This window comes from Pipistrellus hanaki (assembly GCF_964339955.1).
Source record: "Pipistrellus hanaki genome assembly, chromosome: 9".
Lineage (NCBI taxonomy): Eukaryota > Metazoa > Chordata > Mammalia > Chiroptera > Vespertilionidae > Pipistrellus > Pipistrellus hanaki.
In genome coordinates, this window is record NC_140511.1 from 20,926,634 (window position 1) to 20,998,722 (window position 72,089).

Here is a 72,089-nt window from a genome sequence, read left to right on the forward strand (position 1 = left end):
ATACGTTCTGGTGTAGACATACAGAGAGAGATCCATGGACAAACTAAAGAATCATTATTAGCAGTTTGGGATGAGGGAAATCATACTATTTTGTTATGAAAATGAAGCAATTTAGCTCTGGTAGGAAGTAATGTCATCTCTTGGTATAGCCGAGGATGAGGTTAGAGACCATCAAGAATGGAGATTTAGAAAACACATGGAAAATGGAAAATGAGATATCCCAATCACATAGCTGGACTGATTGAGGAAGAAAGAGAATTTTGGCAAATTCATTCAGCAGTTTCCTGCCTTCAGAAACACAGAGCAGCTTGGAATGGAAATGCTTATCATGTCATTATCTGTTCTCATGAGTCTCTGTCATGCTGGTTTGTGGAAAGTGACTGATTATCAATGAATCATTTTCACCATTCTCCAGGTGGGAGGGGCGCTAAAGCAGGGGAAGAAATGGAAATGTTGGAAGCTAATAAATGAGGCAGGGATTGGATCTTCAAAGCTAACTGTAGCCACCCTCTCTCATGTCTGAGTCAACACAGCTGCTCAACCAGAATTATTGGTCTCATCGCCTGTTGAATTTACTACGAAAGCTTTTGAAAGTAGCCTACAATTCCTTCATGCCCCAATTTTAACCTGTCTCCCACCTGCCATCCCCAAGACAAAAGCTCTTACTTTATTCAGACAATTGAAGTTACCCAGTGTGGATTCCCCAGTGTACATCTGTGATGTGAATGGCTGCCCTGGTGATGTGTGGTGTTCTAGCCCAGGTTCCCTCCTACCTCCTCAACCTCATTTCTTAACCATTTATGCCTACACAGAAACAGATGTGTCTCCCCTTTTCATGGAAGAACACCAGTGGCCACCTCCAGGGCCAAGTGCTCAGGAACCTCCATCAAATTTCTTATCTCACCCTTAATTGTTCTCCTTACTTACACCTTTCCCCACCTCAGTCTGTCCAGGAGACTGTGGCCAGGTTAACATTATAATTCAGCTCAGAAGCCAACAATGACTGTATGTTATTGGCATTTTCTATATTCTATACCTTCCCCCCACCATCTGGCTCCAGTCTACTATTCCAGTCTGCTTCTCTTTATAAAATCTATGCTTAATCACTATAACCTTGTTAATCCCCACATACTGGAGTGGGCAAAAAGGAGGCTTACAGTTGTCATACAAATGGATAGTACAATAATGAATGAATAATAATACAAGAATAAACTTTGTGTTTCACATACTCACAACTGTAAACCTACCTGTATAATCCAAGGTTTCTCATCTCTCTGCCTTTGTTCTTTGTTTTCTCCAATCTCACTGTCATTAACCCCAATCTCAATGCCAAAATTCAATCCATCATTCAATATTCATCTCAAGGACCACTCCCCTCTATGAAGGCTTTGCTGATCTCCCCAATAGGATATGATTGTTCCTTTCTTAAATCTTAAAGGTGTGAATGTTTACCTCTCTTGAATGTTTTCTATCCCTTCTTACAACAGAGGTTCTTAACTCATCATCAGAGTCATCTGGGATGCTCTTGAAATTATGCCTGAGGCCCACCCCAGAGATTCTGACTCAGTAGCAGGAGTGAAGCTCACATCTGTATTTTTATTGCATATTCTGATATAGAACCAAGACTGAGAACCATTGTGTTATTTTGAATTTTTCCTACTGAGAGAACAAAGGGGGTTACTAGGAATAATAAATGGAAAGGTAAGTTTGAGTCAGATCTCTGAACCTCAATGTCCTTATCTTTAAAACTAGAGGCAGTGCACAAATTCATGCACAGGTGGAGTCAGCTGGCCTGCCCCAATGGGGGGCCAATTGGGGGCCAGGGCTGGCAGTGGGGAGTGGTTGCTCCCCAATCAGGCTGGTTGGCCTGCAGTAGTATGTGTAATAAAGACTGGTTATTCTATTCATTCCAGTCATTCCAGCATTCCGGTCACTTGGCTTTTATATATACAGATGGGGATAATAACCCTTACTTCCCTAGATTGCTTTAGAGCTTAGGCCAATGATAGATAGTGAACATTTAAGAGTCCTACAGACTGAAGGCACTTAATATACATGGTTTCCTCCCCCAATAACAATGACTGCCAGCTTAGCTCAGTGTTTGTCTTGTGGTGGCTTGCATGATTTTAACGTAACTATTTCTACTCTGTGCAAAGAGTGCATAAGTTACATGCATATGTTCCCTGGCTGCACCCAGTACTGGATGCTGAAGGAAACTGTAGAAATTACTTCATCATTCTGTGGCTTAGCTTTGAAACAGTTCTCCTTCCAAAAAAGAGAACCTTCTCAACATTACTAACTGAATTCACGGAATGGACACTTGAACTAACACAGCTATCACTTCATCACATTCACAATACAAAGAGGATACCACACTGGAGGATTCGCTCAGACTTTTCCATATACCACCTTATCTAATCCTCTCCATGCTGTCCAAGGGAGATGTTAATGTACCAACTTTCAATAAATATGGAAGTTGAGGCTCAGAAGAATTGACATGATTTGCTAAAGTTGCATAGATAGGAAGTGGCAGAGCTACAACTGGAACTCGGTAGTGTAATTTCAAGTCCAATATTCTTTACCCTTCAGTGTAACTGACACAAAGAATTATTCTATTAACTTTATCAAAGTGAGTAGACATTGATCCTGATCATCAGAGCTCAATAATGCCTGATGCAAAGAATATTTTGCCTTGGCTTATATGAATCAAATTAGCCATGTGCTTCACTGGGTATTCTTCTGAGCTTAGTGCATGCTATTTCTTCTATAGGATTACATTCCCTGGTGGCAAACTCCTATTCATCCTTCAAGATCCAGGCACACATGCACACCTCCAAGCAGCTTTCCCAGATACCTTTGCCCATCCCTGCTGGCTGGACTCATTTTTTTTAACTACAAAGAAAACAGACCATATCTATGCAATAAGTTTATCTTTTTAGACCTAAAAGCAAAATTGAGTCATAAAAATACTATTTTCTATCTCTGCTGTGGGGATGACCCTTCACAGGGTGGCAGTGGTGAAATAGAAAGATCCTCCATTGTCTTACATTGTGTTGTCACTGTCCAAAATGAAATTTTCTTCTTTTATTAAACCATCACCTGAGGATATGTTTTTATTGATTTTTCTTGGGAGATAGGAAGAGAGGAGAGAGAGAGAGAGAGAGAGAGAGAGAGAGAGAGAGAGAGAGAGAGAGAGAGAGAGAGAGAGAAGGGAGAAAGACATTGAAATGAGAGAGAAACATCAGTCAATCAGTTTCCTCCTGTACTCATCCCAACCATGACGTTCAATGTAGGTATGTACCTTGACCAGAAATTTGAAGATGGGGTGAAGAGAGCATCCAAGACTCTTCGGGGAATGTCCAACTGCCAGTTTAGGCCCAATCCCACAGGCAGTCAGACATCCCTCTCACAATCTGGGACCACTGGCTCCTAACTGCTTGCCTGTGTGATCACCCCTAACCACTCTGTCTATTGGCCTGATGCCCCTAACTGTTCCCCTGCTGGTCTGATTGCCCCTAGCTCCCTCTGTCTGCCAACCTGATAGCCCACTAACTGCTCCCCTGCCAGCCTGATCACCCCTAACTGCTCCCCTGCCAGCCTGATCACCCTCTAATTGTCCCCCTGCTGGCCTGATCACCCCTATCTGCCCTCCCCTGCTGCCCTGATTGCCCCTAACTGCCTCTGCCTCAGCCCCCACCACTATGGCTTTGTCCAGAAGGATGTCCAGTCTAATTAGCATATTACCTTTTATTAGTATAGATTTATATACAAGAATACATAAAGAATGCCTTTAGAATGTATGTAAATATATGTAAGTGAATATATACAAAACTGTATGGTAAGGTAACATAATTTACATGCATGTAGAGTTAGAATAAGTAGGAAAAGGTGACACAATTTGAAAAGCATGCCCAGAGGCCCCTTACCAATACAGCCCCTATGTAGCCACATTGTTTGCAAATCATCACTTAGTCTCATTCTCCCTCTCATTTGTCTCCTTCTCTCTGAACACAAGCCAGGGTATCCCAGTTGTTGCTAGCCTGGAGCTATTGCTCAGTAGGGGCCAGCCAGGCCCCAGTGGAGACTGTAAAAACAGACTGATATACCAGTGCAGGCTCAGTCTCCCTAAACACTCCACCTGGATTGAATCCTGGCTCCTCTACAATCATAGTGCGTGACTGTTGAACAAGTCACCTCACTTAATATTTGATTTCCTGTGCAAAATACAGATTGTAATAGCACCTACCTCCCAAGGCTGTGTGAGGGTGAACTGAGGTGACATAGGTACAGCACATATGTCTGGGACATAATAAATATTTAATCAATGTCGATTATTATCATCCTCAGTATTGCTTTCCTTGTCTTTCCTGTGGAAAATCCAGCTTGCAGGTTGGGGATTTTCTAATACAATGATGCCAAAATCACAACCTTCAGAGCTTCTCAGAGACCCCCATACGAATCCTGCTTTGTGACAACACTCCCAACACACCCCTCACAAACATCAAGGGCAGTGAGTGCAGAGGCTCCCAAATTGGACTTCTTGGTCCCGAGTCACCAAACACTATTCCCCAGTATAAATGAACACAGCTTCAGTATCTTACATTTCCAGCAAGTGTAAGCTGTAGATGACTGCTATTCATCACTTCACAAGGAGTCTCTCTTCTTTTTCCTTGACCATACAATTTGGCAAAGTTAATATCTAACAAAAAACCCCAAAAGCAAAGTGTAGTAAAATGCACTGTTTTTCTGTTGAAAGAATCCTTCATTGGCAGAGTACTAAATCACATTTTAACATTGCAAAATTGTCAGCATGTAGTTAACCTGTGTTTCTTCACATTCCCGATGTGGCAATTGTTTAAGACACAGCTTTATAATGGACTAAGAGAAGAGTGAGGGACACCTACCTGATGCTGTGAACATCTGGGCACCCACCGGGGGAAGGACCCTACGCAGAGGAGCAGAGCGGAAGGCCAGGGAGATGGCCTTTGGAGGGAAGGCCATGTCCACTCTGAAGGTGCTCCCACTTCTGCTCTTATTCCACATGCAGCTTTCCAAGGCCTTTCCAGTATCTTCTCAACCAGAAGAAGGAAAAGATATAGAAGTTGTTCAGGTAAATTAATGATCAGGTGGGTGGTTGATTTGCTGATAATTAGGAGATTGTATAGATTGTTTTCTCCTTTGAATTAAAACAGCCTGAAAGTAATTATGTGGATAATTTGTTTGAGCTTAAACATCTTTCAGTGGGTTGGAGGGTTCCAACCTGAATCCTTTAAAAGCCAGGCTCTTCAAATCCTGGCAAAACACTGCTGCTGAGCAGCCTCCATCCCGGGAACCCTTTGGGAAGGAATGGTTTTAAATACACAGCCGAGAGGTTTTCTCTTTGACCTACCTAAGATTTTCCCTCCCAACCCAGTTATTCCATGTCTGGCTCCTTCCATCTGAGTGTCTTTGCAGCCCCAAAATCCCAGGTGCACAAGAGAGCAGGAGGATGGGAAATTATAAGGAGGAAAAAATCCATTTATAGTGTAAGCAGATTTCCCTACACCAGAGAAGGGGGCTTTGTACAGACTCTGAGAAGCATTATAAAAGCAGAACCAAATGCCCTTTTCTGTTGTTTCCCGGTATGCGTGTTAGGCCAAATTTTTAAGACACACAAGAGAACGGCGTCCCAAACTTGTCATACATGACTTTCTCAGCATTCCAGTTTTATAAAAGTTGTGCTTATTTCTTTGTCTTTTTATCTTTTACATTTTAAAAAGTGTCTCTTATAATAGTAATAGTAACTCCTGGCTAATAGCTACTTTTTTTCAGTATTTATTCTGAAATATTACCTCATTTCATCCTTATGACAACACTGTGAAAGAGGTATTATTATTATTTCTTCTTTAGAGACCAAAGCGACTCTAAAATCAGTTAAGTGATAAGTCCAAGAACTCACAGTCAATGTGTGGCAGAAATATGACTGGAACCCAAACCAATCTGATCGCATAGCTTCTGAGAGCCCCAAAGTGCCCTGCCCTCTGTCACTTACAGAGTGCCAAGAATTCAAAGATGGCTTAAGAAATTTTTTTCTTTATTGATTAATATATTACATATGTGTCCTCATTCCCCCATTACCTCCACCCTCCCCCCCCACCACCTCCAATACATGCCCTCACCTCCCTGTTGTCTGTCATTGATAAGGCTTATATGCATGCATATAAGTCCTTTGGTTGATCTCTCCCCTTTACCCCCACTGTCCCCTACCTTCCTTGAGGTTTGACTTTCTGATCGATGTTTCTCTATCTCTGGATCTGTCTTTGTTCATCAGTTTATGTTGTTCATTATATTCTATAAATGAATGAGATCATGTGATATTTATCTTTCTCTGCTTAAGAAATTTTAAGACTGCCTGACCACCCTCCAGAACCTTTACTTCCTAATGAGTGTTGGCTGCTTTAAAAGAGTTACTGGGCCCTAACTGATTTGGCTTAGTGCATAGATTGTCAGCCTTCAGACTGGAGGGTGCCAGGTTCAATTCTGGTCAAAGGCATGCATCTTGGGTGCAGGCACATCCCTAGTAGTTGTCGTGCAGGAGGCAGCTGATCTATGTTTCTCTCTCATTGATGTTTCTAACTCTCTAACTCTCTCCCTTCCTCTCTGTAAAAAATCAATAAAATGTATATTAAAAAAAAAAAAAGAGTTACTGGGCTGCATAAAATGTTAATGTCAGTGAGGCTGCTGTTGCCCAAAAACTTATTTGGATTTCTTTTTTTATTTATTCAATTTTTGTTTATTTATTTATTGATTAATTCATTCTCTCTTTTTTTTCTTTTTTTTTAATTCTCACCCAAGGATGTTTTTCCAGTAATTTTTAGAGAGAGTGGAAGGGGGAGGAAAAGACACAGAGAAATATCAATGTGAGAAAAACACATGGATTTGTTGCCTCCTGCATGAGCCCCAACCAGGGCCCAGGCCGGGGAAGAACCTGCAGCCGAGGTGTGTGCCCTTGATCAGAATTAAACCCAGAATCCTTCAGTCTGCAGGCCGATGCTCTATCCACTGAGTAAAACCAGCTAGAGCCATTCGTTTTCTTATTTTCTTAAAAAAATTTTAGTGTTGACATTATTGCAGAAATTCCCCCCCCTCCCCCCCTTTTGCCCTCTTCTACCCTTTCCCACCTACTCCTTTCTTGGCCTTTACCAAAATATTATGTGTCCATGGGGTATGCATATATGTTCTTTTATGAAATTATGAATTCCCATTTGAGAAGCAATATGATGAGTTGGAACCTGAATTGTCATCTTGACCAGTTCCTTCCTTCTCTGTTTTTTCAGTTTTATATTTTTATATTTTTTTATTTTATACAACTCCACTTCTTAATGAAGAGTAAAACCCCTCTATAATAGTGAAATGAGGATTAAAAGAGAGAATTAGCATTGATGCAGCTAATACCTCAAGAAGTTAATAAATGCTAATGCTATTTTTTGTTATATAAAAATAAGAAGGCAGCCTAGGTGTGGTTTAGCATTTTGCATGGTTCTTGGACTTCATCCCTTATGAAATAACTTTTTTTTTTTTTTTTTTTTTTGGTATAAACACTAATTGGAGTTCTGACTGGGGCTGTTCTTTCAAATAGACACTGTTCTTTCAAAGTCAACCTACAAACTTGTGTTTTCTGTTTCTGTGACTATCAGGACATTAGACTGTTTCAAGTGTGCGGTAACTTAGAAGGAAGGCAAAATGCCCAGAGGAGTAAAGGTCTTTTCAGAGCACGTTCCCTCACAGGTTTGTCTTTGTCCAGAATTACCTGGAGACGTTCTACCAATTACCCAAGGACGTCTATCAGTCTGAAAAGAAGAGCAGTGCCAGTGTGATTGTTGAAAAGCTGAAAGAAATGCAGCAATTCTTCGGGTTGGCTGTGACGGGGGAGCCCACCGCGGAAACTCTGGAGATGATGCGAAAGCCTCGCTGTGGAGTGCCCGACACCGGTGACTTTATGTTGACTCCAGGATACCCCAAGTGGAAACACACTAACCTGACCTACAGGTACTGTTCCAGGGGCTTCCAAACGAACTCATGCATCCTGCTGTTACTGTGCATGGATAGTGTGGCAGGCACTGTTCTAGGACTTGAGATGTCCCAGAGACAAGCAAATAAATAGTGCTGCCCTTGTAGAGTTTCGATGCTAATGAATGAATATGAAAGGGTAAAGATCCCTTCATTCCAAAGCCTGTCATTTTTTACTGCATTTTCTATAATAATCTAAAGAAGACTACATCAATGTCAATGTCTAAGAACTCACTTTAGGATCCAGAAAAAGGCTTAAGTCATTGCTGGCAGCAGGAAAACAGCCACAGATGACACCGGGGCAAACAAGTGCGGCCCTGTCCCTTCAAAACTGTGTTTCCACAAACAGGGCTTATGGCTTTCTGATTTCTGCCTTAGGAAATGATCACTGATTCACTTTAGGATTCATCCTATGATAGTGATAATAATAATAATAATAGTACTCAATATTTGTTCAATGCTACTATTTTCCAAGTAGTGAATTTAATGCTTTACATGCATTTAGCCCCCCACAACAACCCTATGACATGGGTACTATTTTATTATCCTCATTTTATAAATAAAGAAACTAAATTTAAAAAACATGTGATAACAGGTGCAGAACCCATATCTGTCTTCCACCCTGAGTCCTGCACTCCCTCCTTACACCGTCTCCAGTAGTAGCCCATCTTGTATGTAATTCTCTCTAAAACGGAGAAACTCCAGCTGTTGGAGTGCTGTTCTGAACGATGAGCCCTCACACATCTTCTCATTTTGAAGGATTATTAGCTACACCCCACAACTGTCAGAGGCCGATGTGGAAGCAGCTATTCAGAGAGCCTTTCAAGTCTGGAGTGACGTATCAACCCTGAGCTTCACCAAGATCTTGCGGGGAGAAGCAGACATCAACATTGCTTTTGTCCAAGGAGGTGGGCTCGAAGCAGTGATGCTCCATTGTGCTTTCTCTGGCTGAAGTGAGACTTGGCAACATCCTAACACACGTTGTTTTATTTCAGATCATGGTGACAACTCTCCATTTGATGGGCCCAATGGAGTCCTGGCCCATGCCTTCCAGCCAGGCCAAGGGATTGGCGGAGATGCTCATTTTGATGCAGAAGAAACATGGACCAAAACCTCTGAAAGTACGTAACCCAAGGTCAGGTCAGCATGTGGCTTCTAAATAAACAGTTTCCCCTTCACAATGCACATCACACACTATACACACACACACACATCCAAGTTATTGTAACACTTCAAACTTACACAAACTGACCATTTGAAAAATTTTCTATTTCAAGATACTACATTTGATCTTAGCCAAAAGGCCGAGAAGCGATGCTATCTCAAGCTACTAAGTCAGTTTAGGTTTTAAAAAAATCCTAAAGCGAATCAGTGATCATTTCCTAAGGCAGAAATCAGAAAGCCATAAGCCCTGTTTGTGGAAACACAGTTTTGAAGGGACAGGGCCGCACTTGTTTGCCCCGGTGTCATCTGTGGCTGTTTTCCTGCTGCCAGGGCAGAGCTGAGTAGATGCCACAGAGACCGCCTGGCTCACAAAGCCTACAACACTCACTACCTGGGCCTTTGCCAAAAAAGTCTGCTGACCACTGTTCTAGGGTATATCTTTCTCTTAGTATTCTGAAATGTAATGATGTTTGTAAAAGGACCTATGTTTGGAAACCCAGAAATATTTGGGTTAATTTAGAAAACTGTTGTAACTTAGAAAAGAACAGCCATCTTCTTTTTCATCTAGCTACTGGGTCTTCACCAAGCCTCTTTTCAATGTTATGTTCCTACACAGCAGACCGCCCTGCTCAGGAGAAGGCTCAGGATAAAAAGAGTTGGAACCCCTGAAGAGAAGAATTGAGGGGAAGGACAGGTACATCCAGTCCATATGACACTTAACAAAAAAAAACAAACAAAACAAACAAAAAAACACCAATATGTCACAGAGCACTTTAAAAAATAATAGAAAGGGAACTTTTCACCTTCGCTCGGGCCTTGTTCCTCCCACCATTTCCTCACCACGCAGGCTGTGTTTATTCTACCTGAGTCTCTGTGCTAGGAGATAAATTAAAGTCTCAACTACCATGCATTCCTATTGCCCAACCAATATGGTCAGATGGTCATTACCTCTCCCCCCTGAACTGTTCACCCCCAATCTTTGCTCCCTCTACCTTTCCCCAACATTGCAGCAAGATTTGTCTTTGAAAAGTCTATCTGGGATTTCATTAGTCTCTTGCTTAACACTTTCAGTGCTTACTTCACACGGACCAAATCACGTCCAAATACTTTCACTTGGCATTGAAGGCTCTTGGTGACTTTCCAGCCTCATCTTTCATGGCTTCTCCTCATATTTCACATCAGCAGCCACGTGTGCATGGACTGTTCCTAGATCACACCATGTACTTCCCAATTTCTCTGTACTAGCTTCTGTTGCTTCCTTTTCGTAAAATGCCTTTCCCTACACCCCAAACCCCACCTTTCAAAATCTCTCTCTTCCTGTGTCAAATACCACCTTAGTCTTATCTTTCAGCGGGAAATGAATGAGGTCTCCTGAGAATACCTACTGACAGTCGTTTTATCTCCAATTGCTGTCATTACTCTATGCATTCATCTTTTTTGCATACATTCCCCCTTCCAGACTGTGCACAGTGATAAATCCCCCAGAGCCTCTGTCACTCATAGGTGCTCTTTGTAATGTACTCATAAATGCAAAATAATAATAATAATAATCATAACAATAATAATAATAATAATAAAAGATATAATGATCAATAAAGCAAGTCTTGGGGCATGGGGGGAATTTTATGAGGCTACTCACCAACTGGAAGTTGAACATTGTGGTAAGAGCACAAGTCTTGCCATCATAACTGGGTTTAACCCCAGCTCTACTACTTATTAGTTAAAAGACTGATAAGATATTCAAAAGCTGTGTGCTTCTGTTCCTTCCTGTGAAAATATTTTCAAAAATACTTGACAAAAGTGTTGTGAGAATGGAATAGCATTACACTTGCTAGCATAGGGGAAGTGCTTCCAGCTCTGATTTACAATGTAGGCATGTGAGACAATGTACAGTGTGCTGAGATGGCACGTGGACTGGCTGGAGGGAGGGGTTCACATCAGAAGCCAAACCCCCAAATGTCTGCTGGAGCCAAGTGGAGAGATCTTGGACTTGGCAAAGGATCTTTGGCTTTGTTTGATTAAAAAAGTATGAGCCTTGGCATTTTTAAGTTTCTAGTTGTAAATGGCTCTATGCTTGTGAAGTTAAAAGTTGAGGGAATGGAACAATAAAAGGCAGGGCTTGTCTCTTTCTGGTGGAAAATTCTGGAAGCTCTTTGGAGAGCTTGGAACCAGGGGAGAGCTGGTGCTGGGCTTTGGGTGAGAAGTGAGTCAGCTCAGCATCTGAGGCTACTTGGCTGCCGGAAGCTACTCTGCTGCCTGGCAGGCTTCTGGCTAACCGTTTCCTGAGACCCTGCTAATGGGCCTGGGGGATGGGAGAGTGAGCAGTGCACAAGAGGAGAGGGCTTCTGAGGGTCCTGAGACCTGTGAGGGCTCTGCCAACTTCTCCCTAAGCCTCGGGGCCACATCCATGAAACATCACAATTAAGGCAGGTTTGTTTTATTCTAAAATTGGATGTGAAGCTCACAGTCACCCAGTCTGAACCCTGATTCCTTCTAAGCTCCATTTCCCTGGAGAGAAAAAGAAAGTGACAGGTGTGAAAGGCTATTTCTCCAGACCGTTTTGGCTCGATAGCTGCATTCCTTGAGATCATCTTTCCTCCACCCTTGTGTACAACGAGCCATTCACCACACATGCTTGCATTTCAGATTACAACTTGTTTCTTGTTGCTGCCCACGAATTTGGCCATTCCTTGGGGCTCTCTCACTCTTCTGACCCTGGTGCCCTGATGTATCCCAACTACGCCTTCAGTGAAACCAGCACCTACTTGCTTCCTCAAGATGACATCAATGGCATTCAGGCCATCTACGGTAAGGTCATCTGAAGAACATTACGGAAAATGGTAAGGCCTGGCCATGTCAAGGACATTCATTGCAGCCCCTGTTTTTGGTGGTAGAAGTTGGACAGCACTTGAGAGTCTATTGGGAGAAGAATGCAGAGGTGAAATGTGCTGGATGCATGCCACAGAGCATGTGCAGCAACAAGAAGCACTGAATTAGATGTACGTGTGGCAACAACAGGGATGGGTCTTTAAAACATTGCACTTCATGGAAAAGAAACAGAATGATACATCATACACAGTACTAATTAAATCGCACAATATATGAATCTATATAAATTAAATATGCACATAGACAAAGAAAGGTATTTTAACATGCTAACAAGAAGATATATATACTAGAGGCCCAGTGCACGAATTAGTGCACTGGTGGGGTCCCTTGGCTTCCCTGTGGGGATCAGGCCAAAACCAGCTCTCCAACATCCCCCGAGGGACCCCACTGATGCACAATCAGGGCCTGGGAGGGACCACAGGAGGGATCCAGGGTGTGTCTGGCCCGTCTCACCCAGTCCCGATCGGCCGGACCCCAGCAGCAAGCTAACCTACCAGTTGGAGCGTCTGTCTCCTAGTGGTCAGTGCACATCATATCAACCAGTAGAATGAACAGTCAGACTCCTAGCATATTAGGCTTTTATTATATAGGATATATATATATATATATATATATATATATATATATATATATATATAATGTTGTAGATATAGATATATAGATGTTTGTGGGGGAAGGAGGGTGATGTGAATGGAAATAGAGAGAAACATTTTTTAAAGTCACTAGAGGCCTGGTGCCTGAAAATTCATGCACTGGAGCGGAAGGTCCCTCAGCCCGGCCTTCCCCCTCTCATAGTCCAGGAGCCCTCAGGGGCAGGAGGTGACCCTGCGATCAGGGGAAGGCGATGCCCCTATCACACCTCTGCTGCTGCCACTGCTGGCAGTGCAAGCCTTGGCTGGCCCTGGTTACCTGAGCCTTGGACGGCCCTGGTGGCTGGGAGGTTGAGGGGACTGGGTGCCACCATCTTGTGGCTGTGGGTGCTGCCATCTTTGAGAGTGTGGCAGTCAATTAGCATATACCCTCCTTATTGGCTGTGGGCACTGCCATTTTTGTGAGGGCATGACAGTCAATTAGGATGTTCCCTCTTTATTAGATAGGATGACTGAAACTTCAGGGAGGGATATAGAAGCCTTTGGCCCTGTTATAAAAGTACTACCTGCATCTCTCCTCCCTCTTGCCCTCCTGTCCCTTAGTGGCTGTGACTAAAAAGTGTTGAAGGAAATGGAATGGAGAATGTGAATGGAATGAAACTGGGGGGAGCATTCTGTTATACTGGTGGGATAAAATTACAAAACCAAGCCTGCCAGGGCACCACAGCTAGAGAATTTTTATCATCACAGCAGAAGTTTTAGGAATGGTGAGACCTACTTTAACTGCCTTCCCTCCCGACTCCTTTTCCCCTGAAAACACCTGCTTCCTTTGCTCACCAATGTTTTAAATTCTTTTAACTATTAATATAGCCCTTCAATCAAAAATGAAAAAAAACATATTTAAGTGCAAAATATTAAAAAAAAAATTGCTAAAATTTGACTTAGATTTATGCTGTGGGGTATCAGTTCCTTTCTGAAGGTGGGTTTTGGAGAAGGGGGATTTGGATACTAAGTGACCCCAAAAATGGAGAAACAGGGAGAAAAATGGAGGAGAAGGATGTGATTATGATTTTAAGTGGAGCATAGAATTCAAATTTCTTTACTGCAAAATTTAACCTGGAACTGTCTCTGAAAATCATCAGGACTCTTATTTAAAAAAGAAAAATTTTAAGAGGGACAAATGTACAGTTACATTGATGCCTTGTGTGATAATCAGGCAGTGTTCCTCTTCATGTTAAGATGCTTCATCACCCTGAAAAGTGCTGAAATACACACAAAAAAATCACACTGGGCTTGCACTTCAAAAAGGCTTTTATTTTTCAGGACCTTCAGACAATCCTATCCAACCAACGGGACCAAGCACACCCAATGCCTGTGACCCCCGCCTGACATTTGATGCTATCACCACACTCCGTGGAGAAATACTCTTCTTTAAAGACAAGTATAAGAGTGAACTGTTTTTTCCTTTGGCTTACTTTACTGGAATAACTTAAACTATATTTTAATTAAGTCACATATTACATATTACTCAGCTTTCCTTTGAATTCTACACATATGTGCCTCATCTGAATTTCTAGTGGTTTCTGGGCAACTCAAAACATCTAGGAAAAGAAAACTAGAATATTTATGAACATTCAGGTGTTTGTGGTGATGTAAATAGACATGGGCTCTAGCTACTTGGGAACTCCATAGCTAGGTTTATCCAACACCAAAACATTATTCAATTCACCCAAATTCAATCAAGTAAATGGAAATTATCACCTATCCAAAAGATTGAATTTTTCTATGTCCCATTGTCTATTTTGTGATTATGTAATCACAGGCTACATGTACTTGTATTGCTTTTGCTGGAATACGCTAAATATTCTCATCATTTTTTGTAGGAACAATAATGAAAGAGACTAAAATAAGACGTCAATGAGTAATCAAATGAGGTCACTCTTATGACCCCCTCTGGAACTGTAAAATACACAATATTGGTCAGTGTGCTAGAAACTTTGCTTTTCTTATATTGTCATATCCTCCCAGCAATCTTATGAGGACCAATACTAACCCAGGACTCACAGAAGCTTCCTATGTACACTATAGCATGTGTTCTCTCCCTTGTGGCCCATCAGGTACTTCTGGAGAAGGCATCCTCAGCTACAAAGTGTTGACCTCAATTTTATTTCCCAATTCTGGCCATCCCTGCCAACTGGTATACAGGCTGCTTATGAGGATTCTAACAGGGACCTAGTTTTCCTATTTAAAGGTAATTGCCTGGGGTTTCATTTTATTTTAGTTCTGCCTGAAGGGAGGGGGAAAGGATTTTTTGTGGCCCCTCCCAGGTTCAGAGGAGGTGAGCCAGTGAGAGTATTATGCTGGCCAGGCTTCGTCTAGAGACCTGGCTTGGTCCCATCTCTGCCACTAACTGCTGTGTACACTTGAGCAGGTTGTATCCCCTTCCAGGTCCAATTTCCTCATCTACAATGTGAGAATAACTTTAGTGTTCCTCCATCCTCAAGTTTCCCCAAGGCTATAACTTAATTTCTGTATGGAAGTCATGTAAAATAAGACACCCAATTGTGACATGTCAAGCTGAGAAGTTGGAATTTTTTATTTTTATCTTCCTGCATTCCCCCTTCTGGGGCTTGAGCCCACCACCTGGAGCATGTGCCCTGACTGGAAATCGGACCATGAACCCCTGGTTCATATTTTGATGTTCAACCACTGAGTCACACCGGCCAGTTGGGAAGTTGGAATTTTTAAATAGGAGCTGGAGTACCACTGAGGCTATTATAGTGCAATGAACTTCACTTTACCACCTTTATTTTTAAAAAACTCCTTGTCCTGTTTTCATTTCTATGATAAACATATGCAATGAATAACAAGTGATACTCATTATTTTGTAGGAAAGGAAGATTTTTATTTAACGTATAACCTGAATCATTTGCAGGCAACCGGTACTGGGCTCTAAGTGGCTACGACATTCAGCAAGGTTATCCCAAGCATATATCAAATTATGGGTTCCCAAGCAATGTTCAAGCAATTGATGCAGCTGTTTCCTACAGGACAAAAACATACTTCTTTGTGAATAACCAATTCTGGAGGTAAGGTCAACTATTTGTTCAACTAGAGATTGAAATCTACATTTATGTATCCTGTCTACAAAACACTAAAAACAGGCATCTGGAGGCTTTAAAAACCTAGGTGGTCTTTGATAGCCATTCTTTTTCATATGATGATTGATGTTGCTATATCTTTCGAAAAATTTTTGTTTATTATCGATTTCAGAGAAGAAGCGAGAGGGTAGAAACATCAATGATGAGAGAGAATTATTGATTGACTGCCTCCTGCACGCCCCCCACTGGAGATAGAGCCCACAACCCAGACATGTGCCCTTGACCAGAATCGAACCTGGGACCTTTCAGTATGCAGGCCGACACTCTATCCACTGAGCCAATCGACTAGAGTGAAAATTTTATTTTTTTATAAAATTAAAATGCTAGCACAATGGTATTAAAGATATCATGAGCAAATCTTAATAAAGCACTTGGATGGGCTACAAAAAGTTAGGTTAAGTCTCATTTATGAGTTAAAGTCTAACATTCTTGAGCAAGTGCTATCCAGAAAGCCTACAAAATCTGGTGCCCAAATTAGACTTATTATTTACATTTATTCAGCGAGAGAGAGGCTGACTCTGTATCACTTACCCTTAGAAAATATAGCTCTTCTTTTTAAAAATAACACTGCACCAGTAATAAAAAACCTATTTTAGCCCTGACCTGATTGGCTGAGTGGAAAGAGAATTGGCCTGTGGACTCGAGGGTCCGGGTTCCATTCCCATCAAGGGGATGTGCCTTGGTTGCGGGAGCATCCCCAGTGGGGAGTGTGCAGGAGGCAACTGATTGATGTTTCTCTCTCATCAATGTTTCTAACTCTCTATCCCTCTCCCTCTCTTTCTCCCTTCTTCTCTATAAAAAAAAAATCAATAAAATATATTTTTTAATAATTACTATTTTAGTAATAATGATACCCATATATTCTATAAATGGGTATAGAGTTTACAAGTTACACATTCTTAGTCCCAGTTAAAAGGACATATGCAACTTAAATAAAATCATTATACTTATATATTGTATTGGTCTTAAAACACAGGACTTTTTTTTTTTTCTCATCAGATATGATAACCAAAGACAATCCATGGAACCAGGTTATCCTAAAAGCATAGCAAGTACCTTTCAAGGAATAGACAGTAGAGTTGATGCAGTTTTCCAGCAAGATAGTAAGTAGAAAAAAAAACTAATTTGTTTCAATATTTTAAGTGGCATATTTGCATTTGAATATTATGGGATAGGAGTGGAGTATTTTTAATTGAAAATATTGGAGATTTTACTTTTACAGGTAATTCAAAACATTATCTTTTTTCTTTTTCTTTTTTATAGACTTCTTCCTTTTCTTCAGTGGACCAAGATATTATGCATTTGATCTTAATGGTGGTAGAGTCACTAGGGTTGACAGAAGCATTCGATGGCTCAATTGTAGATATAGTTGAAGCAAAATCAAATGTGTTTTTCTGAATATGAAAGGGAATTCTAATTTGCATATCCATGGTGTGTCCTGTTATACTTTTCTCAATAGTAAATAATGCTGTTTGGTATCACTCTATTCCTTGGACTTATCTTCTGTGAAAACACATTTGTGTATCCTGCTGTTTGCAGAGTCTGATTTAGTTCCTTCATATAGATGGATCTCAGGTTAGTGAGCCCATCTCGAAAGAAAGAGGTTAAGACCTCTTTGTCACCCAGAAGATAAGCAACTATTTCGTTACTTGCTTATCTGACTTGTAAATGCATATATATTCCTAAATCTCTTTAAACATGTCTTAAGTATACTGCTACATGCAATTTAGCACTGGATTTTGTACCCCTTGCTTCTATGGTGCTATTTTCCACTCTTGGAAATAAATATTATTGATACATGAGGGTTGAATTGTGCCCCCTACCCCCCAAAAAAATACACGTTTTTAAGTCCAAACCCCAGCTATCTATGAGTGTATCTTATTTGGAATTAGCCTTTGCAAATGTAATGAGTTAAGATGAGTTTATACTGGACGAGGTGTCCTTATGAGAAGAGGAGAGACATAAATACACAGAGGAGAAGGCCATGTGAAGATAAAGGTGAGATTGGAGCAATGCATCTACATGCCAAGAACTGCCAGAATCTACCAGAATCTAGAAAAAGGCAAGGAAGGGTCCTCCTTAGAGCCTTCAGAGAGAACATGATCCCACCCCCAACACCTTGATTTTAGACCTCTCACCTCTAGAACGCCAATAGAATACATTTCTGTTGTATTAAGCTACCAAATCTTGGTACTTTGTTATGGTAGCCTTAGGAAGCTTATACTATATACCTGCACTTAAAGAAATGAATCAACAGAGAATGATAAAGTTGAGCCCCCAGAAAGGATTATTGGCATCTTTGGGAGGAGGGGTGGCAGCAAGAGATACCACTTCATCTCCTGCTTCCTCCCACTCTCTCCTTCTATAGTCCAAGCAAGTGGGCTCATTGAAACTATAGTTCTTTATTTCTTTTTTTCCTAGGCTACTCAGGAAGACACTCTCTACAGATAATTGGGGTTTATTGTACAAACAATGCTGAACACAAAATTCAATAAATCTCATTAAATTGAGCTTAAATTTGCTAATGGATCTTTTCAGCCACACGAGCAGCCCATCCTATTTTAACACCTGTGAGACCATAGTGTCTAGTCTAGACATCAAAATCAGATGTTAGAATGCAATATACTTTATTACACAATAAATATGTGAATTATAAATACATTTATCACCAGCACATCCTATTTTCTTTTTCTATTAAAGTTTTTAAATTTCACAAGTAATTATTATTTAGTATTAGAAGCCCGGTGCACATATTTGTGCACTTGTGGGGTCCCTCAGCATGGCCTGCGAAGATTGGGCTGAAACCAGCAGTCCAATGCCACCTGCCACTCCTGCATGCTGCTCCTGCTCATCATGGCCCTGCTGTGCCTGCTGCCACCACTCAGTAGGCTCACTGCTGCTCCACTGCGGTCTCTGAGCTGCGGCAGCCAGCCATGAGCCCTGCCTCTAGTGCCGCAGCTCCTGCATTGAGCATCTGCTCCCCAGTGGTCCAGTGTGCGTCATAGTAACTGGTCATTCAGTTGTTCGGTCACTTAGTGTTTTAGATAATTTAGCACCTTATTCTAATTTTAAAAATATCTATTAAATAAATTCAAAATAAATATTTTCCATGACTGACTTGTATTCTATTATAGTTTCTTAGATACCACCACATAGTTAATCTAAAGTATAAAAATAGCAAATTCTGATATACTGTTTATAGCCATTTATTCCCTTGTCAGAATTATATTAAGCTTTTAGATATTGCTTCACGGGTTATGAAATCTATAATAATAATAATAAAAGGGTAATATGATAATTAGACCAGATGTCTTCCAGACATTCATCCTGACCAAGCTGGGACAGAGGAAAGTCAGCCCAGGCCCCAGGTTCCTATGGATGGCCCACAAAAAGCCAGCCCAGGTCCTAGGTGCCTGCCGGTGGCCAGAGGAGGGAAGCCCAGTTCCTGGGTGCCAGAGGGAAGCTGTGCCAGCAGCCAGGGGAAGGAAGGCCTACTCTTGCACAAATTTTCATACATCGGGCCTCTAGTATTTTATAAATGCTCAATGCCCTCAAAAAAAAAAATTCTTAAAATTTCCCACCACATTATTCTCAATTTATTTTACAAGATGAGAAAACACAAACTAGCATCTATATATATAAAAGCATAATATGCAAATCAACCAAATGGCAGAACAACCAGTCACTATGACCAGGAGATAGACACTCAATGCAGGAGCTGCCCCAATCAAGTGATTGGTGCCTGCCAACCAACCTGTCGGTCCCTCCCCCGACCAGCAGGCTCTGATCGCCCAACGGGGAATGGGAAACCAGGGATTGGTGGCAGCAAACGTGGGCAGTGCCAGGCCAAGGTAGGTGCGAGTGAGCAGAGCCCTGATCACCCTGCCAGTCATCCCACACACAGAGGGCAACCAGCGGCGGGGGGGGGGGGGGGGGGGGGGGGGGGGGTGGAACCAGTGAGTGGGCAGGAACAGCCAACCTCTTGGTCTCTCCCCTAGCCAGCAGGCTCCAATCACCCGATGGGGAATGGGGAACGGGGGGTGGATGGTGCAGGCAGCAGAGGGCAGGGCTGACTGCTGGCAGCTAAGGAAGATCAGCCCTGATTGTAGGCCAGGCCTAGGGACCCTACCAGTGCACAAATTTCATGCACTGGGACTCTAGTCTATATATATTATATATGAAGTGCCAAGGTCCATACGTCCAAAACGACTGGATGGATGACCGAACACCAGGCTGCACGCACAGCAGTCTCGAGTGGGCAAGGACTGGAGAGTGAGCTGAACTGCTGACCTCTCAGTCCCTCCCACCTGGCTTCTGCAGACACCGCAGCAACCCAGCACTGACTGCTGAGGGGGCTTTGGGCCCCAGGATGCCACAGCACCATACTGGGAGGGGGTTGTGTGCCCTGAGATGCTATGGCACTGCAGTAGGAGGGGGCTGTGTGCCCTGGCTGACAGGGCACGGTGGAACTCTGGGTCTCACACAATCAGGGGTGTGGCCAGCATTCAAACCAAACTCTGACAGGAGGGAGCCCCATTCCTCTCAGAATCGGCCATTGGATAGCTTGCTGTCAGTGGCCTGCCAGCCAGGAATCTCATTCACCTGAACCCCAGGCCCCAGTGATCAGGCAGGCAGAGGCAGTTAGAGGTGAGATCAGGCCAACAGAGGGATAAGGGCAATCAGGCAGGCAGGCAGAGGCAATTAGGGGTGACCAGGCAGGCAGGCAGGTGAGCGGTTAGGAGCCAGTGGTCCCAGATTGTGAGCGAGATCCCAGTCCCACAGGGATCAGGCCTAAACCAGCAGTCGTACATCCTCCAAGGAGACCCCAATTAAAGAGGGTACAGGCTGGGCTGAGGGGACCCACCCTCTCCCCATGCACAAATTTTGTGCACTGGGCCACTAGTTTACTATAAATTGTCTTCATTTGTTCATTTATTCAACAAGAATAGATCAGTGACCTATGTGTTGTAGTGCTATGCTAAGAGAAGTGAAATTGATATATAAACAATTCATTTTATAAATGAAGCAAGTACAAAATGACAAGTAAGATGTAGGTATTTCACTTTTAACAGTAGATTCAGTTCAGGCTATCTATCATATTTTCATGTACAGACATGAAGTTAGGAGATTCATCTTCTCAGATCACCTGTTAGTCATGATTGATTTTTGGCCCAAACTTCCCTAAAAATTTTCGAGATAAGAAATGAATGCATATTATTTCTTTAACTACATTTTATAGTCATAGGAAGTGTATAGAAATATAAAGTATAATAAAGAATTCAAAAAAATTATTCTTTTTTATGTTCTTTTCTTTTCTTTTTAAATATATTTTATTGATTTTTTACAGAGAGAAGAAGAGAGAGGGATAGAGAGTTAAAAACATCGATGATAGAGAACCATCGATCAGCTGCCTCTTGCACACCCCCTACTGAGGATGTGCCTGCAACCAATGTACATGCCCTTGACCGGAATCAAACCTGGGACCTTTCAGTCAGCAGGCCGACACTCTATCCACTGAGCCAAACCGGTTTCCTCAGTTCTTTTCTTGACAACATATTTTCAAGCTATTTTTCTGGCTGTTCCACTGAGACTTTATATGAGTTCAAGTGATATAAGAATCTAAGCTTGGAGTTTAAATAATAAGATTGTTTTCTTCTTAGCTTGGTAGAGTTCTTTTATTCAGGACATGGACCCAGGAATCAAGACTAAGGTAGCAAGCAGACGAAAACAGTCAAGGAACAAAAGCCAACACAAGTGTTGTTACTGGTTATTTGCTATGAGCAACTGCTAACTGCTATGGGCTCAGGTTCATCTGGACTGCCTCAGAAGTCTAAAGAACACCAGCAAATTATTCAGGTCTCAGTGGAGAAAAGGCTGGAACAGTCATCTTTCTGTTCCCTGACCCATTGCATTGTTCTAAGGCAATGATCTGTTGGGCTCAGTGCCCAGAGTAGAAACAGAAGAATATCCAGTATGCTCTTCAAGTCGGACTTTGTCTGAAAAGGTGAGTTATACTAACCCATCCTCTACCACTGCAACTACAATCAGACGTGTGCCTCGGGGATGTGACACAAGGCACCAAAGCCATCTCCTCCATCTTTGCTGCTGGGAGATTAAAATGATGGGCAACTATTTTGATGTAGTCCCATTTGTTTATTTTCTCTTTAGCTTCCATTGTCCTAGTGGCAGTATCAGTGAAGAAGTTCTTTTGGCTCACTCATTTATGGATAATAAAGAACATTATAAACTGATGAACCAAAAGATAGATATAGAGTCAGTAAAACAACAAGCAGACTGTCAAATCACAGCGGGGAGAGTAGGGAGATCTAGGGGAGATAATAGATCAACCAAAGGACTTGTATACATGCATATAAGTACAACCAATGGACACAAAACTCTGGGGAGGAAAGGTATGTATTGGAAGGGGAGGGGGCAATGTTAAAATATGTACACAGATAATTTTTAATTTAAAAAATGTAAAAGAAAAAAAAGAAAAAATAAATAAAATGATGGGCAACTAGAGGAATCTTCTCTGGTGACACTTACTAGCCCAAGAAATAAAGACTTGCAGATACATTGTAGAAAAGGGGGCAGAGGCTGCCAGTTGTCTACATTAACACGATTCTCCCCTCTCTTTGCTGCTTTAAGCCCCCAATTTCCTTTGAAGTAGCAATGCATCCAACTAAAAGACTACAGTTTGTATCCTTGCTTTCAGCTACATGCAGCCACATGTTAATTTCTTGCCAAAGTGTGAAAGCAGAGTATTGTACAGTCTTCTGGAAAATATGGGAATTCACCTTTCCTGCCTTCCCCTTCCTGCTGCCTGTGAGGCAGACACATTCACTTGAGAAGCTTGAGAAGCCACCTGGACCACGATGAGGTGATCCACTGAGTGTGGTGGGTGCAGCAGGATGATGACTACCTCCCTGATGATGTGGAGTTCTCATTCATACCCTGCACTTCCAAATCTGAACTCTTCCTATGGAAGAGAAAAATAATTTTTTTAAATCATCTGCCATTTTGTTTTTCTATTATTTTCAACCAAATTTCATTCCAACTAATGTGTCACATGAAATGTCTAGAACCCACCTACTTCCAGGCAGTGAAGGTCATTGATTGACAATCCCTGCCCATGTGCAGAGCTTCCAGTCAGCTTTCTTGTTTCTCATTCTTTTTAAATTTTTGTTTATCGATTTTAGAGAAAGAGAATGGAAGGGTAAAGAAAGTGAGAGGGAAAGAGAGAGAAACATCAATTTGTTGTTCCACTTATTTATGCATTCATTAATTGCTTCTTGTATGTGCCCTGACTGGGAATAGAACCCAAAACCTCGGCCTATCAGGATACAGTCTAACCTACCCGGCCAGCCCTTGCCTCTTATGCTTAAACAGATTGCACAACCCAAGCTCTCCAAACTTTAGGAGGAAAAAATAGCTTCTAATGTGAAAAACAGACACCAAAAAAATTTTTGAAAGAAATACAGATAATCCTGGGAGCAAAATAAAATGTCAAAATAAACTAAAAATATGCTTAATATTCCAAAGTATGGCCTATTTTACATCTAAATATACAAACAAAATGCAAAAGAAAAAAAAGTTTAAAAAAATGATACTCAGAGAACTAGAAAGCTCTTGGAAATTAATATAGCTGAAGTGAGGAACTCAATAAGTGAGCTGAAAAATAAAGTTAATGGAAAATAGTAAAGGATATATTAGAAACACAGAGACTCAATCCACAGGTCTTATGTGGAAAATATATATATATATATATATATATATATATATATATATATATTCGGGGGGGGAATGAAAATGAATGGGAATAATTTATCAAAAAAAATAACAGGAAAGTTCCCTCCAATAGAAGTTTTCATAATGAAAGCACCCATTTACTCCCCAGCAATGTTAATGCAAACAGATCAACATTAAGACACATCATTATGAAATTTTAGGATATGGAGGTACAGAGATTTCTAAAAGTTTTCAGAAAAAAAAATATCAAGAATCAGAATAAAAAGACTACTCAACCACAATACTAGATTCTAGAAAACAATGGAACAGTACATTCAAAGTTCAAAGGGAAATTTATTTCAGCCTGAAATTCTCTATCCAACCACACTCTCAATCAAATGCAATCATGAAATAATAAAGATTCTAAACATTCATTTTCTCTATATCTTTCTTAGACCCTCCATCCCATCTACTATGGCTGTCAACACATGTATTTGCTTGAGTAGAGCCATATTTCCTACAGCTCACTGCAGTATCTGCTCCCTTTGGCCTCCCTCCACTCCTTCCTCTGTGCAATCCAAATCCTAAGCATTTTTTCAAGACCAATTGCAAGCCCCACCAGCTTAAACGCTCTCAGTCCCTTCTCAAAATTTCAGGAATCTTCACTGCACATTTGCGACTTGCCTCCATTTTGTCTGGCCTTGTTCTCTGTATGGGTCTGAATTCTCCACTAAGATGTGATTTACAGTGACAGGCAAATAGTAGGTGTTCAATAAACATTTGATGTTTTCCCTAGTTAATTTTATCGATTGATTCCTAATTCAACTGTCTTTTTATGATACCATGTTACCCAAGATATTTTAGAGTTTCATTCAAAAAAATTATTTTATAAACTCTTAAGAATTTATGAAAAGGAAAACTTCCAAGTTAACAAGGATAAAAGTAACTTGGAGGCTGATTATATTTAATTCAGTAATGAACAATGGCTTTGTTTACTAAACAATTGCAGATCTTGATTGCAAAATCAATTCAATCTAAGAAAAAAAAAAGCATATCATGACACACTTCATGGCAAATGTTCTTTTTCTGTTATTAATTAAACCATGATACAAGCCAATCCACGCCACGTCTCACTATTATTTTCCAAATTCTTTGCAAACAGAACCAGGCTTCAACTGAGGAGACGGAGGAATGAGGAGCCGCCTGCTTCTATCTGTGCTCTTCATAACGTTTTCTTCTGCATTTCCTACAGACCAAAAGATGGAAGATGAAGAAAACATGCAACTGGCTCAGGTACTGGCTCAATAAATGTTATTAATGACTATCAATTTAAAAAAATCATTTTATTGATTTCCTGGGACTTCAAAAGACAGGAAATTCCTACAAAAGAATCCTGAACTCTCTTGTGAGAAGGATCTGCTTTCTATTTTCCTAGTTCCACGGACATGAAGGAACTGTGTGGGGTTGGAGAATGAGGGTGTGGGGTTGGGGGAGAGGCAGGATTGCTACAATTTGAGCAATGATACCAAGTGAAGAGCTGGTGAGAAGAGACAGGGGACAGCCCTGCAGAAAATGGAGCTCCACATAAAAGTATTTTAAGACCAGCTAGGAGACACCAATACAATTTGGATCCCCTTATCCTTCCATATATGAAAAATACACTGCTTTGGAGATTCCCTCTAAAAATCAGTCCAGCTGGTTTGCCATATTTGGTTAACTCAATTAAATTTGCAAGGTGAATAATCATCTATTTAGAATTTGTTTCAAGGAAACACTAAAATGAATGTAACCTTAAAAATGTGTAAGATGTGTAATCATTTAACACATAGAAGAAGCTTGATTCTCTTCTGTGGAGGTTTGGAGTTTTATGGGTTGAGTGGTTTGGCCAATTCTGATGACACGTGGCTCTACAGTTGTTGGAAATTAAAAAAACAGGGTGACTATTTTCTTTCCTCTTTGTTCCCTTCTTGCTTCCCTTGCTCCTTCCTTGTCCTCATTGCTTATTTTCTTCCTCCTCCCTCACTGCCCAAAAGGATTTCAGACAATTATGTTTTATCCAGAGATGGAAATTTGCTTTCCTGTAGTCTGTGCCTGTTTTTTGTCTTTTTGGTCAGGCATATCTCAACCAGTTCTACTCTCTTGAAGTAGAAGGGAGCCATCTTGTTCAAAGCATGAACAGGAGTCTCATAGATGGCAAACTGCGGGAAATGCAAGCATTTTTTGGGCTGACAGTGACTGGAAAGCTGGACTCAAACACCCTGGAGATCATGAAGGCACCCAGGTGTGGGGTTCCTGATGTGGGTCAGTATGGCTTCACTTTCCCTGGGTGGACGAAATACAACCTCACCTACAGGTAATACTTCCATCAACTTATTTCCCTCCAGTCCCGAGGAACAGGAATATCGTCTCCAAAGAACAAATACAATGATATTTCACTTTACTGAACACTTCCTATGTGCATGGCACGTCCTAGGTCTCATTGATTTATCCTCCCAACAAACTGTGGTGTATGCACCACTGTTTTTACCACCTTAAATACAGAGAAAATGAGACCAAAGTTTATTTCCCATAGCCAAGGTTACCTAACTCTTACCAGCACACTGGCAGGTTTGCCCTAAAATTCTCTAGCCTCTGCCATCTCCATATAAGTTCAGGATCAGATGCACTGCCATTTGATTTAGATGTTTGAAGGTACAGATGATGTGTGCTCAAGAGAAAATGGGGAGACCTTAGAGATGAGTGTGAAGCTGTCAAATCTCAGCTGGACCGCAGAGTGAAGTGTGGGGTTTGCCTCCCTGCATCTTAAAGAAAGGGGCTGGCTCACTGGCAGGAAGAGGATGAAGTGTTCCTATGAGCTGCAGTAGAGTCAGTGGCCTTGACCATCGCTCTAAACCCCTCCCAGCTGGCCCTGGAGAGTCTTTCTGATAGTTCTTCCTTCATCTTCTTGTGTCTTAGGGGTTGAGGTAAAAATAGGGTTAGTAAAACAGGTAATATAAACAAAAGGAAAATCTTTTGCTGAATATCTAAGCATTTAGACTCTCAAGTGACACTCTTAACGTACAACACATGCATAAGACTGATTTCCACAAGCCAACTGAGGAAAATCTCAATTCTTTTTAGAACATTTATAATACAGTCATCCACATAGCAAACTCATCCATGAGACGAATGCTTTCCCATTTAGAGTATGATCTTAGGGAAGTCATTTAAACTCTTTGACCCTTATATATTAAAGTGTTATAATACTACCTGATGAATAAGGCAGATGAGAGAGAATTGAAAAAGTACTTTATTTAAATAGTAAAGAATAATACAAGTATAAGTTAGCAGCATACCAAAAGTCACTGCAGCATCTGATTCATAAGATAGAAATTATTTTCTTTTGTAGTATGCATGTATCCATGCATGTATAACCACCAACTGACATATTTATGCTACTTTTTAAGAATCATGAACTACACTCCGGATATGGCACGAGCAGATGTGGATGAGGCTATCAAGAAAGGTTTAGAGGTGTGGGGCAAAGTCACACCGCTAACATTCACCAAGATTTCCAAGGGGGTTGCGGATATCATGATTGCCTTTCGGAAACGAGGTAAGCTTTGAAAATGTGAGAAAAATACGGCTATTTTATCTCAAGGCTTTGGAGAAACTGACCTGTCCCCCGTTTGAATTGTGTCTCAGTCCATGGTCAGTGTCCTCGTTATTTTGATGGCCCCCTGGGACTCCTCGCCCATGCCTTTCCTCCTGGTCAAGGTCTGGGTGGAGACATTCACTTTGATGAGGATGAAAACTGGACCAAGGATGGAGCAGGTGAGCCCAATTTTATTTATGAACAAAATTTTATTTTTCTAGAGAATTCCTGAAAAATAGTTTTGTGCCGATTTTCTCACAATTTTCCATATTTTCAGGTGAAAGAGTCCCATATCTGTTCAGAAAATTTTGCTTGTACAATCAGAGCCTTAACCACAAAGCATCTCATAAAGTTGCTAATCTTATTATAATCATAACATTCTTCACTGACTCATATTCATTTATACACCCACAATGCCTAAGGGTTTGCTATGTGCCTGGAATTATGCAAGGTGTTGTAGGAGCCACAGGACTGTACTAGAAAAATTCCAGTCCTTCAGAGGTTCATGATCCTGTGGTGTATACGTTCTAGCATATATAACAGCATACAAGGCAGAACATGCTGTAGAAGTTTTCTGTGGCTGAGGATTTTAAAAAGCCTTCACAGAAGCAGTAATGTTTAGTTAGTGATTGAAGGATGGTGTGTGTGAACTCGTGACTCGTATAAGTCCTGTTTACAGGCATGAACTTCCTCTTCAAACTCTTGCCCATCTGCTAAAGAATTAGACCCTACAAGTGCCAGGGGGTATGGGAGGCAGTGGGGAGATCAGTGGGGGGGAAAATAGAGACATATGTAATAAAATTTTAAAAAATAATAATTAGACCCTAATCTTTACATTTGATCCATTCCTTCAGAACAAGCGTTTGATTTTATTTCTCTTAAAGGGCCTCCCTGGCACTAAAATAAAGGATGTTTTATTACTTTTTAAATAAAAACAACAACAACAACAACAAAAACCTCTACTACACTAAAAGCATGTGCATCAAACAAAGGAGCTCAGGAGACTTGCTCACTCTTTTTTTTTTTTTCCTGTCATTGACAACAGTTACCTTGGGGCTGGTATCTGTTGTCCAGGGTCCCAGGAAAGCAGAGGCTGTGGCTCTGCTGGTGGTGGTACACACGCCACAATTTAGTTCTGGCCAAGTGACTCCAGATAGTTTGTCAGTTTTATACTTTCTGCAAAATGAAAGCCAGTTACTTCAGTATGGCTGATGGCCACTCACTGTAATGCAGTTATTCTTCTGAGTGCTAGTGAACAAGCAGGGTAAGAAAGTCAGTGCATGGCTGGACTTCAGGCACCAGGGTCTAGAGTTGGTTGTTTCCATTGCCACAAAGGTTAGCATCACTGACAAGTGGATGAGGGAAATGGGGTTAAATGGGTCATGCTTGTTATGTATCTTCTGCTGAGACATGTCCCAGTATGTCTTTGGATTTGCCCTAAAGGCAGTGTGAATATGTTGAATCAGGCAGTTACAGGTAATACCTTAGTATTGGCCCAAATCAGCATGACTCCCAGGATTTACTTTCATATCTAGAGGCAGAGATCAGTCAAAGATTTCACCATCCTTTCATCCCTATTAAGTACAATATTTAGTGGTAATTACTATTACCCACACTGCTATAAACCTTCTGCCAAGAAGGATGAATGAGTGGATTATTAAAAAGTCCAAAGAGTTCTGGACCCCACACTGGCAAAACTTGTTTCAGCAAGTCAGGGAATAAATAGAGCCCTCCACCAAGTTCTGGGAGCATAATCAAGCAACAGTACCCAAATAAATGGGTTTCTTCCTAATTACTTTATTATATTCTTCAAGGTACAGATTGTAAGCCCCAAGGAATCCAACTGTATGTCTTGTAACTCACTGACATAAAGAGAAGATATCTTCCCATTCTCTAATAAAAACAATAACAAAACCCTCATGCAAATGTAATCTTCAATCTCATTGGGATTTTTAAACAAAAAATTGGCAATAGTATACTATATGCTATATGATTACCTCCTTGATTGGACCATGTAGGGTCTCTCTGTGGAAAAGGTGCAAAAGTCTTAGTGTAACTTGCCTAAGAGCAATAGACAATAGTCATCTGCTAATCCCACTGCTTCCTGTAAGAAGAACAAGCCATTACATGGTGATAGCCGAAGGGCAAACCTCAAGCTCATATAGAGATTTTCTCAAGAATCCCCTAAAGCCAGGCTTGTATGTGAATGTGTATGTGCTACACAGAGACCTGAACAGGCCCTTGACATGCTACTGGTGCACAGTGTTGGGATGTGGAAAGAGCGATGGACTGGTTTGGCAGCCCTTGGTCTCTTTTAAGGCTTCCTATTGACTTACTACCTGACGGACCCTGGGCAACTTAGTTAATTTTCTTGTGCTCTGTTTATTTATCTGTAGAATAAGGCTAATAATGCCATTCGTGTAGGAAGATGACACAAGTGCCTGCAATCCAACACCCTGCAAAGCACTTGCCCATTGTGAACATTCAAAAGGTGTTTGACATTGATGATTAATAGTATTGGTGGTAATGATGATTTATTTCCAGGCACAGGAAAAAAATGTTCACAAAGGTACCAATGTATAATGCAAATTTTACCTATTAACATCTCCAAGAAGACAAAGATGTTATTCTTTTCCCACAGTATCATTCGTCCTGTAACATTTTCAGCACATGAATGATGCTCTACAAATATTTGATAAAAGAAGTCATTCAACATCCTCTGGCCCAGGCTCTCTGATAGAAATGGAGTAGATTAGTACAATAGTGGATAAGGCACAGACCTTGACCTCCAGGGTTTACAATCTAGAGGGCACACACTATCAAATGGCAATTCAAATTAGTATGATCAACATTTGGATAAAGGAAGCTATGGAGATGTAATAGAAGCACATTAAAGAAATTCATCTAAATACAGATAAAGAAGTTGGTGGAGGAAGTGCTGCCCAGTAAGATACCTGAAGGCCAAGCAGGAACTCTGAAGGCAAAGTGTAGTAAAGAGTGTTCTGGACAGAAGAATCCAACCAACTGAAGTGTTAGAATTGCAGTGGAAGAGAAAGCTAAAATGGTGAATAGGATTCAGATTATAGAGGGTCATGAAAGCCAGGATAAAGGTTTGGACATCATTTAGATGACATGTTCTTTTTTCAGTCATTTGTCCCATCCCTTGTCCAGAAGCAAATCCTGTGATATTACCAGCAAGACAAGGGGCAGCAACAATATCAAGAGCAGAAAAGCATGAAATGCCATGTAATAATCCTTTTGCCATTCCATGTTCATTTTGTGCAAATATCACTGGACAAGGGTCCATCATGAAAAGTTCAGCCTTTTCCTTAGATCCATAGGCTTAGTTCTAAGTCCAGGGACAGAATCTAATATTTAGAACCCTAAGGACTAGTGACAGAGAAGTAAAAAGGCAATTCCACCATGCATAGTAAGGTTTGCGGTATGGAGAAGTACAGGGTAATATGGTCTTATATAAGAGGCGCATGTAACGATTCTATCAGCCAAATATCTGTATTGCCAGATATTTGTATTGCCAGCAACCATTATTAAGCACTCACTATTAATAAGAAGTTTCACAGTCACCAGGAACAAAAGATGGTTAAGACATGGTCACTTGACTGAAAGATTCACAGCTTGGTGAAAGAAATAGACAATTGCTGTCCCTTTATGTGCTCTGCCAGAATTAGGCACTGAGTCTATGGAAGCTCAGAGAGGTGCATTTAACTCAACCTGAGTAGGAGCTGGGGGAAATAGGGGAATCTCATGAAGGAGATAACTCCAGAGAAAGAAGTAGGATGGCTAGGTAACAAGGGGTAGGAGAGGTAATTAATATCCTGGGCAGAAGAAATGAGATATTAAGACACTGAGATTAGAAAGAACATAACATAGATGAGAACTGCAAATGATTGAACATGGCTAGCTCATGGAATATGAAAATAAAATATCAGCCTGGAGAAAATGCAGGGACTAGATCTTGAATGGTTATACGTGAAGGTATTTGGACTATACCCTACAGCAATGGAGAACCTCTGAAGCATATGAGTAGAAGAAGCAGCACATATAGCATAGCCTAGAAACAATAAAAGCTGGCAACTTCAATCTTTTTTTAATACTATCAATTTCTGAGACACTTGATTTCTACCATTTGCTTACTTTGGGTTACATTTCTCCATGATATGACTAATACCACTGATTAATATTGAAATATTTTTCATATAAATGATGATGCATATGGTATAAGAATTAACCAATGTATGGCAAATCTCTAGTTACTTCCTAGTCTCAGGTGTAACCATTCTGCTGTTGAGTGACTCATGTACTCCTGTTTTCCCTGTTTTTGTTAAGGATTCAACTTATTTCTTGCGGCTGCTCATGAATTTGGTCATTCACTGGGGCTCTCGCACTCCAATGATCCAACATCTTTGATGTTCCCAAATTATGTGTCCCTGGACCCTAGCAAATACCCACTTTCTCAGGATGATATCAACGGAATCCAATCCATCTACGGTGAGCAACACCATAAATCTGAATATAATGTGAACTAAATGGGAAGGTTTCTAGAAGGAAGTTGCAAAAATCACTTCTTGAAATATTATCGTGAAGAAAATATTAACTTGGGTAAGATCCTCCTGTAGGTATTTCCCCATGCCTTCTTAATTCTGGTATTTCTTTTCTCTTCAAAGGGGGTCTACCTAAGACACCTGCTAAACCAAAGAGACCCACTGTACCCCATGCTTGTGACCCTGATTTGACTTTTGATGCTATCACCACTTTCCGCAGAGAAGTAATGTTCTTTAAAGGCAGGTAAACCCATTCTCTTAAATACCTTAACTTTCTATGAAGATTTTTCTATTCAAGAGATTCAGGGATAAAGAGGGAGTCATGAGCATAGTGAGAATGTGTGACTTTTACTTTTCATTTTATAATTACCCACGCTATTTGAATATTTTTGTGCATATATCTCTTACTTGTTTGATGAATTGATTTTTAAGGTCTTTAAGCAAATTTTTAAATTTCCACTGAAAGTCAGCTTTCAGTGATTTTTTTTTTTTTTAGCTAAAATAGTACACCAATCTTGTGGCTTGCTAGAGATGACTTAGCATTTCAGCCAATTGTTAAATTTTCAGGAATTTTGTAAACCAGTTCACATCACTTTGGTAGCTTGAAACTGGCCATGGTTAGAGTATTTACACCCTGTAAATCAAAAAGTGATAAAAAAAAAATTAGACCTTTTCCTACCTTGATAGTCCAATGTTTAACTCATATCAACAGGCCATTTCTTAATGTTACAACAAAGTGTTAACTGTAGTAGGAAATCTCTACTTCCACTGTATATAATTTATTGGGCATAAATTGCAGCATAATGTGCCAGCTATGTACACAATGGCCATATTTTTAGAACCAAGTATAAAGACATATAACATCTAACAAGACACGGGACAAAAATAAAGGATATTTGAAATCAGATTCTTTCCACCCATGACTCTATAGCCTTGTAATTACATGCTCCTGACAGCAGAGGCGAGAGACCACTTGGCAGGGGAGGGTTGCCAACATAAGAAGGGGACAGAATATAAGAACTTTTCAAGTCTCATTTGGAGAATCAGAATGTTCCAGAAGGGAAAACCTGTGGAAATATTTTTCAATGCCCACAATAATGTTTTTCGTTCCAGCAAGCATCAGCACCAAGAAGTTCTTTGAGTGTTCGGTTGGCTTAGAATGTTGGGTATTTCCACTTTGGCAAAAATGAGGCCAGTGAGCACTCCAATTTGGGTAGTGGGTGAATTAAACTCCCCAAAACATTGAGTACTATTTATGAGGATTCCATGGATAGTTTGCTATTCTACGTACCCAAGAGAATGGGTACGAAGGCATGTCTTGACCTTGGTAATCCAAAGGGTAGAACTGAATGCACAGCCACCTAACTTCACTTAGGGAAATTGTATGGAAGCTCTAAATTATTTGAGGAAAATATCAACTAATTAGGTAAAAGCCTCAGTTTAAAATATTCTCATTGAACCAGATATATAGAGGCTGTATAAAGAAAGTGTTTTTTGTTTAACACAGGTACCTCTGGAGGACCTATTGTGATATCACCGATGTTGAATTTGAATTAATCTCATCATTTTGGCCATCTTTGCCAGCTGATATTCAAGCTGCATATGAGAGCCCTAAAGATAAGATTCTGGTTTTTAAAGGTAATTTTTCCCATCAAGATTTCCTTCCCCCCAGGAGTGCCTGCACTTAGGTTTCTGTCGTAAAGAATAACTATCCAGGGATTCTCCGTGGCTGGGAAGATAAACACACCCAGTTGCACAGGAGATTAAAAAAAGAAAACACAGTATAAACAGTCTTTTTTCTGCCAAATAAAAGTAATCCATATCTTTTATTCCCTTTTTACTAAGGTTGCCCAATTTGACAAATAAATCACAGGATGATTTGAACTTCAGATAAAATAATTTTAGTATGAATATGTATTGCAATATTTTGGATATACTTATGCCAAAAAGCTGTCATTGTTTGTTTGATATATTTAGCTGATATTTTACATTTAAACTAGCAACCTTACTTTTTCTGAGGACTTGTTCAGATTACTTGTCAATGAGAACCCTTGAGTGCTGAAATTTAGAAGAACATATTCAAACACACTTGATCATTTTGTCAGAGTTCGAAAAGCAACCAATACGGTGAAACCAATTGACATGGGAAGGCACACTCTTAACTATAGGTATACGTTATTTGTATAATATTAATGATACAAGTAGCTTAAGAATGTGGTAAGAATACATGGAGACATAAAATTACTAAATCTCTGGGCATTAAAACTAAAAGGAATTAGGCATCTATTTTTTCCCCCAAAACATCTTAAGACATCTAGTTCTCATTCTAGAAAGTAGATCATAAGAGAATCACTTTCTCCCTTCCTAGATGACAGTTTCTGGATGGTCAGAGGATATGCTGTTTTACCAGATTCTCCCAAATCCATCTATACACTTGGCTTTCCAAGATATGTAAAGAAAATTGATGCAGCTGTCTGTGACCATAGCACAAGAAAAACCTACTTCTTTGTGGGCATTTGGTGCTGGAGGTAAGTGTATTCTGAAGAAAAAATTTCACATAACATTACTTTAGCACAGGCTAAAATAAAACTAACCTATAGTCTTCTTAAAGTCAGTTACGTTGGAGGCAATTTCAGATGGATAACATTTATTTTTTTTAAATGTGTTAATGAGTCCAAAGATCTTTCTTCCACTTAAAAAAAAAAGATAATATAAAACAATAAAGCTGGTGATGCCAACCAACTTGCTGGTGGCATAAAAATATTTAATCAAATCTATGAAAGCTCCAAGCTGAACCCTTACTTTAACATTTCCTTGGAATAGCATCAGTCTGACAAATTATGTGGCTTTTTCCTCCTCATCAAATCCTATTTTCAAGACACTATAAACAATTCAACCAAACGTATCATTTGCCTTTATTTTGTTTTAGTTAGTCTTCACCCAAGGATATTTTTTTCCATTGAGTTTTAGAGAGAGTAGAAGGGAGAGAGGAAGGGAGGGAGAGAGAGAGAGAGTGAAAAACATCAATGTGAGAGAGACACATCAATTAGTTGCCACTCACACAGCCCCAACTGGGGTCAGGGATCAAACCTGCAACCCAGGTACATATGTTTGGCCAGGAATCAAACCCTTGACTGGTGCTGTAACCACTTAGCAACCACAGCCAGGGCCTTTGCCATATTTTTAAAATATTGATCCAATTAGCTTTCCTCTACAAGGCCTCTTTTTCTCCACATCCCTGCTTGACTTCCAGTTGGGCAGTAGATGAATTAAGCTCCCCAAACAAAGAATCCAAAAAAAACTTTTCCTGTCCATGTATCCAGGTATGATGAAGTGACCCAAACCATGGACCGAGGATACCCACGGAGGGTGGTAAAATCCTTCCCAGGAATTGGTCTCCGGGTTGATGCTGCTTTCCAGCATAAAGGTAAGCATCAAGGCCTAGTCTCTTAGGACAACCGGAAGACTTTATTGACTGTAAAAGAAGACAGCACAAAGACTTCAACGTTTCAATGTTAATGCAATTTTACTACTCTCGAGCACATGTGGTAATAAACTTTAACCCTGTGAGCATCATCACAAACTGAATCAGTAAATCCTGAATTACATTCTCTGCTAGAACACTTCAAACCTACGTGAATAGTACAAAAATTAGTTTTATTTATCATTGATCCAAGATACCCCCTGGCAGACACTCCCCGGTGAGTTTTAAGCATAAAAAATAACTAAGCACATACACTGCACAGTGATTCTAGAACTCTAATGTATATAGTTTAATATGCACAGCTCAGATGTGTGAAAGTACAAATTCTGTGGAGTTTTGAGGCCACGGTACTGTGGTAGATATTCAGGAATTTACAGTCTTCAAAGAACCTCAGGCAATTTAATGCTCTCACTTGATTTCTTCACATTGAGAACTTCTTTGGTTTCTTCCTCCTTGTCCTGGGAGCTCAGCAGGTTGGCCTGTGACACCCCTTTGTTCTCCGTGGGCTCCCGAGCTGCTTCAGCCTGTTGCCGGGGTCGGCGCCGCCCAGGAAGCAGCCCCCGGCCTTGGCTCTGTTGCCCGCACTCAGCAGTCGAAGGCTCAGGGGCACCCCCAGCCCTGGGGGCCCCGTCACCCGGCTCCTTGCTGGTGCCCAGCTGGCCGGTGTCCTGCAGGGGCTCCTGCTCCTCGTCGCGTTCCTCCAGTCTGGAGCTTTTTTTTCTCCTTCCCGCTAGGGGAGTCTAGGATCAGAGTCAACAGACTGTCCTCTTCACGCAGTGTGCACGACTCCGGGGGCTCCACTTTTCGCAGCTCCCCCAGGATTCCACCTCACAGCCCCGTCTCCCTCTGCTTGAGCCTGGGTCCCCAGAGATTGGCCTAGAACTGGAGTTCAGGGCGGTCGGGAGTGGGGCTCAGCACCGCCGGAGATTTTGTTTCTTCCTGTCAGGGCAATACAGCATCAGAGTCAACATTCTGTCCTCTGCATGCATTGTGTGCGTCTGCGCACAGTGTGCACGACTCCGGGGGCTCCGCTTTTCGCTCAGGCAATTTAATGTACCAGTCCAGCTACTAGTGTTTCAAAGATAATGACTCAGACTATGGAGTAAACTCCAAAAATGTTTTTGAGTGGCGCAGTCTTTATTCCAGTGACATCCAACACAGAATCACAACACCTAAAATAAAGTAAGACAACTCTAAGGAAATGAGGAAATGGGAACAAAATCTATACCCACACGGGCCTTCTTCTCCCCCTCACACTCTTGAGACACTTATGTACTTTGCAAATCTCGGCATAAACCAAAAGTCTGGCTGGAAAGGTAGTACCTCCCTTGAAATTCATGTTTCATACCTTAACTGCTTCCTCAGGAAAATAAAAATAATATTTCTCATGTGATAGTAAGAAAGTAACATGTATCTATATAATTACACAAGTTTGTTCTCTGCATGATGTTCAATTATTTTATTCTATGTTCATAAAATTAAGAAGTATGGAACCATTGTCTAGTTGTGCAAGATACCTAATCATGATTCTCTCTCTCTCTAGGATTCTTCTATTTCTTCCGTAGATCAAAGCAGTTTGAATATGATCCTAAGGCAAAGAACATTACCCGCGTGCTGAAACCCAATACTTGGTTTCAATGTAAAGAACCGCTAGACTCATCATCTGATTTTAATACCAGCAAGGAAAAAGTACATTCAGGAGGATTGGAGATATTTTATCATAAGAATTTAAACTTGCTTATTTTCATTATTGCTCATGTGCTGAAAGAAATCTATAGTTATTAAAAAAATTCATAAACCTAAAATAAATCTTTTAATCTGAATTCTGCTTCAAAGTAAAATAAAACTATTCTTTAACATCAAGTTGCCAGTCTTAGCTCTAAATGTCTATTGGCTAAAGATGCAAAATCCATTTTGTGGTGCCTGATTCTTTTTACAGAAAGTTCTTATGTATAAACAAAATTGTCTCTGTGCTTACCATTTTATACTTTGTGAACGTGGAGAAATAAGCCATGTGTCTTACAATAACTAAATACAGGAGACATTTATTAAACCAATCTTTAGTATTTGGTTTTGTCTGGACGTTTGGAGTTGAAGAGGCCTAATAAACTCCATCCTTTGTCTCTATCCACATTGTGAACCCACTGAGAAATACTGTACAGGTGGGAGAGCAAAATACCACCTTTATGGACATAACAGAAACACATTGATTGGTTGTCTCCCACACTGGGCTGTGGATTGAACCTGCAACTGAGATACATGTCCTTGATTGGGAATCAAACTGTGACCCTTCGGTCTACAGGCTGGTGCTCTGACCACTGAGCAAACTGGCCAGAGCAACATTCTTAATGTCCTTTTACCAACTCACCTCCCAAGTCAACTCCCCAGTCACTCCCCAGACTCCAGCCTCCCGCTCTTCTGACCAAATCTCTCCCTGCTTCGCCTTCTATGAAGAATGCAATTTCTTATTTATGTGGTTATTTTTAAAAAGTGTATGTATAGTAGTTAAGCAGTAACTTTGCTTTAATATCTCTCAAATATGTCATCATGGCCTCCTCTTTCTTGGGAAAGCAGCTTACGAAGGTATTTTTTCTCCTATAGAACAGAACCAAAATACATTTCACCTTGCTTCAGAAAGAGGACATTTTCATTCCCTGAGCCAGCTTGGAGGCTGGGTAAGAGCATGGCTTCCGGAGCCAGAGAGCTCAGACTTCTGGCCCAGTCCCTCCGCGGACTAGCAGTTCTGGCCACCCTGTGCCTGAGAGTTCCATGTGTGAAACGAGGACAGTAAGAGATCCAGGCTCCTAGAGTTCTTAAGCTGAACACCTGGCCACGTACAGCACATAGGCTTAGTGCTTGAGGCGTAGTAAGCTGCTCTCCATGAGTGTAAGCCATTATTATTGTCATCAGGTAGGTTAAGCAATGTATCCAAAAGCACAAACAACTGGAAAAAACTAGAAGCTGATCTCAGGGTTTCTCAAAACTGGAATAAAAGCTGAACCAATTCTCCCCCTGCTATACCATACACCTCCTGGGAACAAGTTAACCAGAATGACAAACTGTTCCAGTTTGCTGTATCCTTCTTGGTTTTCTTAAGGGCCTGTCATTGAATCTTGAAAGAAAGAAACAGTCTTAAAAACAAGCATGAACAAGCAATAGTTACTCATTTTGGAGATGTGAGCAGCTGAGATGAAACAAATGAATTCACACAGAGAGAATGTATTTGAATGTCTTCTTGCCTAAAGACAAAGGGAAACTCATCATAACCTTTCTATTGTTCATCATGGGTGGACTTTCCTAAGACTCTAACCTGAATGAATCATTTGTTCCAGAGGAAAGGGCATGGGGTTTTGGGGTATTTTTTGGTCTGGAAGTGATTTTAAATATATCTTTAGCCCCTTGTTTGTCTTAAGGTATAGATAATATTAAAAACAAAGATCAGTAACTAATAAATGTTTTTAACATAATTGGTCATGAAATCATAAATGTTATACAGTTTCATGCAGTATTTATTGATTAATAAATAAATTTTAAGCCAGATTTGGCTTTAATTTTGAAATTTAATAAACTAACAATTTTATTCCATTTTTTTCAGGAGTATAGTGTTTAATTTCATTAGTAATAAATAGTACAGTCATTTAATTCCAAGGTTGTTTTATTTTTTTTACAAACTTAATTCAGAGTTTCAGGTTTCCTGAACTATTTTAAAACTTAGAAGCAAAAAATAAAATAGGGAGCATTTTAACTACACAAATTCATGAAAATGAAACAAATTAAATGAGTTAAAAAGCCTTCTGTAAGTATGACACTAAGGATTTGAAGGAAGGAATCACATTTGAAAATGCATCATAAATTACAAGGCTCTTGGATTACATGAGATTTTTCTCAGGATCCTGTGTTAGACAATCTATTGAGACAGATTTCAACTAAGATGTCACCTTGTCATTTTTCACATTGTACTTACCATTTCCCCGAAAATAAGACAGTGTCTTATATCAATTTTTGCTCCCAAAGATGCACTAGGTCTTATTTTCAGGGGATGTCTTATTTTTCTATGAAGAAGAATATGGTACACAATTTTTGTTAAATGAAAATAAAGGAAATTTATTACCTGTATATGGTACGGTAGTACGGTAGTTGTCAACACAAACCAGACAAACTGTGAATCCTACAGTATCAAGAATTTACTCATTTATTCAATGACAATCATGTCATCATCTTCTGGAACATCATAACAATCCAATTCCTGAATTTCCTGGTGAATTTCTTGTGACTCCATTTCTTTCAGAATCAGTGGACCAAATCTCTCATGTTTAGCCTAGGGGGGCCTTATTTTCGGGGGATGCCTTATATTTCACTCAGAAGGAAACCTGTAAAAAGATCTTGTTTTCGGAGAATGTCTTATTTTCGGGGAAACACGGTACCTTGGTGTTGTAATGATTAATCAGTCTCATGCATTCAATATACGTTTGTTTAATACCTGCTTTAAGTCAGATGCACTGTCTGTTGAGGCATATTTTTTCAATCAAAGAATATTTATTGAGGCACCATTCTAGGAGCCAGGGACATAGCAGTGAACAGAACAGCAAAGCCCCTGCCTTCATGGTCCCTATTTTCCAGTCCAAGTTGAGAACCCACCAAGAGACAAAACACAGTGAATATGTCCAGGATGACAAATGCTCTGAGGACAAATAGAGCAGGTTGTGCCAGTGCTGGGCCTGTAGGGTTCCATTCGGGCCTCTGTGAGAACAGGGGGTGGGTGCTGCCCCTACAGGCTAAGCACTAGCCTCTGTGTTAGCCCCGGTCTGCATGAGTTCATCCAGCAGGAGGCACTGCGGGAGACCAGGGCAGGAGGGAGGAAGAAGCCAGATGTCTCTCCCTCTCCCCCACCCTGTGACAGCATCTAAGTGGGGGCTGTCTCTTCACTGTGGTTCCTGCTTTGGCCAGGTAATGCGGGTGCTTTTCTCCTGCCCTGGAGGGCAACTTGTGGTTTCCTACTATTTCTAACTCTGGGTTGCTTCACTGTCTCCTCTGGCTTCTCAGCCTCTTCCATCACTCATAGCACTAATTTCCTGTATGAACCCCCTCACCTCCCCACCCCCACCCGCCCTGTTTCAATCACTCAGAATGATTTCTGTTTTCCTGTTGATACTTGACTAATACTTTCGGTAAGGAGATAGAGAGAGAGTGACCGATTTGGGTGTTGTGGGATGCATTAGAGCTTTTAGTGATGATCTGAGACTTGATTCTGAAGGAAGGAAACAAGCAAGCCATATATGGGAAAGGAGTTCCAAAAGGCAGGGTTCAGTGCAAAGGCTCTGAGGCTCTGTTGAAGAACAGTAAAGAGGCTCCTGAGACCAAGGAGAAATTGGGGGTGGGGGTGAGGGTGGAGTGAGGGAAAGGCGGAGAAGTTGGGGAAGTGGCAGGGAGACACATCATGTGAGGCTGTATAGGTCACGTGTAGAGTTTAGATTCCAGAGATATTTAAGAAGAGAAACAAACATTATTACTTGGCTTGTATTTATAAGTTTCCCACTGGCCATTCTGAGGACAACACGCTATAGGGGGGTGGGGAAGCAGAAACAGTGGCTACATTAGGCAGTGACTGCAGCAATGAGACACAGTCTGAGGGTGGACAATAGGATCTGCTGGTTGATTGGATGTGTCATGTGCTATAAAGAGAAGAGTTGAGTAGAACCCAACTCTTTTTTTCCTGGGCAACTGGAAGAATGGAATGTCCATTCAAGGAGGTGATTGAGTCTGGGGAAAGCAATCTTGAGGAGAAAATCAGCTTGTCCAGCAGCAGCTGGATCCATGGGTCTGAGGTTCCGAGGAGCCTGAGCATGGGGCATAACCCAGGGAATTGTAATTGTGTAGACATAGGATTGGGTTAGGCCACCTAGGCAGTGATCCAGGTAGAGTCAAGAAGAAATTGAGAAGAGATCTTTAGTCCAGCGGTTGCCAACCTTTCAGACCTCACAGACCACAGTGGACCACTGGGTGCCAACCGCTGCCCTAGTCCATTAATGTGACACTTCATAAAATCAAGATTAAAGATAAATTGTGCTGTATATTTTACTTGATCCCCACAATTTTCTTTTTTTGTTTTATTTCATTTTTTAATCTTTATTGTTAAAAGTATTATAGTGGTCCCCTTTTCCCCCTATTAACCCTCTCCACCATGCTCCTGCCCTGTCCCCAAGCTTTCCCTCACTAGTATGTGTCCATGGGCCATGTATATCTATCTATGTATATAAAAGGCTAAGTGACCATTCGATCAGCCCACTGGCTGGTACCTATGATGCACACTGACCACCAGGGGGCAGATGCTCAATGCAGGAGCTGCTGCACTGCGGGTGACTTGGCAGCAGTGGTTCTCGGGTGACACATTCTGGAACCAGAGAGGAGGAAGCCTGATTCCTGCAGCTGCGCAATGCCACCTTCGGCTGTGGGCATGTTGTTCCTGGGCACTGTTGGCCCCGAATCTGGTTTACTGCACACTTGCATTTGCATCCAACACCCTGTACAACAGCAACTTTCTGGGGGATGTCAGAGAGTTAGTTTTGGCCCAATCCCCACCGGCCAGGCCAAGGCACCCCACCTGCCAGAGGGATCCCGCTCACTCTGCAGACACCCTTTGAGCCATGGTGCCGCCCCAGGAATTCTCATTAATTTCCTTTCCATGTGCACAGATCTGTGCACTGGGCCATTAATATGCTTATAAGTTCTTTGGTTACTCTCTTCCCACTCACCCCTCTACCCGCTCTTCCCTCTGAACAAAACAGAACCACAGCAATTCTCTTTATGCACCTGGGGACGTTCTTCCCAGTGTCCATTCTCCATGCTGTGTACCACTGACCTCCTTACTCACCCCGCACGACTTACCACATTCTTATGTTCTTTTGTAGATTCTTCAAGCCAGGGGGAGCACCTCTTGCAGAATAGGGAAAGAAAGACAGGAGGACACTAGCCCCTAACTTCCAAGATTTAAACAAAGCAGAACTCTCAAACGTACATGAAATAAATCTATGGCAACAATGTACATTGTGGTCTTATATAATATACATACAAAAAGACCATACATTTTTTTTTTCATTAATGCGGGAAAATTTATAAAGTGAGAAAACTTCCCTCATGCCATCCTGAAGAGAGACCTGTTGTTTATAATGTAGGAGGACTCTGCCCCACCTCCTCGCTCAGTGATCTGCAAGCTGGGTTTATGGCCTTGGGGGCTACGGAGACTTTATTTTAATGAGCGTTGTAAACTTATTCACTTTTTTATATAAAAATGAATCTTTTTTAAGAAACAAAACAAGAATAAATTTTAAAGTATTAAATTAGAGGCAACATTTCTTTAAAAATATATATATATATATATATATATATATATATATATATATATAATTGGATCATTTTCCACCTCAGACATCGCATTCAAATCAGGAAAGCATCCTGCTAACTCCCTGTGTCAAGAACACATTATCAAAATGCAGTGCCTTCCCTGTTAAATCAGACAAGGGGAAATGAATTTTCATATTTTAAAGTCTTATCCTGGCCAAGGTTGTTCAGTGGTTAGAGCCCCAGACTGCACACCAACGTGTTTCAGGTTCGATTCCAGTCAAGGTTACGTACCTGGGTTGTAGGTTTGCTCCCTGCCCTCCCTCCAGTTGAGGGGGAGGGTGTGAGGCAATCAATTGATGTGTCTCTCCCCCCCTTCCTTCCCTTCCTTCCACTCTCTCTAAAAGGCAATGGAAAACATATACTCAGATGAGGATTAACAAAAATCAAACAAAAAAAACCCAAACCCTTGTATCTTATATTCACTATTAAAAATGTTTATCTCCAAGCTAGTTATATAAGTGTTCTTTAAATAATTATAATAGTAGTGGCCATTAATTAAACAATATTCTGGTCACTATATGGCATCTCATTTATCCTTGTAACAATCTTATAAGGGTATTTTAAAATACTGTTGCACTTTATAAAGAAAGAAGTGAGTTTTAGAGAGACCATTTTTCTTGCCCAAGTCCTAAGATAAATGTTAGGATCCAAATCCTGTCTCACATATTCACATTTTTAGTCTACTCATGAAACATGGCTGCTCCAACCTTCCATCATACCCTGCACCCAGCACCATTCAGAGCAAACAAACAAAACAAAACTCCCTGCAGTTATCACTTTACCTACAAGAAGCTGGTTTTCCCCGCACACCCTGACTTGCAGCAGCACCGGCAGGTTCCATTGCAATGTGCTTCCTGGCTCTTCTGCAATGTGTTTCACCAACGCTCTGATTTCACGACAGCTGTGGTTTATTTCCTGTGCTCCTTCCTTTCTCTCTATACACATCTTCATGTGTATAACAAGAAAGGAAGGAGCACAGTGAATTCCTCTTTAAGCAATCGTACGATACACCAAGTGGCAAAAGATAGTCACCCAGGTTATGCCAGACCCAGGGGCGCCCATGTCCTTCCCCGAAAATATTACTGCTGAGTGCAGTTGTCTGTCAGAGTAATAAAAATATTGGCTTGCAGATTATTTGCCAAGGACTACAGATGCAAAGTATGGCAAAGTGACAAAGCTTGCACTTCACTAGATATTTTCACACCTATGATACTATTTGGTTCTCAAGATAACACTGGGAGGTGAGCAAGGAAATACTGATGGTGATAAATCTGATAAACCCGTTCTCTACCTAAGAAAGCTAAGATGCACATTGAGTGTCTAACAAAAACGGAACTTCTATTTAGGTGCCCTGGCTGGTGGTTCTGCACTCTTTTGACTACTACTCTTTCCTCTATAATGTTCTTTGCCTTTCCAGCTTCTCCTTTGTTGTTATTGCTGATGATGGTAATTTGTTTTAGTCTTAACTGACCACCTTCCTACATGTAGGAACAATGCCTTGGGCATATTTATATTCGATTATAATGTCTAATTCCTAAAGGCCTCAAGGAATGTGCACTTGATTGAAATAAATGACTTCCCTGCCATGATCTTGGTTAGGCCTTCATGTTCCCGACATTGATTCTATCAGACACAAGCCCGGGGTACCCGTGGTGGTTTGGGGGATATTAAAGTCCAACTCACTGCATCATCCCAAGGAGCATTCAGTAAATTTAACCTTTAACACCCAAAGACGTAACTGCCAGTCACGCCAATGATTATAAGAAAGCAGGCCTTACGTGGGAGCAAAGGTTCACACAATCTCGGAGCTGCAGCATCGTTGACACAGTACCCATGCACACAGTCAGTTTGTTAACCTGCGTGACCAAGACGCTGATGATTCCTGGGGAGCAAGGCCAGTCCTAATTACCACCTGGTTGGTGGGGGACAGTCCTGATGCTCTCCCAGCCCTGCCTTCCCCTCGCCCTGAGCTGGGCCTGTCCCCTGGCTAACCCTGCGCCCCACCCTCAGGCAGAACCCTGACAGCCTCCCAACTCCTCTCACATTGACACCTGTCCACCTTCTCCCTGGTTGCTGAACCTGGTCTGGGTGGGAGTTGAATTGGGGCTGCTAGTCCCTCTTTTGCTTAATCTCCATTTCGGTCTTTCTTGGCCTTTACCTCCCATTGGGATAAAGCTTGATCTTTGCTCTTCCCTTCTTTCCCTTGTGGGAACCTGAGAGTGTCATTGGCTGATGTCATGTCATTTCTGACATCTGGCCTGAATCTTCCTGGCCATCTGCTGCTGCTGACATCCTGAAACTGACTCCTCTTTTGAGAGAGATGTGATAACTGAATTCTTCTCACTGGTCTCCCGGAAACCTCAAAGGAAAATTATTTAGTATCTGTGAAGAAGGGGTTACCTTTTCTCCTGGAAAACACCATATGTTTGACAATGTCTTTCTTAAAGCATGATTCTGAATCCTAGATGCATACCTTAGTCCAGTTGCTATAGTAGAACACCGTGGACTGGGTGGCCTAAACAACAGACATTAAAACACACACACACACTAAAACTAAACATACACTTGTAAAAACCAGCAATTACACTCCTGGACATTTATAACAGAGGAACGTAAAGTTATATTCACACAAAACCAGTAAATTATTGTTATAGCAGCTTTATTTGTAAAATAAAGCCAAAAACGGAAACAACCAAAATGTCTCTCAACAACCAAAGGTGAATGGCTAAACCAGCTGTAGTGCATGCATACCATGGAACTACTCAGCAAGACAAGGAATGAATTATTAAGACACACAACTTGGGTAGATCTCAAAAAGACATTATGCTAAGTGGGGGGTGGGGGGAAGCCAATCTCAAAAGTTACACACAGATTCCATTTACATAGTATCCCTAAATGACAAAATTATAAAAATGGAAAACAGATTACTTGTTATCAGAGTTCGGATGGAGAAAGAGTGAGAGAAGAGAGCAGGTGTAGCTATCAAAGGATCCCACAAGGGAGATATTGACTTCAGTGGTGGTTACATGAGACTCCATATGTGATAAAATGGCATAGAACAATATATAAACATTGGACCAATGTCAATTTATACTATAATTGTGTAAGATGTAAACATTGGGGAAGCTGGGTAAAATGTACAGGGGCCCTCTCTGTATTATCTTTACAACTTCCTGTGAATCTATAATAATTTTAAACTAATTTTTTTTTAAATCATGTTAAATGAACATTTAACATTTGATTGTGTATTGCAAAAAAAAGCTTTAAAGACTAAAGGCAAGGTCAAGAATGGTGTATAATATAATGTACTATATATTTTTATTTTAGAAAGGCTATAGACACCATTTATAATGATATTCAAGAAACTAATAGGAGAAACTGCCCTTGAGCAAGTACTGAAACACTTTTAAAGGTGAAATTAACTGCTGTGCAGGGACAACAGGCATTAACAAGGACAAAACTGGGAAAATCAGAGCTTATGGTCACTGATAGTGAATGCCAGTTATTGTTATCTTTTTTCTTCCCTATATTTTTATCTATCACATGCAAAAACAGTTTATGGTAACTGGAGAACTAGTTTATTTGCATTGGCCCTCCGGTAAGGCACATGTGAACCGGGCCATGCATATTATTCAGCAGTTGAGAATGTGGAAAATTTGAAAGAGTGCCCAAAACATTCTAGTGCAAATATTTACAAGCCATGATCCTGGCAAAAAAAAAAAAAAAAAAAAAAAAATCTCATCTATGTCTTGCCAACCCTCAGTCAGTAGTGTCTGCTTGCTAAGGCATCCACTACCGACAAGTCTAATCCTAGAAAGTTCTTTATGCTAAAATGAAGTTTACCTCCAGTGATTTCTCCCTATTAATCCTAGTTCTGAGCATTTTCTTCATAATGAGATTTAATTGACTTGCTTCTGTCCAATTAAGAACTAGTCCTTCTCTTCCAGTCAAGATGGAGGCATAGACAAAATGTGGTACTCGAATTCTCCCACAACCACATAAAAATTACAACTATAGAATAACCATCATTCAGAACCACCTGAAATATAGCTGAACCGATGTCTTATAACTAAGGATATAGAGAAGAAGCCTCATGAGTCAGGTAAGTGGGGTAGAGATGCAGAACAGGCTGGTTCCACCCCCACAAGTGGCAGATAGAAATCAGGAGGGATATCTCACTGCAGATGTCCCCCCTGAGGATGGAGGAGCCCCAGCTCCACACCAGGCCCCTCACGCCAGTGTTCCAGTGCCAGGAAGAGAAATCCCCATAACTTCTGGCTGAGAAAACCAGTGAAGATTGTGGTTTAGTGAGAAGGTGGAGTGCTGGAGTCCAGGCATTCCTCTTAAAGGACCCATGCACAAACTTAGACTCACAGGCTCACTTGCCATAAGCTCCAGTGCTGGAGCAGCAGCTTGAAAGGTGCCAGGGACATACTGGTAGGAACTGAATTGCCAGACCCCAGCAGCAGCTTTCTTCCAGGAGGAAATGATAGCAGAGGCCATTGTACTTTCGCTCAGACCTCCCTCAACATATGTGAGTCTCTATCAACCTGGTGGAAACCCTGGCTTATTCACTCTACCCTGGTGATTCCCTGAGACCCTGCCCTATCCAATGGGCTAGCCCACCCAAACCATTTCCAGTGAATTTATATCCAGCAGCCTATCTTGGCTCATCCTTCCAACTTTCCTAAAATCTTTCAAATAAACAGCATTTGGCCTTGGCATGCCACATATTTCTTGCTAAGTAGCTCTTGGCTCAAAACTAGCATCAGCTGGCTGTAGTTCACAGCTTGGCCTCTCTCAGGCCCTCCAAGCCCAGCACTAGTTACAACCATTTGCAAATTGCTTTATGGCTCATTTTGCATGGCCCCAGGAAGGGCACAGGCAACATCTGATCTTGGCCTGCACCTCCCTGGAAACCCTAGAGCCAGTGCACCCAGTGGACCTTGCCAAAGCACCACCAATCACATCCATGAATGACACACTCAAGGGGTGAACTCAGTGGGCACCAGAGTCTCACTGAAGTGAATTCTGCTCTATGGCATCTAAGGTTAATCCTCCACAGTGTTCATGATCGGTCCTCAAAGCTGACGTGGCCTGGGAGTCAATCCCTCCATTGATGTCTCAGGTGACCTGGGAGGCTATGGCCCCAGTTCCTACAAGACACCTACTCCATAAGGCTACTCAACCAAGACCGGGAGATATAGCAGCTCTACCTAATACATAGTAGTCAACAAAGCAGCCAAATTGAGGAGACAAAGAAACATGTCCCACATGAAAGAACAGAACAAAACTCCAGAAAGAAAACTAACAAAGTGGAGACAAGCAATCTGCCCGCTACAGAGTACAAAACACTGATTATAAGAGTGCTTAATGGACTCAGGGGAAGAGAGGAGGAACTTAGTGAGAACTTCAACAAAGAAATAAGAAACAAGCATGGAGATAGAAAACATTTTTTAAAAAGGCATAAATGGTCTGGTTAGTGTGGCTCAATAGTTGAAGAAATGAAGAATACAATAACCAAAACGAAGAATACATTATAAAGAATCAACAGTAGAGTAGGTAAAGCAGAGGATCAAATCAGTAATGGAAAATAAGGAAGCAGAAAACATCTAATCAGAACAGCAAAAAGAATAAAGAATTTTTTTTAAAAAGATAGTTTAAAGAGTATCTGGGACAATTTCAAACATACCAATCATATCATGGAGTTGCTGGAAGAAGAAGAGAGCAAAGAATTGAAAGCCTAATTGAAAAAAAGAATGATTGACAACTTCCCTAACTTGGTAAAGGAAATAGACTGACAAGTCCAGTAATAGAAAAGAGTCACACCAAGACACATCATAATTAAAATGCCAAAGTTAAAGACAAACAGAGAATCTTAAAAGCAGCAAGAGAAGAGTAGTCAGTTACCTGCAAGGAAGCTCCCATCAGACAGCTGATTTCTCAAAAGAAACATTTCAGGCCATAAGGGATTGACATGAAATAATCAAAGTGATGAAAAGCAAGGTGATGAAATAAAAAAGTGATGAAAATCTACAACTAAGCTTACTCTACCCAGCAAAGCTATTATTTAGAATAAAGGACAAATAAAGATCTTCCCAAACAAGAAAAAGCTTAAAAAGTTTATTACCACCAAACCAGTATTACAAGAAATATTAAAGGGTCTTCTTTAAGACGAAGAAAAAAATATATAAATACATTAATAATAAAATGGCAATAAATAGATATTTAAAATCAATTACTTTAAATGCAAATGGATTAAGTGTTTCAATCAAAAGACATCTGTAGCTGAATGGATAAAAAAAACAATGTTATTTCAGACTGAAAGACACACACAGACTGAAATTAAGGGGATGAAAAAGACAATTCATGGGGGGCAGGGGGAGGAAGCTGGGGTATCAATATTTATACCAGACAAAGCAGACTTTAAAACAAAGGCTGTAACAAGAGACAAAAAAGGATCCAGCAATTTTACTTCTGGGTATTTATCTAAAGAAACCCATAACATTAAACCATCCATATGTTCATTGAACATTATTTACAATAGCTAAGATATGGAAGCAACCTAAGTGTCCATCAACAGGTGAATGAATAAAGAAAAGGTGCACATATACAATGGAATATGATTCAGCCATAAAAAAGAATAAAATCTTGCCACCTGCAACAACATATCAATAGATGGACCTGGAGGATATTGTACTGAGTGAAATAAGTCAGACAGAGAAAGGCCACTGCCAGATGATTTCACTTATATGTGAAATCTAAAAAATAAGATAAACAAACAAGCAGAACGGAAACAGATTCATGGATACAGAGAATATTTTGATGGTTGCCAAATTGGAAGGAGAGTGTTTGGGGAACAGGTGAAAAGGGTGAAGGATTAAGAAGTATACTTTGGTAGTTACAAAATAGTCATGTCATGGGAATATAAAGTACAACATGGGAAATTCATTCAATAATGTAGTGACACTATTTGGGGTCAGATGGGTATTAGATTTATTGGGGTGATCACTTTGTAAGTTATTTAAATGTATGAACTCTGAATTGTATATATGAAAATATTAAAATATTGTATGCCAACTCTAATTGAAAAATAAAATTTAAAAATGTTTAAAAGGATAGTTCTTTTATTAAGTGCTCTGAGCTACCTACAGACAATTTAATTCAAGTTTGGCCTCAGAAAAAAATTAGGGATAAATGCAAACTCTGTCATTTAAAAGTTTAAGACAATGGAAAAGTAATTTGATCTTTAGATACCTTTATATTCAAAATGAAAATAATAAAAATGCTCAGTTTGCAGAGTTGCTATTGAAGATTAAATGTAGAAACATGTAAAATGCCAAGTAGATGTCAAATTAGTGAAAATGTTTGTAATGGAGGTCATTTTGGACTGATATTTCAACTTTGATTTTTGTGCGAGTGAAAAATCAAATTTTCAGAGTGAGCCCATAGCCAACTATGGAAAATGGAGCTTCTCTCCTTTCCAGTGTGTCAGGTATGTTTTTTCACTTTGCCACTAGATGGCACTTGTCTCTCAGAACATTTGTGCTGGAAGGAAATTAAGTTGTCTGCAAGGCTGGTTTTCATGTTACAAATCAAGCCTAGATCCACACCAAGTAACAGGGCAGCCCCTCACAGAGAATTTGTTCACTGGACAACTTAGACATTCAGGGTTCCTTCCTGAAATTCAAGGATGAAGGGGGCAACGAGCAACTACGACTTCCTCACAAAGATATTTACCCAACTAACATGAGTTCACTCCTACTACAGAGTCTTTACATTCCCATCTTCCTGGGTCCTCTTCCCCAGGCATCGTACAACCTGCTCTTTTATGTATTTACTTTCTAGTCCCTTCCTCCATAATGTAAGACTCGGGAGAACAGGGCTGTGCTCTGTTCCCTACAGCATCCCAACCTCAAGAACTGTGTCTACTACATAATAATAAATATTTATGCAATAAATATTCATCAAATAAAAATTAAATGAATACCAACGTTCTCAAAGATTGCTCACCCACTAGCTGAAACAACACTTGTTCTCTTTTCCTAAGAAATCAAATCCAGCCTAGCTGGTGTGGCTCAGTGATTGAGCATCAACCCATGAACCAGAAGGTCATGGTTCGAGTCCCAGTCAGAGCACATGCCCGGGTTGCGGGCTCAAACCCCAGTGTGGAGCGTGCAGGAGGCCGCCAATTAATGATTCTATCTCATCATTGATGTTTCTATCTCTCTCTCCCTCTCCCTTTCTCTCTGAAATCAATAAAAATATATTTTAAAAATAAAAAGAAAGCGAGTCTATATGCAAGTGAACGAAATAGACTCTATGTCCAACCCGGCCAGGGATGGATGCTGCAGTGGTTCCCCATCTCTCATCTGTGGAAAGCACATCCCATCACCTACATTTCTTGATTCTCTACTGATAACTGCAAGGTTAATACACTGTGTGACTTGAGAAAGTATTGCCTTAACCTCTCTATGCCTTGCCCCTGAGATAATGAAGAAAAGTCAAGAATGACCCTTTCTTTCTTTATCTGTAACATGACTTTTAATAGTCATACCATAGAGAAAAATGTTGCCCAAATCCAAGAGGTGTCTTTTAGCTACATCTCTGTGTCTTATAGGTGCTTCAACCTTAAATAAATTCATTATTTTCTTCCATAAACTGTCCTTGATAATAGCACCCCAGTTACAGAACTTCTGGTCATTGTTCTGTTAGGCCCTGTGATCATTAACCGCTAATAGTCCCACCTCAAGTATGGCTCTGCATTCCTCTTCTCCATTTTTACTACCTTCACCGGGGCCAGATTGAATATAGACCTATGAACCAGGAGGTCACAATTCGATTCCTGATCAGAGTTGTGAGCTTGATCCCCAGTGGAGGACATGTGGGAGGCAGGTGATCAAAGATTCTCTCTCATCATTGGTGTTTCTATTTCTCTCTTCCTTACTCTCTGAAATCAATAAAAAATATATTTTTTAAAAATCTCCCTTCCACCACTTACTGACTGTGTGACCTGGGAAAATATTACCATATTACCCATTGTTTTATTGGCAAAAAGGTGCTAATAATAGTACCTTTTCCATACCTTTTTTTTTTTTCAGATTAGGTTAACATGTGAAGCTCTGGAACAATCTTGAAACATAGCAGGCATTCAATTAATTCTAATTTTTGAGTGTCTGGTATATGTCAGCTGTAGTGCTCAAAACTTGACATATATTGCCTCTAATCCTTATAACCCTGGAAGGAGGTATATTTTCCCACTTGAACTGGTAAGAGAGCAGAGGCCCATAGAGGTTATGTATTTTTCCCAAAATGACATGGTCAGGACGTGCTGGAGACAGGATTTGAACCCAAAGCTGTCTTTTTCCTCTATACTAACTCTTTCCAAATTTCAGTCAACTGCATATCACTATGTGACTTAGGCCACATCTGTACTATTGTTCACTAACTATTCTTTAACTTGGCTCCATTTTTTATATAAATGTAGTATAAATGAAAGTTCATCTCAGTTTCACAAGTGAATTATCCTAATTCACATGAAAATAAATATACAATTCTTAAATGTTTGTTCATCTCTTCCTTGGTAAACAGCACTGTGTGTGTGTCATGCTGCTTGGCCTGTTATTTATATGAGCTTTACAATAATAAAGTAGTTGATCTGTGTACAACAATTGTACACAGTATTGTTAACAATACTGCACTGTCCACTTTAAAGTTTGTTAAGAAGATCTATTTAATTCATGTTGAATTTTTTTTTTTTACTACTATTAAAAAAAAAAAAAAAAAAAAAAAAAAGCCCAGCTGGTGTAGCTCAGTTGATTGAGCATCTTCCCCTGCCACCAAGAGTTTGCCGGTTTAATTCCCAGTTTGGGCACATGTCTGAGATGCAGGTTTTGGGCTCAATCCCCAGGAGAGGCAGAGCAAAAGGCAGACCATTAATGTTTCTCTCTAATGGATATTTCTAACTCTCTCCCCCTCTCCTTTCCTCTCTTTAAAAAGAAAACGAATAAAAATAAATTTTTAAAACTCTAATTAAAAGAAGAAAGAGGGTGACAGCCGAAACCGGTTTGGCTCAGTGGATAGAGCATAGGCCTGCAGACTGAAAGGTCCCAGGTTCGATTCCGGTCAAGGGCATGTACCTGGGTTGCGGGCACATCCCCAGTAGGGAGCGTGCAAGAGGCAGCTGATGGGTGATTCTCTCTCATTGATGTTTCTAGCTCTCTATCTCTCTCCCTTCCTCTCTGAAAAAAATCAATAAAATATATTTAAAAAAAAAAAAAGAGGGTGACAAAACAGAAGAATAAAAGAGCGAAAGAGAGATTGAAAGAGGGAGAGAGCCAAAACTGTGACCTATGTAGAAAGAAGGACATAGGACTCAGTTCAAAGGACCTCAATTCTAGACTTTGGTCTACTACCTAAATAGCTTTGGTCCATTTGGCAATTATCTCAATAGCTACTTTCTCTTACCTGTTACATCTGAATAATGCCATATGTTACAGCTCTTCCCTGGGCCGTAGGAAGAATAAAATTGTTACTGATGGTGTAGTATTATGAGAAATGTAAAGTAGTCTATAAGTCAGTATTTTAATTACGTGAGAAAATTATCAATAACTTGTGTTCATACCATAATCAAATTATAATAACATAGGACCATTATGAGCTTTTGTCAAGACTGGTAGGAACTCTGTTATTGGAACTAACTCTGTTAGTTTATTCCAACCCAATCATCCCTCTCAAGGGAAATTGCTTCCTCAGAAAAATAGACTTTCCCAGACTGCATTCTTCTCCGGAGGCAGTTTTCCTTTTATTATGGGTAGATACTCCAGTGATGATGCAGTCCAGGAAATTTTATTCTGGGAACAAAAGACTGAAAAACTTGTGTTCAGACTGGACAACATGAGAAGTGCAGCCGCCATGTGCATATTACAAAACTCCACGTGCTGAGAACTGTGAGCGTGTTCTCACTACTCATTCTGTCCCCAGAAAGGACAAACTAACTGGGACTTCACACAAGTTCAATGTACCTTCCATGCACAAATACAAACAAGTGCATGCTGCAGGTGAGAGTTATGTATCGCATAAATTCAAATACTTACACTTCACCCTTGCAAAAACGTGGGGGTTGGGAAGCCTACCACCATGCAGAAGAAAACCCTCTGTAACTTTGACTCTACATTCGCCTTCGCATCTGCAATTCAACCAACTACCGATTGAAAACAGTACTTTACATATGTGGTTGGGAATCCGCGGTTGGGAATGGGAAAATACCGTTTTCAATTCAGGTCTTGTGTTGAATCCTTGGTATGAAACCTGAGGATATTATGCACAACTGTATTAACTGAGAAACATCCATGGACGAGTGGACCCACACTGTTCAAGCCCCTGTTATTTAAGGTCACCTGTAGTCATGGTCCATGGAATCTGTTTCAGAAGAAAGATACAGTACCATTTTTATTTTACCTCATTTTGCTTTTCACTTTGCTTAACAACGATAATTTGGGGATGTTCAAAATATAATTAAAACATAACTACAAGTTGATTTCACAATTTCTATCAGCATAGGTGAAAGTCAAACACATTAAAATTTTATTTTGTTAAAGAAAAAATAATAATTACTTATTATATACTAAAATTACCTTAAAGGCTATTTATTTCCAGAAACAAGTAGGCTTCAGTTATATGCCAAATATGAGGAATTGGCAATGGCTGCCTGGAATGCTGTGTTGGTCACAGAAATAAAATTTAAAAAAAGCCACAGTGCAGTCTGCCAAGAAATCAGGAGGCTGGCATGAGGGGGCTGGTCACCTATTTGCCATTCCCCATCTAGTCAAAGCCATCAACTGTTCCGAGGTGATTCTCAAGTAACTTTTCTTTCTCTCACCACCATTTCTTTAATGGAGAACCAATAAAGCCAGGTTTTCCCAAGAGACGTTAGTAAATAATGGAAGGAAACTATGACAGCTCTCTTGTTACTGGGCGATGGTACCTTAGGAGAGGCACGGGGGACCCAGAGCTACCGAGATGGCCGTTAAAAGAGCTGGGAGACATGCTACGCGGGGCATTCAGGTGAGGCAAGGGAGGAACACCAAGGAGCTGCCCCAGCCAGACACAATAGGATTCTGGCAAGTAAACACCGTTTCATGTGATGACTGTGTATAAACCTGAAATCAGCACTTAGCCCCTGTCAGGAAGCCAGCAGGATGCCTCTAAGTGCTTACTGGAGCTGCCGCACGTGTATATTTTCCTGCTCCAACACATACTTAGGGCAGACACTGGGTTGTGGTGAGGGATCTCTTTTATGGTATTTACCTGGGCCAAGCTGTGGTGATGCTCATGTGGACAAGCCTCTACTTATTTGGTCCTGTTTGAGGGATTTTAAAAAATCCTCCTGCTGATTCTCTCCCTGTAATTCTCCCTGTCCTTCCTGGTTTGGAAAGGAAGGGATGTTTGTAGAGTAGTTACGCTCATTCCAAAAACTACAAAAAAAAGAGCCAGAGGTCCTACCTTTGCTGGCAAGACTAAAACCCTTTCTTGGAAAATGTCTAAAGGACCACCATGCAGAAAAAGAGTGAACATAGCAGGCCTAAAACTGCTACCCTCAGAAAGCTCTGCTTGCAAGATTGGCCTTTGGCTGGCTTCTAGAAACTTAGGTTTTTGGAAGGGTTCCCACCATTAATGGATAGAAATGGCTCACTGTGCCTAAACTGTTTGTGCAAATAACATGGTTTATGCTGAACACCTGGCTTCCTTCTGGGAGTCTGGAATTTGGCTACCTGCCTGGCAGAGGCAGGCAGAGTGAGCGTGTCACCAGCACCCAATAAAAACCCTGGGCACTAAGTCTCTAATGAGCTTCCCTGGTTGACAACACATCACGCATATTGTCATGAATTGTGGCTAGGAGATTTAAGCATGTTATGTGACTCTACTGAGAAAGGACCCCTGGAAACTTGGATCTGACCTCCCCTGCACTTGATCTTTTCCACCTTTTCCCTTTGCTGATTTTTCTCTGTATCCTGTAACCATAATAAATCAGAGCCATGAGTACAACTATATGCAGCGTCCCATCTACTCTCCTTGCTGGGGGTAGATGTGGGGGTACATGGACACAACCACTTTTGCTTCGCCATGCTCTAGGGTCGTGGTCAGCAAACTGCAGCTCGCGAGCCACATGCGGCTCTTTGGCCCCTTGAGTGTGGCTCTTCCACAAAATAACACGGCCTGGATGAGTCTTTCTTGAAGAAGTGGCATTAGAAAAAGTTTAAGTTTAAAAAATTGGGCTCTCAAAAGAAATTTCAATCATTGTACTATTGATATTTGGCTCTGTTGACTAATGAGTTTGCCGACCACTGCTCTAGGGTATAAGAAATGGATCATGGACAAAATGGCAAATAAATCTGAGCCAAGAATCTGAAACTTAAATATAAGATGCAAACTCCAAAAATATCAACTGGAGAGAAGATCTACGTCTTGGATCTGTGAAGAAACACGATAAACTCCTTGTGGCAATTACAGTAGAGGTATGTTGCCCTTGAGTGATATCATTCAGTTTATGACCTGATGTCGAATGGAAGAAAATAAAGTCACTGTGTAAGTAAATGCTAGTTAACATGGTCTTTCTTGAGGTAGAATCACCTCAAAACCAGAAATCTACATTTTCTCCTTGCCTATTTTATATTCTGCCTGCCTTTTCAAAGGCATTTTAAAAAACTTGGACTTAAAAGGAATCTCAGAGGTCATCATTCCTTCTCCTATCAGATGTTGCTTGAGTAACACTCAGGGCTTCTCAAATTTTTCCTCTAAGGTGTCCTAAGGAAATAATTCTTATTGGCAAAGAAGTAGTTACAGGTATAATACAAGTCAGATTTGCAAATATAATTACCTCTAAAAATATCTCTTTTAGCTTTAAAATTCATCTAAAATTTGCTTTTTATTTTATTGTATATCTGTATTTGCTTAATATCAAATATTATAGAATCACACATAACCTATCACATGTATATTTCTGTAGAGATCTTCATCACTCTTTTTTAAAGTATGGTCTGAAATAAAATAGATTTCATGTAGTTTTTTTCTGAATTACAAAATACATAAAAGCCTAAGGAAAAAGGACAACATTCATATATAACCTCTTCCTCTGCCCCCAAGATAACTGCTTCTAATATTTACGTGCATATCTCAGAATTTGTAAAAAGCCAACAGTTATGTTGAGATAGATTCCACTCACATAAAATATAAGAAAGAAAATAAAAAAGAACTGGGTGTTACAATTTCCAAAGAAGAAAGTGCCTGAAAATTTAACTTTGACTGGAAGACCTAAAGGTGAGACAGACAGAAAATTAGATATAATAACCATGTTTCCATTTTAAAATATACCTTTCCAGTAAGAATCCAAATGCTTTAGATATGATATGCCAAAGACAGAGCCCAAAGAAACTTAAGGAAAGGCTGTCTGCATGTTTGTTCACCTGGATTCTTTGTTAATATGAGGTTAGGCATCTATGGACCCTCTAGTTATACTCAGCTGCTGTCAGCAGAGTTATTGCACCGATTCAGAGCAGTGTGGGGAATTTATTCTCCAGGTGTACCGTTTATAAAGGTCTTTCTAAGGGAGAGAACTGGGACTCGTAAGAAAAATAATTGTGTCTGCAAGACTATTAAACTCTGTGGTTGACCCAGTAAGAGACATAGGAAGGCTCCTGCCTTCACCCTGGCCCCTGATCTGTCGCTGCTCTATTTAATGTTGCAGAAAAGGTTTCAAGAACAGAACACGGCAGTATAAACATCAGACTTGTAAGGTGATACTCTGAATGAGAAAACCACAATAGGCCAACCGTTTCCAGTTTATCCAAGTGCATAATCTCAGCTCTCTGGGTATGGGCAAAAAGAGCAGGGAATCTTCCCGCCCACAATCCAAGGACAATATTGGGCATCAGTTTCCACTAAACCTGAGCATAATTATAGTGCTACTTTCAGGAGTTTTATGAGAAATAAGTGAGGTGAAATACATAAAATACCTAGTATATGACCTGGCACATGGAAAACCTTCTATTATATTTAGCTATTATTATGAGGATGAATCATTTATCTTTTATTTAAACAACTTATATGATTGGGGATTAGGTTATAAAATTAATGACTAATGCAAAACTCAAGTCAAATCAAAATTACTTTTGAAACCTGCTGGCATGGCTCAGTGGTTGAGCATCTTATGAACCTGGAGTTCACGGTCAGGGCACATGCCCGGGTTGTGGGTTGCAGTCTCAATCCCCAGTTGAAGGCTGGAGGCAGCTAATCATTGATTCTTATCATTGATCTCTCTCTCTCTCTCTCTCTCTCTCTCTCTCTCTCTCTCTCTCTCTCCCTCTCCATTCCTCTCTGAAATATATATATATATATTTTTAATTACTTTTGAGTAATCCTTAAACTGTCACAAGCTGAAGACTCAGAAGCTCATAGGCAAAGAATATGTGAAATATATTGCTTTATACCTCTCTCTGTTTTTCAGGTGAGCTCTCTTGACCTAGAGCCAGGGGTGGGGGGGGTGGGGGGGTCATGTTTAAATGTGATTGGAGGAAAGGAACAGAGGATGAAAAGAGCTGTTGCTGAGTACATTTAAGTAAAAAGTAAATGTAATGCAAATCTACTTATAATTTTCCTTAAGAATTAAATCAAATAGTAGTAAAAGACTTAAAATAAAGCTGCCTTTGCTATGCCCCAGTTGGAAAAACTCAGAGGCAACCACTGAAGCATATTTAATTGTCTCCTAGTATTCAACTTCATTTTCTTATAATAAGCTTATGCATTTATTTCTTGACTTATCTATTTTATACATTATCTACTGACTTCTGTCAAAATAGGATTTAGCTCTATCACACTCCCAGTTTCCCATCCCTTTTCCACCTTACACTTTCTCTTTACTCATATCACATTTTAAACTAAATTAATACTTTACATTTTTATTATGTAAAATAGAGGCCCAATGCACGGAGGTTCTTACAAGAATAGGCCTTCCTTCCCCTGGCTGCTGGCACCACCTTCACTCCTGCCCAGAGCCTTCCACCTCTGGCCTTGTTGTGTTAATTTGCATATTCCCTCCTTATTGGCTGTGGGCACCACCATCTTTTGTCACAGAGTTAGGGTCAATTTGCATATTCTGTCTTTATTAGATAGGATATTGTTTACTTCTAAATTAAAATAGTTATTATGAAAAAATTTCCATTCACAACTTTCTGCTCTCTCTAAAAAGGTTTCTTTTCCTAAATGTTAGTATTCAACATATAGCTATCAATCATTTACTATGCATAATGCATAATTCTTTAGTTTTCATTGCCCATTCCTAGTTTTTTTCCAAATGCTCTAGCTGATTTTATGTGTGCCTGTCAATAATTATCCAACCATTTAATTTAGTTTCATTTTTCCTTTCTGAGCATGAAGCTGTCCATCCTGACCCACTGAGTCTCTAATCTTGATGCTCAGCTAATTATCCTGAAACTTCCCCTATTTCTCTTCTTCATTGGCTTCCATGATTCCTGAGTACTATGTCATTCCCTTTATTATTTTACCTGTTCATTGACTGCACTGTACTCTCCAGTAACCACGAGAGAAGATCCATGGAAAACTGATTTTGTGACTTCTTGATTTATATCTTGATTGATAGACCTAAGTTAAAGTCTTTTTCCCTTAGAACTTTGAAGATGGTTTCCCACTGTCTTCTAAAGTCTGATATTCTAGGCATTTGAACTCTATCCTTTGATTGTGATCTGTTTTTTCTATCTTTATTTGTTTCTCTGAATTTTGAGGTGGACGTTTTGCAGATGTTGATCTGGGTCATTGGTAGACCCTTTTAGTCTAGAACTTCTCAGTCTTTAAAGGAGGGGATTTTCCTATACTATTTCTTTGATAATGTGTTACTCTCTATTTACTCAGTTCTCTATGGAACTCTTCTTGGTTGGATGTTAGTTCTCCTGATTTGACCTCCAGATTTATTCTATTTTCTGAATAATATCCTTCACTTTATTACTGTATTTTTAATGAAATTCACCAATTTATTTGAATTAGTCAGGGCATTTGGTTGCAAGCATGAGAAGCAAACTCTGACTAATTAAATAGAAACAGAGTGTACTTAAAACATTTGGGTAGCTTATAGAGTATATGTGAGACTAAAGAGCAGATTTAGAGGATACAACAACCAAGAATCCCAAATACCTATAACACTGGTTGGCAAACTCATTAGTCAACAGAGCCAAATATCAACAGTACAACGATTGAAATTTCTTTTGAGAGCCAAAACTTAGACTTTTTAAAATTTTTTAAACTTAGACTTCTTCTAACACCACTTCTTCAAAAGAGACTCGCCCAGGCCGTGGTATTTTGTGGAAGAGCCACACTCAAGGGGCCAAAGAGCTGCATGTGGCTCACGAGCTGCAGTTTGCTGACCACAGCCTTATAAGAACCTGTTCAGTAAAGATGCTACTTCACCATGGTTTGGGATAGTCATTGCAGCTTGCACTACCAATGCGACCAACACTGGGTGCTGGATAATATCTCTAGAAAATTTTTCAGTATAGCCCTGGAAGCTGGAAGTAGCTGCCACCACAACTTTTACACTCATCAGAATGCATCCGTGTGGCACTTAAGTCTTTTTGTCATTAGATGCTAAATCCAAGTATGGAGAAGATGACCAGGCACTAGTTGCAAGCAAATGCTTGGCACTTCCAGTTTCATTATTAGAGGCTGATTCAACCTCATATGTAGGAACATCAGTAGTATAGACAAAGATTGTTAATGATTTTCAGTGAATCCTGATGCATAATTGGGAAACCTCAATCTAATATAAGCTTATAAAAATCCTGACAAAGCCAAAACCAATTTGACTCAGTGGTAGAGCGTTGGTCTGCGGACTGACAGGTCCCAGGTTCGATTCCGGTCAAGGGCATGTATGTTGGTTGCGGGCACATCCCCGGTAGGGGGTGTGCAAGAGGCAGCTGGTCGATGTTTCTCTCTCATCTTCTCATCGACGTTTCTAGCTCTCTCTCTCTTCCTCTCTGTAAAAAATCAATAAAATATATATTTTTTTAAATCCTGACAAAAAGAAAATATGGTAACAACTCAGAGATAATAATACATGAAATTTTTGCAGAATTCAATGTATATCTATCAATCATTTACTATACATAATGCAAGGGACAAGATATCTACTATCTCCTCTGTGCAAGGCCCATACCAAGAGAGTGAATAGGTAAGAAAAATAGAAGTATTTTTAAAACTGAATTGACTGAGTTGGAAGTTGTCAACCAAAGAAACCAAGGAACTCCTGCTATTCAGTGTGTCTTACCCAAAAGCTTGCTACAGCCTCAATTCCGTGAGCTAGGATTAAGTCTTGTATCATCTTAATCACAAATGTGATGGGAGTGTCAGGGCATTCCATCTCATTTGTCCATTTCACTTTATTTATATTTTTCAAATTCACTTCATTGTTTCCCTACTCAGTCCAGGACACAATCTTCTCTCTATTGGGTTATTGCTACATCCAGCTACTGGAGTCCCACTGCCTCCAGTTTTTCACACCATAGCAAGTCCTCTAAAATACAATTAATAGTGTTTTTCCCTTTCTTTAAGTGGTTCTCCAGCATTCTTCATTTTCGTTTCTTTTTAAAAAATATATATTTTATTGATTTTTTATAGAGAGGAAGAGAGAGGGATAGAGAGTTAGAAACATCGATCAGCTGCCTCTTGCACACCCCCTACTGGAGATGTGCCCACAACCAAGGTACATCTCCTTGACCGGAATCAAACCTGGGAACTTTCAGTCTGTAGGCTGATGCTCTATCCACCGGTTTTGGCTCTTCATTTTCTTAACATGAGTTAAAGGCTCAAGATGACAAAAGTCTATACCCTGATTCATTTTCATCCTTTACTCACCCAGCCTTGTGTCCAATGCTTAAGACACAAGACTGCTTGAACATGGCCATGTTCTCTTTCACCTTTGGGTTTTTGGACTCTTCATCCTATTTTCCCAGAAAACCCTTCCTCTACCATCCTGTGCTCTTCACCGGTCCTTCTCCTTCTCGGGCTTTAGGACACCAGATAGTTTCCCTTCTCTAGGAAGCCTTCCCAACTCCTCACATCTAAATCCCCCTCCTATGCTGCTCCCTTCGCACACTGCATAATACTCCTATCACCATGTCTATCAAATGTCTTTCTCAAGGCAGCAGAACAGAAAGTCCACAACCGAATGATCAGAGTTGGTACAATCTCCATGTCTTTAATGGACCAGAGAAAACCATATACACTATGTTAACCCTTGGATTACTTTGGCTTTGAAGAGTAGAAAAAAAAAGGCTGAGAACAGAACAAAATGGACATGCTGGAAAACCTAGATATCGGATGGAAAAGGGGTGAACATTTAAGAATAATAATGACAAAACATAGTTTGCATTGAAAATGGTGATATTTGGCAAATCCCAGGAACTGGTTCACCAACTTTCACCTGCTCACGAATGCTGCAATCTGGAGTGGTCTGGCCTTTTTTAGAACCCCGTAATCAGCTCTGAGTCTAAACCTAGATGATGGGCGTTGACCTAAGCAGAGGATGAAAAAGAGAGGAAACAAGGTTACATTACATTTTCTGAAAGGAAGCACTGTGGTGAAAAAATGAAGGGTGGGAGACATTTATATAGGGGGTTGTGGGAAGTACATGAGATGAAGAAAAATCAGTCACTGAAATCCCCGCTAGGGAACACTCTATGTTTTTCCTGAAATAAATGTCTTATTTAACCACGATTGGTCAAAAGTGAGAATCACCCACATTCTATAGGCACATCCTCAAGAAACAAAGAATTGATTGCTCAGCTGTTCTGTACAGAGGAGAAGTGATAAATTTAAAGTTCTGTTTGGAAAGAGGAGAAAGAGATCTGATAGAAAATTCCCAGAAGTGACAAGAAAAGGAAGAACTGAAGAATATGGATATATCAGATTGTTAAATCATAACCAAAAGAGACACAAATAAAACATTATTTATTCAAAAAAAAAAGTTTGGACCTCTATGCACCCTTCTTTTCTGGATATTTTGAAAGAAAACTATAGAGTAAGCAAATGTTTGCAGAAGTTTAAACTCCTAGCCCCTTAGAGACAGAGACTAAAAGACCTTTTGAGACCTTCTCAATCCTGTGATTCTATGACAGTTCACAGAATCCAGAGCATGATTAAGCCTGAAGAACTATAATAAAAACAAACTTTGGGTGTAATTATAATGCCCAAAAGTGCCTGCTTCGTCTCTTTTGTTGCTGCTTCTTGTGTTTTTCACCTAAACAGCTTCAAACTGCAAATTAGCACTTTAAAAAGATCCTGAGTTTTCAAAGGGGGGAGGGGGGGAGTAAATACTTCTGAATTTATAGCATGATTCTGGTTCCAAGTCAATATATTTCTGCTGCTATAATTTACTTGACACCATGAACATGCGCTAAACGGCTCTCCACAGTTTGTATTAGATCTTATGGGAATGGGATATCAAAGATGAATGAAATATGATCCCTGCTTGAAGGAACTCGCAATCTAGTTTGAGAAACAGAAATAGAGTAAATAATCCAAATAAAAGGAGATAAGTACAAAAATGGAGTTATATAAAAATACTACCTAGTAAGAAACTATTACTTAAGACATGGAAAAATCTTGAACCTTGAGCTTTGCAGTACTATTTTATCCTGGGATTCTTCTTATCAAAACATGTCAACTGTATCAACTTAGCCTTGTGGACACAAAAAACAAAACTATGTTAATAGATGATAATGTCAAATGGGAGAAAGAATAAGACTCTGGTCCAGAAATTGGAGTATCTACACTAATAAAAGAATAAAATGCAAATTGCCTGTACCTTCATGACACCCACCAGCCAATCAGGAGTGATTATGCAAATAACCCAACAAAGGTGGCAAGTTAATTTGCATATGCACGCAATGAGTGGCCAGGGCCTAGCCCTAGACAAAATGCTTGTGTTCTCACCATGGCAATGAAGCAGGTGTTGTGCACCACCCCAGCCACTCTGGGCCTCTGGGCAGCGTGGAAAGGCAGAAAGAAGGGAAGGCAGTGCCAGCAGCCAGGGGAAGGAAGGCCCATTCTTGCACGAATCTTCATGCATCGAGCCTCTTTTACTTCTTCAATAAAAATTAGGGGTGGAGGGAGGACTCTGAATGTTCAATGGCACATGCTAGACTTTAAAAATTCATTGCTCCAAGGAAACAGGAAAAATAAAACAGGAAAAATAAAAAATAAAAGAATCAAAACTATGAAATGAGAAATTTAAACTAAAGGCTGTTATTACATATAAATATATGACAACAGAAAAAAAAATCCTGAGGAAAACAAAGCCAACTGCAATGACAACATGGAAGATAATATTAACAAACATTTCCCTTTCATTCAATCCCCAAGAAGAAAGAAAAAAAGAATTCATTGAATGAGGTGTATAACTTTAGCTAAAGTCCAAGTAGTCCTTGTTTCTGAAGTGACTATTGAAGAGGCCTATCTTATAATAAATCAATGTGTTTTGAGTGATTGCTTTTCCCATTAGTAATAGAATAATAATACTTTTTAAATATATATATTTTATTTATATTTTACAGAGAGGAAGGGAGAGGGATAGAGAGCTAGAAACATTGATGAGAGAGAAACATCGACCAGCTGCCTCCTGCCCACCCCCTGTGGGGGATGTGCCTGCAACCAATATACATGCCCTTGACCGGAATCAAATCTGGGACCTTTCAGTCCACAGACCAATGCTCTATCCACTGAGCTAAACCCGTTTCGGTCATACTTAAGGTCAGAAATCTTCTTTTAAAACAGCAACAAGGAAAATGAGACAGGATAAACTCCAGGAACTTGTCACTTGATCAGGGGAGGCGGGGGGGGGGGGGGGGGGGGACAGATGTCTTAAAAAAAAAAAAAAGTGAAAAAAGGCAGGCCCTGAGGCCCTAAAAGAAGCCAGCACCTGCCAGGGGAGAACCCGGCAGGGCCCTGTCAGCTCAGACCTAGAGGCAGAAGGCTAGGAGGACATGCCAACAGCTTCGTTTTGCTCCCCGTGGGCTTCAGTTTCGCAGGAACTCGCATTTTCAGCAGAGCCAAGAGTCTATTCTCAATACTAGAGTCACTAGAAAAAGGTAAATAGGAACAGGAAAAGTCAAAAAGTTAACATTGAAAGCATTTGGCTGGGTCAAAACCTATCATTGTTTACCCCTCGCTCCACAAGATACAGCCTGGGCACTTCAGGGACACACAAGACACGCCTGTCTTATTCTGCCTCTGGTCCTGCCACTCTGCACGCCCTTTCGGCGGTGGGAACACTGGGTTGGGTTGTCTTGCTCTTGCACAAGCCAGGCCATGTCATACTGCTCCACTTCCTGAAGTGCCGCTTTTCTTTCTTTTTCCCAGTTCATGGCTGCCCGTCCTGTCACGCTCAGGAAGCCTGCCCTGGCCTCTGCAATAACCCCGTAACAATGACATCTATATCCGCCCTCGACCCCTATTTATAATTGCTCTCTTGCGTGATTATCCTAAAGGACAGAGCTGAGTCATGTTGACTAGGGCATCACTGGTGCCAGGCATGTGGCCATGCGCTGAGTGAATGAGTAACCAGGATATTTGTAAACTTTAATCAGCTATTGTTTCAACGTTTACTGGCAAAACCTTCCTAAGCAATGTTTAGAGATTGTGGGGCTAACCAGGGGAGAAGAGAAGGAAATCCACAGTGAGCCCTGTGTTCTCAAAGAGAATGCTTTTTAATTGCGGAGTGGTTGGGTGGGCGTAGGGGAGATAAATTTAGGATATGTTTAAAAGATTGAGAAGGAGAAAAGTATGAAAGAAGGAAAACAGAGAGTGCTCTTATAACCGCTCATTAAGCTGTATACCTTTGCTTCGTAGCTCTAAGGATGTTTAAAGGGATTCAAATCAAAAGGGAGTGATGTGAAGAGGCTTTGCAGATAAATTGTAGCTTACAATGATAATAATTACTATGTGCAATGTTATAATTCTATGTTCCAAACATGTACGGAATATGTAATGCCATATAATATGCAATACATATAATGGTATATGATAACAATAAACATTATCAAGCACTTTCTCCCTTCCAAGGAGACATGACCTGGAAGAAATTTCTCTGAAAATACAGACTGTATTTGGAAAGATAGCATCCCAGGGGAGCAGTATGGTCACCAAACACACAGGACAGTAGATGCCTATGGCACTAGCTAGAGCCTAAGGGGACAGAGTCAAGCAGTGTTTCCAGGAGACCACTGGATATATCTTAAAAGGAAAATCTTGGTTCAAGATAAAAATTTAGGTTTCATCAGCATATATGTGGATCTTGAACACCAGTAATTGATGAGGTTACCCAAAGAGAAGACATTGAATACCTATAGAAGAGAATACCTACTCAAATAAGATGATTTAAGATGTACTCTGAAGGGCACCAACGTTTAAAGGTCTGGATAAGGAGAAACAAGGAGACCGAGGAGCATGGGGACATGGGTAATGGGGAGCAATATGGCATTAACTAGGCATGATAATGGTAGAGCTCTATATAAAATGTAGTCATCATTTTCTTGTTTTTATCATCTAACTTGATCATTTCTTTTGAGATATTTACAAACTCAGAAAACAAATGAAGTCATTATTTCATTTTCCCAACTTGGAATGACTTCTTCCAGGTACATCTAAAATTAGATACTGCTCTGGCCTTGGTCATTTCCATTGGGAATTTTAGAGGGCATCAGTGCCGGAAACTGATCATTGTCAACAACCTTCATTGCTCTGAAAGGTCAGAACTAGTTCACTCACTGCTTAGTTGAAACATTGTTAGCCGAAGCAGTCTCCACCTCTGTTGGTCTTAAGTAAATTTCTGTTATTGGAGTCTCCTGCCCAAGGGCTATGGGTGATTCCCATAGTCTCAATAAAAGGGATAGCTAGGCCAAAACAGGGGATAGTCCTCTCCCGTCTGGCCCCCATTATTCCCAAATTAATACTATTCTAGTCTCTTTTCATTTGTATATGGCCTTCTCTCTGAGAACCCGAAAGCTGAACTGGAACCCTGAACCACTTGGGACGTGAAAAGGGACTCCACACATCCATATAACTCTCCTTCCCCAGTCAGGGCTAGACCAAAGCTAAATGAATATTGAACCTAAAAATTTGGCACCATTTCAAATTTATAATCTTTCAATATTTCAATTTGGTCCTTGAAGAAGATCAGAAAAAGACATGTTTGCTATGAATACAGATCACCTCTTTCATGCATAAAGTGAGATTCATCACAGCACTTAATGAATCACAAAATTTCAACTAATTTGGACTCATCTTTTATTTCAGTTTTTCCTTTACATAATTAAGCAAAGCTTGAGATAATTTGCATGACTATGGCTCTACCTATTGTTTCTAATACCTTTTTTTTCTGGCTTGAGTGTTGTCAGAATAGTTTCTATTATTCTAGAGTGTTTTATTCTTCCCCTTGGTTGATACAACAATTTCATTTACAACTAACATTCACACTCTTTCACTAGCTGCTCAGAGCTACACTGGGAAGAAAGTCCTTTTCTGTGAGTCTGAAATAATAAAGGGGTCCTGAATTATTTAGATGATCACTTTTTAAGTGCTTATGTTTTTAAATATTTAATTTTGAAGCAGTTCTAAACTTACAGGAAAATTGCAAGAATAGTAAAAAGAACTCTTACCTTAAGTCCTCATTCAGGTTTTGTCACTCTGCCAATAATGTCCTTTAGAGATTCCATGTGGCTCCTGGCAGTAACATCCCTATAGTTTTCTTTGACCTGGATCAACTCATCAGTCTTTCCTTCACTTTCATGACCTTAACATTTTTTTAAAAATTATAGGTGGTTATTTTATAGACTGTCTCTCAATTTGGATTTGTCTGGTATAGCCTCATAAATAGGCTCAAGTTATGTATTTTTTTTGCCAGAAGATTAGAGAAACTTTGTTCTTTTCTTTGCAGCCTATTAGGTGGCATATGATGCTTATTTATTCCACTAGAGGCCCAGTGCATGAAATTCGTGCACTGGGGTTGGGGGTGTCCCTCAGCCCAACCTGCATCCTCTCCAATCTGGGACCCCTCGGGAGATGTCCGACTGCCTGTTTAGGCCCATTCCCTAAGCAGACAGTCAAACATCCCTTTCATAATTCGGGACTGCTGGCTCCCAACTGCTTGCCTGACTGCCTGATTGCCCCTAACCACTCCCTTGCCAGCCTGATTGACACCTAACTGTTCCCCTGCCTGCCCGATCATCCCCAACTGCCCTTCCCTGACAGCCTGGTCACCCCCAAATGCCCTCCCCTGCATATTCCCTCTTTATTAGATAGGGTTTTTTCTTTAATATATTGGACAAAAAAAAAGTGTACCTGTCGTGGTATTGACAAACCAGTAAAAATGTAAACCCAAATTAAAAGTGTCATAAAATAGCCGGGACCGGTTTGGCTCAGTGGATAGAGTGTCGGCCTGTGGACTGAAAGGTCCTGGGTTCGATTCCGGTCAAGGGCATGTACCTTAGTTGCGGGCACATCCCCAGTGGGGGTTGTGCAAGAGGCAGCTGGTTGATGTTTCTCTCCATCGATGTTTCTAACTTTCTGTCGCTCTTAATTCCTCTTTGTGTAAAGTCAATAAAATATATTTAAAAAATAGAATAAATAAATAAATAAATAAATAAATAAATAAATAAAAGTGTCATAAAATAAACTCCTTAAACAGGAATTTCATGAGACTTTGGAAAGGTGATATGTGATTGTTGGGCTTATATTTGTATAAGTAGAAGGTTTATAGGTGATTTCATACTTTTTCGTATTTTCTAAAAGTTTCCTTTTCTTTTATAAACAATAGATATGTAATCAACTGTCCACCTTTCCCTCCAAAAAATATTTTGAAAGGGCAAAGTCAATTGGAGCCAAGTCTGTCAAGATGGAAGGCTTTTTCACATAGAGGTCTACTAACACTGTACTTACCCATTTTCCTACAGACTTTTGGCCCATTTTATCCCTTCTGCTAGAAATACTCCTTCCAAGATGCCTTTCTCCTCTTAATAATCTCAATCCTCTCTACTTATGAAAGTTCTGCGGGGCCCTTTGAGGGTTGGCCAGGTCTCTGTGGCCCTCTCCCCATCCTTGCAGCCAGAACTGCTTGCTCCTTCCTCGGTGTTCCCACAGTGCCGTGGACACAGCTCCAGCACAGTCCACACATGCTACCAGCTGTCACCGTTTCCTGGAAACGTCCTGTCCTATTCTCTTCCCTTTACAGGGAATCAAGCTGGAGTTTTGCAGGTTGGGAAGAAGCTGGCGGCGGCTGAAAGCGGAACGTGCCTAGAGGGGCGCAGACCCCTCCCAGCCAACAGGCCTATGGCCCAGGGCACAGCTGGGAGCGGATGACACCCGAGAGACCCTGCTGCCTCCCAGGCCCACAGCCCTGGCTGCAGCTGGAAACAAAACTCCCTGAGAGGGGCACAGGTGCCTCCCAGCTGACAGGCCTACAGCTCTGGCCACGGCTGGGAGCCGATCATGCCAAAGACTGTGGTCACCTCACAGGCCCAAAGCCCAGCTGGAAATGGATCTCTTGGGCTGCCTCACAGGCCCATGGCCCAGGCTGGGGCTGGAAGTGGATCGCAGAAGGGGGGTTGGGGAGTGAGGGAGCCTCCTAGGCAGAAGGCCAGGACCATGGCTGGTAGCAGATGGCCCCAGGGCTGCAGCCACCTCCAGGCCTACAGCCTGGGCCACACTGCCAGGTTTCATTGGACTAGGGGTCTCTGGCAGGCCTGAGAGGACTGAGTGCCACCATCTTGTTTCTATGGGTGCCACCATTTTGTTATGGAGTGATGGTTAATTTGCATATTACTCTATATATTATTAGATAAGATTATACATGGTGACAATGTTTTTATTTGGTAATAATACATATTTTGCAGAATGATGCTTTGTAACTATATAAAAATCCCTTCTTCACCAAACTTGCACCCACTAGTTTTAGCATCCCTGATGTTTCTTGCCTGGATCAGTTTTCACAAAAATAGTTTCTAAATGGCCGAGACCGGTTTGGCTCAGTGGATAGAGCGTCGGTCTGCGGACTGAAGGGTCCCAGGTTCAATTCTGGTCAAGGGCATGTACATTGGCTATGGGCACATCCCAGGTAGGGGGTGTGCAGGAGGCAGCTGGTTGATGTTTCTCTCTCATTGATGTTTCTAGCTTTCTGTCCCTCTCTCTTCGCTCTGTAAAAAATCAATAAAATAAATATTTTTAAAAAATAGTTTCTAAATGGTTAGTTTCTAAGTTCATCATTCTTTTTGCTTTTACTTATTAGTGGGCTCTCTACTTTGAAAGGAGAGCTTCCTCTTATCCCCATTGTTTGTTTATTTGTTCATTTTTATCAGTATAGACTCACGATTCCTCTTTTACTCTGTGGGCTACAACTCATTACTATCATTTTACATGTTATGTGAAATGCTCAAAGTGTTGATGCTCAAAGTGTCCCAGATTAGGCTGGACAAGGCTCCAAGAGCTGGCTTGCCTCCATTGTCATTGGAACACTTCCTTACTACCTGGCACCACAGGGTATTCTAGGTTTGTTGTTTAATTTCCCTCCCCTTGCTCTACAAACAGCCATATCCATGGACCCTGGTTCCTTTTAGTACTAGTGGTTTTGGAAACCAAACTCTGGGTGCAAGATATGCCTGTGAGGTCCCTGCTTGCCAGACCCTTTCACCCCATCAGAAGACACAGATAGGAATTATATACATATACAAGCACACACATGCACACACACACACACACACACACACACACACGTGTGCACGCACTCGCGCACGCGCACATTTGGCTCCATATTTATTTCTATGAATGTGTGTTTACACCAATACCCTCATTCCCATTCTCTCAGGTGTCATTGGAGCTTTTCTCCTTTCCAAATCTGACCCCTCTCTTTCCTGATGGTGACAAACTGGCCCCTGTTATCTATGTAGCTTGTCTCTCTTTTTTAAAATATATTTTTATTGATTTTTACAGAGAAAAAGAGAGAGGGATAGAGAGTTAGAAACATCGATGAGAGAGAAACATTGATCAGCTGCCTCCTGCACACCCCCTATTAGGATGTGCCCACAACCAAGGTACATGCCCTTGACTAGAATCTAACCTGGGACCCTTCAGCCTGCAAGCCCATGCTCTATCCACAGAGCCAAACTGGTTAGGGCTATGTAGCCAGTCTCTTGATCCTGCTAGGCCACTGCCTCTCACTGCCCCCTATACCCATGTCCTGACCCCTGATAGGGGTTGCCTTCCTCAGGTTACCATCCCCATTTGGCCCTTCGGAATGACTTTTTGAGAAGAAGATAGGAACAGAGGAGGAGGGAGAAGAGGAAGGAAGAAAAAGAGAAAATTCTGAGGAAAAAAAATGGAAACTTCGAAAAATACGGCTGGGCAAACTTCCCGAAATTGCTGATGCACACACTGAAATACGTCTATAATTTAGTGAATTGCCTCACTAAAGCGATTAGGCAAGTGGAATGTGATCTAATGAGACCTTTGACATCCCACCCTTACACAGGCAGCTGTAAACACATATACTGTCCAACTTCAAAAGCCCACATTGGTGATCATTGCATTATAGGCTTGAGATTTTACAAGAATAAACAAAATGCTAACTATATTGGCACTATACTTGTCTTTCAAAGTTCATGATCCAAGATAAACATAGTTGTTAGCCTTTTGGCCCACACTTCCGACACCCCACCCCTCAGTGGCCCCTCGCCCTCATCCTCACTCCCCTCCAAACCATGCCACACACTCCTTTCAGAGCAGCCTTTTCGTAACTGCAAACCCAATCATGTCATGCCTGGGGAAGAAACCCTCCAGCGGTTTCCCATCACAAACCGTTAATGTCTGGATGCCTTAGCTTGGCACACAGGCTCCCATGACGTTGCCTAGTCCACTCCTCTCTGGGCCCTTTAAATGAACTCAGCAAGCCCTCAATAGCCCTTGTTGCTACTGTGGCTGTTCCAGACTTGCTCCGTGCCTTCTGTGCCTTCCTTGTGCTGCCAGCGTATTCCAGCTCTGTGCCCTGGAACCTCACCGTTCCTGCCCATTGGATCTGCAGCTTGGGTTAGAGCTTGCTGCCCTCCTGGCTTTCACCATTGGCTGTGCTCATCCAGCAAATGATTCCTGGCCTCCGCCTTCCTGTTTCAGTCGTCGGAACTGTGGGTGAGAGGTGTCCTCCATCGGGTAGTTCTCTGCCAACCTTTTCTGCCTCATTTCCTGGTGCTGCCACCAACTCACCTGGGCATACAAATACCTTCCATTTCCTAAGAATAGATGCCCTTTGATGTGTTCCTACCCCCTAATCTCCTCAGCTTAGAATTCCTCCCTCCTCGTTTCCCTTCACCATCTCAC

At 40.7% G+C, this 72,089-nt stretch overlaps 1 protein-coding gene across 1 annotated transcript; it reads left to right on the forward strand.

The window, feature by feature from the left end:
* Nucleotides 1–4,885: 4,885 nt before the first annotated feature.
* LOC311627616 (uncharacterized protein) lies at nt 4,886–37,188 on the forward strand. Its single transcript, XM_084894109.1, is given in 22 exon segments — nt 4,886–5,110; nt 7,784–8,028; nt 8,809–8,957; nt 9,045–9,170; nt 11,860–12,021; nt 14,016–14,133; nt 14,810–14,943; nt 15,628–15,781; nt 16,853–16,956; nt 17,117–17,221; nt 21,775–21,857; nt 24,744–24,767; nt 24,770–24,874; nt 25,696–25,934; nt 27,028–27,176; nt 27,266–27,394; nt 31,563–31,724; nt 31,901–32,021; nt 33,285–33,415; nt 34,146–34,305; nt 35,101–35,204; nt 36,805–37,188. Coding segments are annotated over 22 exon segments (3,078 nt in total). The 5' UTR covers nt 4,886–4,978; the 3' UTR covers nt 37,047–37,188.
* The last annotated feature ends 34,901 nt before the right edge of the window (nt 37,189–72,089 follow it).